The 60,948-nt window shown below is 43.2% G+C and overlaps 1 protein-coding gene and 1 long non-coding RNA gene across 3 annotated transcripts; one reads left to right on the forward strand and one right to left on the reverse strand.

The window, feature by feature from the left end:
- Nucleotides 1-8,354: 8,354 nt before the first annotated feature.
- Nucleotides 8,355-33,452, reverse strand: HEBP1 (heme binding protein 1). The gene is made up of 4 exons (XM_068560577.1): nucleotides 33,298-33,452; nucleotides 24,510-24,648; nucleotides 22,571-22,751; nucleotides 8,355-9,211 (listed from the first exon to the last, which is right to left on the reverse strand). The coding sequence occupies exons 1-4, from the start codon at nucleotides 33,373-33,375 to the stop codon at nucleotides 9,034-9,036; spliced, it is 576 nt and encodes a 191-aa protein (XP_068416678.1). The 5' UTR covers nucleotides 33,376-33,452; the 3' UTR covers nucleotides 8,355-9,033.
- Nucleotides 32,812-60,655, forward strand: LOC137774993 (uncharacterized). Of its 2 annotated transcripts, none has more exons than XR_011075960.1 (3): nucleotides 32,812-33,036; nucleotides 34,695-34,815; nucleotides 60,500-60,655. It is a non-coding gene; the product is annotated as an uncharacterized lncRNA (long non-coding RNA). The 2 variants fall into 2 exon arrangements; XR_011075961.1 differs by lacking the exon at nucleotides 32,812-33,036 and adding an exon at nucleotides 33,649-33,809.
- The last annotated feature ends 293 nt before the right edge of the window (nucleotides 60,656-60,948 follow it).

Here is a 60,948-nt window from a genome sequence, read left to right on the forward strand (position 1 = left end):
TGATTCATTATTATTACCTGAAGTCTATTGTTTCTGATGTTTACATTTGTTCTTTGTGTTGTAAATTCTATGGATTTTGACAAATGTATAATAACGTGTATCCATCATTACAGGACCATATAGTATCGTTTCACTACTCTAAAAATCACCTATGCTCCACCTTTTCATCCCTCCCTCTTTCCCCTACTCTGCTTTTACTTTACCATTGGTAGTAATGGGAAATACCGTTTCAGAAAACATGGGTTACATGTGTGTGTGAGCGCTCGTTCTGGATTGAAAGGTAAAATGTATTTCTGATGCTGGGCTGGGGTGAAAAGGAAGCTTGAAAAATACTAGTCTCATCAAATGAGCACTTGCTCGCCCTCTGACTTGAGTTGGATGTTTGCTATGATCTTGGGCAAGTGTCTTGATCTCTTTAAGCTTAATAAATGTTTCCTCTTCCCTGTGGATATATTTACATAAAGGAAAAAATGATTTTTGTGATCATTTGGTCTGGGCTGAGTTAAAGAGTTTTGAAAGCAACACGATGGTATAAACCACACCAAAAGTTAAGTAAGACTGCTTAGCCTAAGAGTACTAGGAATTTTAAAGGACTTTTATACCTTAATTATCAGCGTGCAAAGTATTATGTTAAATTCAAATGTTAGGTCTTACATATTAAAGTAGCCCATTTATTTACTCCTAGAACCTCTCCCTAGAAATCTGTTGTTGGCATTAACTCACTCATGTGCTTGTTCATTCTTCTAATGACTTTTTAAAAAATTTTTATTTATTTCTTTTCGGCTGCGTTGGGTCTTCGTTGCTGCGCGTGGGCTTTCTCTAGTTGTGTCGAGCGGGGGTTACTCTTCGTTGCGGGCTCAGTAGCTGTGACGTGTGGGCTCAGTAGTTGTGGCTCACCGGCTCTAGAGCGCAGGCTCAGTAGTTGTGGCTCACGGGCTTAGTTGCTCCGTGGCATGTGGGATCTTCCCGGACCAGGGCTCGAACCCACGTCCCCTGCATTGGCAGGCGGATTCTTAACCACTGCGCCACCAGGGAAGTCCTTTCTATTGACTTTTTATGAGCATCTATTTCGTGCCAGCCACCGTGCCTGTGCTTGAGCTATTGTTACCAGGTCCAAGCTCATACTGCTCGCCGCCTGACAGGCCAATAAATTGATAGACGAGCTGTTGGGGCAAGTAATAGCGACTTTATCTGGAAACCAGCAGACCAAGAAGATGGTGGACAAGTGCCCCAAAGAACCATCTTCCCCGAGTTAGAATTCAGGCTTCTTTTATACAGAAGGGGCGGAGGTAAAGTCCTGGTGCCTGCCAGACTCTTCCTGCAGCCGTTCAGATGTGGGCCTGGTTAGGATGTTTCTTGCAAGCTAAACAAAGGTATTTTAGCTTAAAGTTCATTGCCTGGGAGGCAGGGTTCCAAGAGATGGGCCATTTTATGTAATTTAGTGATTAACTTGTAATTGTGATTAACTTGTAATAGAATATAAAGGTTCTTCCCTATTACAATATCACATCACATGAGGCTTAGGGCCCATCACCTGTATTCAAGTTGCTTACAGACTGGGGGTGAGTAGAGGGTGAGCAGGTAATGAAAACAGCAAATATTCCGTGTGTACACCAGCGAGGGGGTCCGAGAAGACGTTTCAAGAGGGAGAGATGTCTAAGCTGAGGGAAGCTTTGTGAAATGAGGGGTAAGAGAGCTCCAGACGGAGGAAACAGCCCCCATGATGACCAACGTGAGCCATGGCGAGCAGGTGAGTGTGGACGAAGCACCAATGGGTGAGACAGAAGGAGGCAGAGGGTCCCAGGCCTTGTATTTTAAGGAGTACGGACGCTACTCGGAGAGTAATTTTATGTATTGTGTTTCAGCTTTATATTGCGTTGCATTTAATATAATTCATTTATTTACTTCTCCAGCACATCATTATGGAGTATCTCTATTTCTTTTGCCAAATCCTGTGGCTATAGTGATGAACAAAAGAGACATGTGTCTCGTGCTCAGTGAGCTTACAGTTTGGTGGGAGAGCAGCCAATAAAACAGCAAAAAAAAAAAAAAAAAGTATATATATATTTATATATAAATATTTACTGATTGTGGAAAGTACTATAAAAGATGCTGTGATGGGGAACAATGGAGTGGGGTGCCTCTGTTAGGGTGGGTTGGGGGGGGGCCTCTCTGAGAAGCAGAGACCTGGAGGATGGGGAAGAGCCAGCCACGCCCATGCAGAGTGGGAGAAAGAGCGTTCCAGGCAGAGAGGCCAAGATGGTCAGGAGCCTGAAGGTGCCATAGAGCGTGGAAATTTGAGAAATTGCAGGAAGCCCATTGTCTGCATCACGGAGGCTTTAGCAAAGGAGGAGAGTGGAGATGGAAGTGGGCATCAGGTGGTACAGGCACTTGCGACCCAGGGAATGGAGTCTGATGTCACAGGAAACCACTAAAGGGCATTAAGTAGGGAAGATGAATTGTGGAAAAATCACTCTGGCTGCAGACTGTCTAACCTCACAAGAAACACGAGGCATTTGAGAATGGATGAGAGGACCAGGATAGGAAGCAGGAGGCTGTCTCGAGAGTCCAGGTGAGCCGTGATGGTGGCTATGAGTTTCCTAGGGTTGAGTGGGGCTGACAGAGAGAGCCAGTAAGGTTCAAGAGACACTTTGGAAGTGGACTCTCTGTCTGGCTGGTGGTTGGGAGACAGAGAATGAAGGAAAACTGGGCTCCTGGTACCCACAAACCTGTTCCACCAGCAGCCTTCCAGCGTTTATCGGAAATCCATCCTTCCAGTTGCTCAAATCAGAAGTCTTGGACTCATCTTGACTTTTCTCTTTCATGCCGCATGTATAGATCCTGTTGGTTCTATCTGGAAAATATATACAGACTCTGATCACTCCTCACCACTTTGATGTCACCAGCCGGGCCTGAGTCACTGCCATCTCTTGCCTGATGGCTGCAGTGGCCTCCTCACTGGCCATCTGCTTCCACTTTTGTCTCCCAACCGCAACCCTGACCCTACACCTCTTCCACTGTATAATCAATACAGCAGCCAGAGGGGTTCTTTAAAAAGTTGAGTTTGATTATGTCAGCCCTCTGCTTAAAATCCGGCAGCAGGCTTCTCTATTTTATAAGAGGAAAAGCCAGTCTTTAAAGTGGCCTTTAAGGGAGTTCTCTGGCGGGTCCAGTGGTTAGGATTCGGCGCTCTCATTGCCATGGGCCTGGGTTCAATCCCTGGTCTGGGAACTAAGATCCCGCAGCCAGAAAAAAAAAAAAAAAAAAAGAAGAAGAAAAAGAAGTAGCCTTTTAAGGCCTTAAATGACCAGGCCCTTCTCATTACCTCTCTGACCTTAGCCTTTGCTTATGCCGTTTCTGCCTCTCTGACCTGTTCCATAATCACACAGGCTTGCCTTTCTTAGCGTCTTTGCACTGGCTGTTTCCTCTGCCTAGAATGTACTTCCTTCCCCCAGACAACCAACCACAGGGCTGCCTTCAAGGCTTTGTTCCCTAAGATGCCTCCCCTGACCATACCCGTCAAAGTTTCACACAACCCTCACCATCCCGTACTCTCTAACGCTGCCCAATTTCTTATCCCACTCTACTTTTTAATTTTCCACAGCCTTTATTACTTTCTAAAATATAATGTAACAAAGAATTGTTCACTCTCTCTATTCCCTACCCTACAAGGGCAAGGGTCTTTGTCTGTTTTGTTCACTGATAAATCTAATTGCCCAGAACAGTGCTTGGCATATGGCAGGGGCTCGGGAAATACCTGTGAAATGAATGAATGATGAGAAGGAATTCAGAGTGTTTAGCCAGAGGGCGGAGCCAAATATCACAAACAATAAGCACAGGCTAAAGCAGGGCTAAGGGGGAAGACTTAGAGGCGGAGTCAGCAAAAGGTGTGTGGTCTCCCAGACTCCCACTCCTGACCGGGCACGGCTGGAGGCACTGCAGCTGACTTCATGCCACAGGAGAGGGTCCCCACTCCTCCCCACCCTCCCCACCCTCCACTCCATCTTCTGTAAGAGACATTGGGAGGCCAAGCCATCAAGTTGAAATGGGGGCTTTCCAGGGGAGGGGCGGGGAATGGCCCTGATGGCAGGAGGAATGTTCTGACCTCAGATGATAGCTGCGTGGGGAGGGGAAACTGCCTGAGGACCATCCAGCAAATAAGGAAGATTCGTCTCTTAGGATGAGTTCCGGTTTTTTTTTTTTACTTATTTTTTGGCTGCGTTGGGTCTTCGTTGCTGCGCGCGGGCTTTTCTCTAGTTGCAGCGAGCGGGGGCTACTCTTCCTTGCGGTGCTTGGGCTTCTCATTGCGGTGGCTTCTCTTGTTGCAGAGCACGGGCTGTATGTGCGTGGGCTCAGTAGCTGTGGCTTGTGGGCTCTAGAGCACGGGCTCTAGAGGACAGGCTCAGTAGTTGTGGCGCATGGACTTAGTTGCTCCGTGGCATGTGGGATCTTCTCGGACCAGGGCTCGAACCCATGTCCCCTGCATTGGCAGACGGATGCTTAACCGCTGTGCCACCAGGGAAGCCCTGATTTCTGGTTTTTTGACTTGAGCAAGTTCTTGAATAGTGGTGCTATTTAGAGAGTCGAGGAAGATGGAGGGAGGAAAAGGTTTGGGGGGACGGAAGAGTCTGAACCAAGACTTCTGTTCTGGGCGTGTCGAGTCTGAGAAATCTGTGAATTACTTGTGTGGATATGTCAAGCAGGTCACTGGATCTGTGTGTCTGGAGCTTATAGATTTATTTCTGCCTTTTTGTACTTTTTTTATGTCCAACTTCCTGTTGGCATCGTAGATATACACCAAGCTGGATGGCACACAGGTGGACTGGCTATCCCTCTCCATCCTCATTTCCCAGCTTGCTTTCAGCAGTTGCAAGAATTGGGAAACACAGTCATTCATTTATTCATCCCACAATCATACACTGAGCTTTTGCTGGGAGCTGAGAGTACAAAAATGAATACTACTAAATATCAGCACTCAGGAAAATCACATTTAGTCGGTGAGACGTGCTGACAAATACTTGAGTACTCTGAGATGTGTGTAACTTAATAAATTAATACTTCCACCTCCTGCCAGAAAGAGACCCTCAAAAGAGAATGGATCTTAGCAGTGCCATGAGACCTCACAAGTGGTTATTTCAAAGTGTTTATGCTTTTTGCCACAAAACATGCAGGACAAAACTTGAGGGACAGTTCAGAGTATGTCTCAGCAATGAACCCATTTCTTACTTCTGCATGCCTGAGGGTCACATTTTGAAAGGAGATGGGATGCATAAAAAAATCAAGTCAGGAAAAGGGATGGGCTGGAAATGCACGCCTGGGAGTCACCAGGACATGGATGGTCAGAGAACCGGTGGGCGTGATCTGCATCGTCACAGATGGGCTCATCTTGGGAGAGTGTGCAGAGTGATGTGATGCGGTAATAAGAGGACAGAGTGTGTCATCCTCCCTTCCCCCACCTTGGAGAACGCTAACATTTAAGGGCTGGGCGGGAGACAGAAGCCAATGAAGGAAGTAGGGAAGTGGTCAGAGGTGGGTGCACCTGGAGATTGACAGGTTACAGGTGCCAAAGAAGGAACTCAAGGGGGAAGGAGAGGTGTCAGTGTCAGCTGGTATAGAGGAGCATCCAACCGAGTAGGGACCAAAATGTGCCTGCTGGACTTTGTGGATGAAGGTCAGTTTCAGAGGAAGCACCTGTCTACAAATGGAGTGAAGGTGACGAACACTTTGTGCGTGGAGTGACTTGTTAGGCAATTTGTGGGGAAAATGAGAGCCCTGACATGGTGCCTGGAAAGCCAGATGGGACTGAGGCAAGGTTTTCGTCTGTTCACATTGGACTGTGCGAGTGAGCATGATTATGTGGTAGGAGGAAAGTGCCACGGAAGAGGGAGAGACTGAAGTCATAAGGACAGAGTAAAACAGACGGGAGTTCCGAGGGAAGGGAGAGACCTGGCTCCCAGCACAAGTGACAGGATTCGCCTTGGCTGGCAGGTGGGACACCTCATTCTCGAGAGAGAGGCAAGGAGGCAAGGAAGGCGTACTCCACTGCGTAGCAAGCTGCTTCTCCTAAGAATGAAACGGACTCCCCAAACCCTCCTTCCTCCACGGAGCCCTTGCAGATGCATCCAAGTGCTGAAGGGTCCTCCTGATTCTTAGAGTGGCTGAGGCTTGGCTGGGCTCTGCCTCTGGTTTAGGAGACCCCATTCATTTGTGGCAAATACCCTGAGTGGGTCACAGTGTGGCAGCCCGGAGGAAAGGACTCTGGGAGTGGAGACAACATGATTACATACACGCATTATATGTTCAGAGGCACATATGCCGGGGGGTGGGGGGAGAGGGAATTGGATGAAGGTGGCCAAAAGGTAGAAACTTCCAGTTATAAGATAAGTAAGTCCTAGGGATGTCATGCACAACAGGATAAATATAATTCTCACTGATGTCTGTTACACAGGAGAGATGTTAAGAGAGTAAACCTGAAGTTTTCTCATCACAAGGAAAAAATATTTTTTTTAATTTCTTCAACGTTGGTTCTTCTTTTTTTTTTTGGCTGTGCCACATGGCTTGTGGGATGTTCCCCGACCAGGGATTGAACCTGGGCCCCGGAGGTGAAAGCCCAGAGTCCTAACCACTAGGCCACCAGGGAGCTCCCATTTAATGCTGTTTCTATATAAGATGCTGGATGTTTACTAAACTTATTGTAATAATCATTTCATGATGTATGGAAGTCATTATGCTGTACATTTTAAAGTTCTACAGTGCTGTATATTAATTATATCTCACTGAAACCTGAAGAAAAAAAAGTCCATATTTTGTAGACATTATTTAAGGTGGGACAATGGTCCTGTGTTAGTACACCAGAGCTTCTTTTAGCTCACTTTTAATCTATAGAGGGAGAGAAGACAGACAGGGCTGCTGATGTGACAGGGGGCAAATAGGTTGCTGCTGGGTCTCCGTGCTGTTTCTGGAGTTATAAGTTCATGGAGTTTGTTTATCTACGTTCCAGGCAGCGGCATATGCCCTAGGGACATAGGGATTATATCACTGCCACTGTGACTGAGCCTCGGAATGAATGATACAGGGAAGAGGGAGTATCCACCCGGTACACTCACTTGTACAGTCACATTCTGCCTCATCTCCTGTCTTGCCAGACAAGGAAAACAGACATTGAACTGAGTGTTCAGCAGTATTTGGTCTTGGAGTTAAACTGCCTGCATTTCAATTCTTGCTCAGCTGGGTACCATCTGTGTAGCCTGGAGCGTGTTAATGAACCTCTCTGAGCTGCTCCAGTTCATCTGTAAATGGGGAGAGATGACAGTGCCTGTGACTGCCTCATAGGACTGTGGTGTCTAATAAATAAGGTAATTCGTGTAATGAGTTTGCACAGTGAATGCTTAATAAGTGTTAGCTATCAATAACTCTTATTTTAAAAAATTCAAACATATCTACATTAAGAAGACTGAGCGTCTACTGTACACATACCCTTACGCTAGGGGGTGACGTGGGGACTATAAATCACTAGGAAGAGGCGTGTAGCTGGAGAGATCAGGGAAGAATTCAAAGACTCTTGAGCTGGGACTCGAGGGATGGGTAGAGGATGGATAGGGAGACGTGGGGGGCGGGATTCTAGGTGTGGGAACAGGGTGAGTAAAGTGGGGGACAGTGTAGGGGAACCCCACGGAGCGCTGTTGACAGGGCTGGCCCTGCGCACCCTGGGAGGATGGCACGCCCTCCCAGTGCTGTGACCCACTGGCTCTCATCCTTACTGGCTCACCCAGGCACTTGGTTCCAGCTTAGCTACTTTCCCCACCGCCCCTCACAGCCTCGAGTCCCCTTTCCTTCTCTGCTGGCCAAGATGCACATTGATTCTTTCACTTCTATCCTCTTCAGTTAATGAAACTGGACCCCAGCTTTTCTAACGTCATCTCACCATCCTGCATAAACCCTCTGGGCAGGTCTTCCTGTCTCCACGGTTATGCATCTGGGGTAGTGATTTTTCTTCTTGGTCTATCTTTGTGGTCCCTGGAACCCTCTGTGGCCCACAGCTGCAAACAGTTTCCTCAACTTCAGAGCATGGAATCACTGTGACACAGTCACGGTAAATGTCTGTGGTTTAGAGACGATCAAGCATGTGGTGCGTGTTCTCCTTCCCTGGGATCTTTGGGCTTCTATTCTGAAGGGCTTTGGAACTGTAAACACAGGATTCCTGCGACAGTAAACACCATCAGTAGTATCTCTACACCTGTGGAATCTTGGAAAATAACTACACTTCGGATTCGTCTCAGCTGTTTAAGTCAAAGATCTTTATTTCCAGTTTCTTTTTATTTTTTTTTTTTTTTTTTTTTTTTTTTTTAAATTTATTTATTTATTTATATTTATTTTTGGCTGTGTTGGGTCTTCGTTTCTGTGCAAGGGCTTTCTCTAGTTGCGGCGAGCGGGGGCCTCTCTTCATCGCGGTGCGCAGGCCTCTCACTGTCGTGGCCTCTCCCGTTGCGGAGCACAGGCTCCAGACGCGCAGGCTCAGTAGTTGTGGCTCACGGGCCCAGTTGCTCCGTGGCATGTGGGATCCTCCCAGACCAGGGCTCGAACCCGTGTCCCCTGCATTGGCAGGCAGATTCTCAACCACTGCGCCACCAGGGAAGCCCCCAGTTTCTTTTTAAAGAAAGCTCTTATAAGAATCAGAGATGAAAGATCACACGTAAATCACACTTCTTCCTCAATAACAAAAATACAGTTTCAATAATTTTTAAAAATCAGTTTTTAGGGATCCAGAGAGCTGGGAAAATGCTGCTGGGTTTTTCTGGTCTACCACGGAATTTTCCAAGTCATTTAGAAGGACGCATGTGTATCGTGGGTGCCTTATTTCCCTCCACGAGAACAAGAGCCTCAGGATCTGGAACGTGCTTATTTCAGGAAATTGGCAGTGACTGATTGGCTCTGAAGGAAAGTCGGCCCTGCTGGAGCTGCACAGGGAACTTCATTTCCTCCTGGAGGAAGTGGGCACAGACGCAAGCATCCAGGGAGCTCTGGTTCAGCCAGTTATTCATTGCTCTTCACCAGCCAGACCTCGTTGCGGCGTCCGTAGGGCTTCATGGGAGGGTCATACCCAGTGCAGAAGTAGAAGTCACTCCGGCAGGTGGCTGTACCCTCCAGGGTGGTGCGCAGCTGGGCGGCACGAGCTACGTAGTCAGTTGCCCTGGCATAACCGCCAAACTGCCTGAGGACACAGAGCAAGTCACTGGTTCAGAAAGGACAGGGTCTCTGAGAGAGGGGGGGATTTCAAAAGAGTCACTCACTACTCTTATTACGACAAGCATGCTCTAGTTGTTAAGATTTCAGATCTGCTCCTTCCTACAGGGGTGGACTGAATCTCACTGAGCGTGAGCCTCGTTTGTAAAGCTGGGATATGTTTCCTTTTTCTTCCAATCGGTTATGAGCATTAACTACAATCACGGATGTAAAAAACTCTAATGCAGGGCCTGAAACACAGTACATTCGGCCCTCTGCATCGGAGGGGTCTGTACCCGCAGATTCAACCAACTGCAGATTGAAAATATTTGGGGGAAAAAAAAACATTCCAGAAAGTTCCAAAAAGCAAAACTTTAAATTTGCCACGTGCCATCAACTATTTACATAACATTTACAGTAATAGGTATTATAAGTAATCTAGAGATGATTTAAAGTAGATGGAAGGACATATGTAGATGATATGCAAATACTATACCACTTTAGATAAGGGACTCTTGGATTTTGGTATCTGTGAGGGTCCTGGAACCAGTCTGGAACCAGTACTGTAGTCGGTACTAAAGGCGAGCTTCCCCTCCCTTTCTGAAATTTCCTGAAGAGATGGGAGGCTGACTTTTCCCAAAGCCATGGCTTTACCCTTTTCTCTAGCTCTCTCTGCTGCCCCAGTCGCCTCTCTTCCCTGCCTCTCTGTCGCCAGCTGTCGGGGAGGAGAACCAAGGGAGTTAGGGTGGAGCTGGAGCTCAAGTTTCTCCCACTGCAGAGCAGTTCTGAGGACAAGTAGCAGCTTTGTTAAAAAACAGAGCTACCTTGTGACCACCTAGAGGGGTGGGATGGGAGGGTGGGAGGGAGACTCAAGAGGGAGGAGATATGGAGATATATGTATATGTATAGCTGATTCACTTTGTTGTACAGCAGAAACTAACACACCATTGTAAAGCAATTATACTCCAATAAAGATGTTAAAAAACAAACAAACAAACAAACAAAACAGAGCTACCAAAGGCAGGGCCCCGAGGCAAGCTTTAAGCATGCCCCAAATAAAGAAATCACTTCTAATAAATCCTTTCTCCTGATCAAATCAGGAAAGACTTCTTTTTCTAGAAAGTAAAGATGATTTTTCCTAAATCAGGCTTTTCTCTTGATGGCAGAAGGTGGAGACAGAGAAGCAATGAAGTTTTGTCTTTTCACGACTGTTATTCTCTCCTTACGTCACCTGCCTTCTCTCCAAAATTCATCCCGTGACCTACCCTAAATATACCACTCTAAATCTGGGGCTGCATTAAAATCTTTACTAGCGTCAAGCACATCCCCATTTCTAACGAGCTTTATGACTCAAAGATCCGAATCTGCACCAAGCCAAGATTCGGCCAAATGCATTATTTTGGGTGGGGTTCTCTGACTCACGCTTTGCTCTTTTATAAGCGGTTAGTCATGCTCGCTAAGCATTCAGCACATTGATTACAGGGTTACTGTTTTGAAAACACCCAGGATTTCATCTCTAAGGAGTTGGTTATTCTAATGTCTAGACAACAGCTACAGAACATGGACAGGGCTGAGACCAATTTGGGAGACAGGAGGCTTGGGGCTTCAAGTTTATTGAAGGAAGATTATAGGCAGATGGAGAAAGGTGAGTTCTAGCTTCATTGAGGCTCAAATGAGATAAAACTGGATTAGGAGGCAGAGGATGAATATTAAGGAAGGACTGTTCTGACAATAAAAGCCTGTAAGACACTGGGCTTATTTTCGAAGAATGGCTATAGATTGAGGACCACCTGTCTGAAACGAATCAGATGCTGGATGGGGGTGGGGTGGTCAGGTGTTAAATGCCTCTGCAGCCCCCTCTCACGCTGTGATACTAAGCTGTTTTCTGTGCAAATCGATGATGTCGGCTCTTTAAGCTACTGGGTTCTACAAACATCCAAAGGAGTGGTCCTCAAATATCTTCATTCATCAGCTGAGAGGCAAAATGGCTAGTTGTGTGCTCACATCCTACCTCTGCCACCGTCTAGCTCATGGTCTTGGGCAAATGCTTGCATTTCTCTAACGTTCAGGTCCGTCATCTGTTCAGTAGGAGTGAGGGCGTCAATTTCAGAAGGCTGTCGTAAAGATTGAGAAAGAGAAAACCATGCAAACTCCTCATCCTCCTGCCCATCACGTGGGAAACGCACAGCAAACAGTAGCTACTGTGGTTACTTTGCAGTTTGCTCAGAACAGTCGTTCAGTTCTCTGACGCCCGAGGTGAGAGACATAATGGTGACGTAAAGTAAGATCCTGAACAGAGCGAGAGAGCTTAATGATGAAGAGCTGGCTCAGTTAACAACCTCAACTTCTCAGTGAGGCCTCCTCTCAAAATGCTTTCAATCTTGTAACCCCACTCCCCTTCCCCATTCTTCCTTTCCCCTCCCTTCTTTCCTTCCTCCCTCCCTCCCTTCCTTCCTTCCTCCCTCCCTCCCTTCCTTCCTTCCTCCCTCCCTCCCTTCCTTCCTTCTTTCCTCCCTCCGTCCTTTCCTATCCTTTTCTTTCTTCAGAACTTCTCACCTTCTAACATACTATATAATTTATTCTAACATACTATATAATTTATTCTAACATACTATATAATTTATTCTAACATACTAAATAAGTTATTCATTGTTTACGGGCTGAGGCCCCTGGTAGAATACAGGCCCCATGAGGGCAGGGATCTTTGTCACTCTTTGTCCACTGGTGTATTCTGAGCGCCTAACACACATATTAGACCTCTTGGCTAAATGAACAGTCTGGGATAAATGACAGAAGTTGCTGTCTTCAGGCTGATAGACCTAAAGATGAGGGCACTTAAGTCTGTTGGCCTCCATCGTCACTCACTCAGAGAATAAAATCTGAAGCACCTACTAAGGGCACAGTGGTGGGAATTCAAACAAACAAAGTGGAGGGACTGGGGCCATGTTGGAAAGGGCCTTGAAGGTCACGCTAAGGACTCTGAGCCTGACCTTAGATGCAAAGATGGACTCAGGAAGGGGTTTTAAAGTTAAGGGACTGCTGTGATCAGACTGTATTTTGGAGAGACCCCTCTGGGGTGGGGGGGGGGTGGGAAAATGAGGGGAAGGGAGTCACGGGAGGCCAGGAACAGCTGACCGAGAGATGACGAAGGCCTGGACAAAGGCAAATGTGGGAGGTGAGCGTGGGGCAGGGAGAGGCCAGGGCGGGGGTGGGGTGGAGGGAGTCAAGGATTCTCCAGGGCTTCCAGTTAAGTCTCTGAATGGAAACCGACACCGCCAACCAGAAGAGGGATTCGGGGCTGAAGAGTCCCTTTGGAGAGGAGGGGTGGGTGGGTTTCTCATCTGGTTTGGGGCATATTTCTACGAAGGTGCCTCGATGAAACGAATTCGTGCAACAATTATTGAGCCCCTAAGTGTGTGCTGGGCACTGTGGAATCTCCCTAGACTTGGGCAGGAACTGGAGTCAGAGATACGACCGGGGAAAGAGACGGGTCTAGCGACAGAAACTTGGGCGTCCCCCGTTGAGTAGGTGCTGGCTATGGTCACAGCGAAGAGGGGGATGAGGCCCAGGTGGTGAGCACACAGAAAGGCAGCAGGCTGTTCTCAGAAATCCTGGTCCCCCGGTGCTGGGAGGAGGACGAGGGCTCGACAAAGGCCACTGAGAAGGACCCACCTGAGTCCAAGGAGACCCGGCAGAGAGTGATGCGGAGAATGTCATCATCATTCAGGGATTCTTAAATTCATTACCAGAAAAAAAAAAAAAACCCTTGACTTTTTATAGTTTTTCCCAGGCTGACTAAGATGCTCATAATGAGGATGAAAATTTCCCTATTGCTTCATCAAGGAAGCATTCTACTGGGAAACGAGCAAAGCTGGATGAGCTGCGGAACAGATCCACGTGTGCCAGTCTAGCCAACTGACTCGAACCCCCATCACAGAACCGCATGAACAAGCCAGAAAACCAAACCCTCCCAGGCGCAGAGCCCTAGGATGTGAAGGAGGCCCAGCTCTGGCTGCCTCGTTCCCCAGGCTCAGCTTCCACGCTGCACCCCCAGCTCTCCAAGTCCACGGGCACATCTGAGTGTGAGTTAAGGAATGCTTGTAAAGCGCTTTGAGCTTCTCAAAGGAAAGAAACAGGAAGTCTATATACATCATTTCTGCAAGCCTGTTAACAAGTGTCTAAGTTTCCCTCTTCAAAGCTGCTCACCACCAGGGCTCTGTAGTGGGAGCTCAGTATTCCCAAGAATTTGGTTACCATGGGAACCGAGGAAGGACACACATGCCCTGGATTCCAGAAATACAAAAGGAACTGCCTAAAAAGGTCTGGAAGAGTTGGGGTGGGGGGATGATGCAGGCTTCATTGAGGCGGGATAACAGACGGAGACTTTGGTCCAAGGTCCGAAAAATCAGAACGTGTTACCTTTCAGGGAGTGCCTGGAGCAGGCATGCAGCGAGGAAGAGGAGAAATGGAATGACTCTGAGCCTGACCATCCGACGTGGCCTAGAACTTTCACAATCAACAGGTCAGCACAGATTTGTAGAGAGTCTGCCATGCACATAGCCCTGTGCTAAGCAGGAGAAGCATAAGACGAAGAGCTGATAATTCCACATCAACAGGAAAGAGGCTTAACACCGTATGGCATTTCATTCAATCAGATTGAACCAGGCTTATCGAGTTGAGCATCGCTCAAGCAGGAAACACACGCTCAAGAGCACAGAGCCGCAAAGACGATGGGGAAGACTTTCTACCCCGGCGAGGTCTAAGTGTAGTGGTCAGGACAGAGACACACATACAGATTAGGCAGGGCAGGAGAAAACACCAGAACGGAGGTACACACAGAGCGCTCTGGGGGCAGGGAACAGGGAAGCGTTGGCTCTGACTTAGAACATGAAGGGGAGGGTGCTATGGACGTGATATCAAGCTGCTATCTCTTGAGCGTCTCTTCTGATGCCGGCAGTGAACAACATGACAAAAATTCCTGCCCTCACAGAGCTGCCAATGAGCAGAGGCTGGGGAAGGGCTGAGAGGAGCTGGGTGAGTGAGTGAAGGTCTGGGAGTGGATATTGTATGTGTGTGTGTTTGAGGTGGGGCTTGGGAGGTGTGGGTGGCATGCTCTGAGGCTAGGCGGACCCCCGGAGTGGGGCTGTGTTGTGGAGGACAGTACACGCCACAACAAGGCATTTTACTAGGCTTCACTGCCTGGCCAAACATCTGGGGACCCAACCCAAAGCCCACCCATCCCCCTTCTTATTTTATTACTATCTTGGGCTTGGTCCCAAACCTCGGATGTGCAGATGGGCAGAGTCAGGCGAGGCCCACAGCCAGAGCCAAACAGCAGGGGGAAGTAGTGCGATCGGTCCTGTGCTTTAGGGCTGGCGGTGACAAAAGGACATCTCAGAAGAGGCAGAGGTGGAGGGACAAGAAACACTGAGGAGGCCTCGGCAACGGTTCAGGCAAGAGGTGATGAAGACCGTGGCCGTGCGTTTGGAGGGGAAGGCACAGCCAGGAGGTGACTAGGACTTGGTCAACACTGATGTGGAAGATGAAGGAGTCAGGATGGATGTGAACGGGATGGGTAGGATGGAGGGGACCTCTAGGAAGACAGAACACTGGGGGTCAGAGGTGGGAAGGAATGTGAGTTCCAATCGGACATGCTGATTTGGGATCCACCCGAGGAGGTTTACACGGCAATGCTACCCAGAGAGCTTGGGATGAAAGGCGGCAGCACCAGCCATGTTGATCTGGGTTCATCCACCTGGAAATAGTGACTGAAGCCCCTTCCAAATACTAGACTAAAGGGACAACTGAGCAGCTGTGGGGGGAGTGAATGGTGATGGATTAGGTTTTAGATACAGAATCTTATCACTGGCGGGGCGCTCAGAGGTGACGGGGCTTAAATAGCAGAGGTACCCAATAAACATTTGTCAAACGCAACCAAACTTGCCACTTGGGACAAACGTTGCGTGCATAATTGTCGCACATGTGTTCAGATGGTATTTGAATTCCTCCAGGGCAAGGGCTTCAGCGTCTCATCACCTGTCCATTTTACTCTGAGACAGATTATGCCGGAATGTATGTATACATGTATTTATTTATTTATTTTATTCTATTTTTTGTTTTGGTTGTGCCGCGTGGCATGTGGGATCTTAGTTCCCCGACCAGGGATCAAACCTGAGCCCCCTGCGTGGGAAGTGTGGAGTCTTAACCACTGGACTGCCAGGGAAGTCCCGAATGCATTTATTTTTGAGTAGAAATAGGCTTCCCTGTAATTTCAGTTCAGGTACCACTTCTTATCTCTGGAACGACACTGTCCTGAAATATCTCGAGACATTTGCTTTTTGTCTGTTTTCCCCACTACAATGTTTCTCCCACCTCAAGGGGCAGACGCTTTGCTCGTTCCCTGCTATATTTTCAGCACCTAAAACGCTTCCTGGCACAGAGTAAGTGAATGATGAAGATGTGATTTTTTTGACTGAATGAATGAATGTGTAAATGGCCTCGCCTTTGTCTTCACATTGAGTCTGAGGAATAGTAAGACGTTTAAGGGAGCTGGATGGAGGTCAGGTAGGAGAGTTACTGATGGAAGGGTGACAGCTGAAGCTATCAGGAGGGGCCGAGCTCTCGAAGGAGGAGAGCAGGAGGCAAGGTCTAAGACTTTCATTCATTTACTTATTCACCAGCTTTTCTGTTTTTAATTAAAAACATTTTTTTAAAGAGCCCTCAAATCCCCCTTTTTGTTTTGTTTTATTTTATTTTTACTTTTTTTGGCCACGTGGCTTGTGGAATCTTAGTTCCCAGACGAGGGATTGAACCCGCGCCCTCGGCAGTGAAAGCACAGAATCCCAACCACTGGATCGTCAGGGAGTTCCCCTTATTCACCAACTTTTAACTGAGCACTTAGAAACCAGCCAAAGGCCCCGTCTGCAAGAACATTCTAGTGAGGGAGAGGACAGTAAATAAATGAACTAATAGGTATATAAAGCAGGTGACAGTAGGTGATGTGAAGAGAACTAAAGCTGAGTAAGGGGGTAGAAAAGGAAGGGGAGCTATTTTCGATAGGACGGTCAGGTGAGGCCCCTGGAAGTTGACACGAGAGCGCTTGGGTGTTGAGCAGGCCAAGTAGGGAAGGCTGTATCGTGCCACCTGTGGCCCAAACCTCCTGTGATACAGATGAACGCTGGAACCCTCTAGGAGCTTGGCCTACACTGGTCTGTAGCTCTCCTAGGCAGTAATATGGGAACACCCTAGAGGCTTAGCAGTTGGACCCTTTCTTCCAAACTCCTCTTCCTCTAGGCCGAACTTCCCAAGCTGCTGGTGGCCTCAGTTAGGGCCTGGTCATTCAGAGAGAGAAGCAACATCGGCAGCCCTAGAGGTGTTGCCTCAGGGCCGACAAAGTGCTGTCACATGCACAACCTCACTGGACCCTCCCGACACTGTGTCCTACGTTCTATTTTATAAATGAGAAAACTGAAGCTCAGAAACCCAAAGTTAAAAAACTCATAATTAGAGTTCAGGTTTGAACTCCAGTGTATCGGTAGTAGCTTGACTTTTTTGTTAATTCTAGTAAAACGTGACCTAATTCTCAGAGGGCGGTGAAGTCAGGAAGAGAACAGGCTGGCATTCACTGAGTGTTTCCCTAACGTCCAGCAACATGCAGGCACTTGCGGATATTATATTTCATCCTCACAACGACCCCATGGGGCGCTACTCTTACCCCTATCTCACGGATGAAGACACTGAGTCACAGAGAGGCTCGGTGAGATGCCAAAGGTCCTCTGGCCATTAAGCGGTAGAGCTGAGCTTGGAGCACAGGTCACCCTGACAAGGAGCTCCTTGTTTCCAACTCTTTCCTTTATACCCAGACATCTCATTAAGATCATGAAAGTCTTATTAACACCATCGAACCTCTCCTGCTGTTGGTCTCTGTTGAATTGCACTGAGGAGGCTGAGCTCTAACCTAAGTGGCCTTTATAGAACACAGAGGGAGGACAGTGGTCTGGAATGAGGCCACTCATCGAAGTGTGAAGGACAACTCCGTTGCCTCTTGTGAATACTGAAAAAACTCTGATCACGTAAATTTTTCATAGCCTTCTATTCATTTAAACAGTATTTGTCACACATACTGCTAATCAATGGACATCCCTTCACAAGGTCATAAAAAAGGAAGAGTGAGTTAAGGATGCACTATGTATTTGAAACAGTACTTGTGCCTTCTATTATGTCATCAACTCTGCCTTCCACAGAGAGGTACTATTAAACGCACACTTGACTGTGCAGTGACACCTAGTGGCTACTTGAGGAATGAACAGATGCTAACTTAGGATCCGATGCTAACAGGTTAAAAAAAATTCATTGAGCCAGGCTAGATGCCGTCTTTGTCACTTTCCTCTCTGTTTAGGTTGCAGTAAAGGAAACTTCGACAGACCTGGCTTGAATAGCACCTTTTAAAGAGATTCCCTTTCCCACCATAAGGAACCAGGGTTCGTTGGAGAAATGGCTAATTCCAGCTCTAGAGCAAGAAATGTCAAGATGTGCTTGGAATATCCTGTCCTACCAGAAACCAAGGAAGTTACTGAAGATTACCAGGGTCATGTCAAAAGGACCAAGAAACCAACTTGAAGAGGTTCCCACTGGCCAAAGATGGGACAGTTTGAGCTCTGTGAGAATAAAAACTGCAAAGAACTGAAACACATCAATTATGTTTGAATTCATATGTTTATATCGGTACTCAAAAACCAGAGATCAACACTGCCTCCCCTTTGGAGGATGTTAAGAAATGAAATCATTATTCTGAAAACTGATAAAGAGAAGGCATCAAGCTAAAGAGAAGGTACCTGGCCTTTTTTCTACAACTCTATCTCAGGGAAACCAAATAGTAGATGAAGGGAAGTTTCTCTTTACCAAAGTACTCCGGCTAATAAATGAAGAAGGAAAAATAGAGAATATTATCATTTGACAACCTCTAAGGAAACATGGCATCTGGGAAATGGTGACCTAAGGTCACTAATATCACAAAAACAGAGGCAAGCAAACATCATGAGCCCCTGATGGAGGTACACAACACCATCTTTGAAATAACCTTGCCCAAAACTCAAACTTGAATCTGATTATGCCTCTAGTTCTGACTACGAATTTCAGGCAATACAGGGGCAGAGAAACATGTTAAAATGCCACAGTAAGGAAACCAGCAAAATTCAGACTATGGGAAACACTAGGATAAATGACCCATAAACGGCAAGGAAAGATGAAAACGTGTGGTGGTGAGAAAATCAACAGATCAATAGAAGCTTAAAAGATGTACCAACCAATTGCAATGGATGCATCTTATTTGGACCCAGATTCAAACAAACTGTAGGAACAAATTATGAGCTAGTAGGAGAAAACTGAACACTGGATATTTAAAATTATTATAACAGTAATGAATTGTTAAAATTTTAGGAATAATAAGATATTATTTTTGTATTTTTAAAAAGTCTTCAGTAGTCACAATGAAATATTTATGAATGAAATAATGTAATGCCTGGAATTTGCCTAAAAATAATTTAGGGTTGGGACCAGGTTGAAGTTGTGAGGATACACATGACACAAAATTGGCCTTGAGTTAATTATCATTAAAGATGAGTGATGGGTACATAGGGTTTCATTTTCTTATTCTATCTTTCTATAAGTTTGAAGATTTCCCTACTAAAAAGTTAAAGGCAAAAGAAAAAAATTGGACCAAGTTATTATCCTGGGTTTGGAAAAAAAAAATGATTAGAAACTAGTCCGTTCTGCTTGAAGTCTTATGTGACCTGACTTAATCATGTCAACCTCATTTCTTATGAAATAAGAAGGGGCAAAGAGAAAGAATAATTACTGAAACCTACTACAGGTCATAAACATTAAGCAGTTTATAAATAGCATCTCAGTGAATACTGAAAGGTAGTCTCTAACAATAATACTATGAGGTAGATTATATTATCAGCACTTACAAGATGGGAAAACAAAGTCTTACAGAGGCTGAGTAACTTCCCAAGCATCATCCAGGATTCAAACTAAAATATACTTGTTCATCATATTACACCAGGCTGCCTCCCAAGACGCAGGAAAGAGGATGGAGAGGACAGAGTGGGAACTAGGAGAGGACAGAGTGGGAACTAGGATGAGACAGCTGAGACACCTGGGGCTCAAGATTTAAGGAGGTGCTCACTCTCAGGGCCAACCCTACATACACTTGGACAACTGTGAGACAGTGTCTCCTTAAATTTTGCACAACAGGTGCACCTGCTTCCTCACCCTAGTCCCAGCCCTGGGAAAAGATAGTCTAGGTATTCTTTAAATAGAGTTTGCTTTCTCTGCAGCCTCTGCAGTGAAGGCTGGAAAGTCTGAATGAGGGCTGGAGCAGAAGAGGTGGAGGCTCCTGTCACACAGGAGGATTTTAACAACTGGGGAGTCACTGATTATCTAGAAGAGACCTGGCTTCTGAAGGGAGGTTGAGGCCTAAAGAATAAAATCATGCAACCACTTGCACCTGTTATTCTCTAAAATCAAGGGAACTGGACCCCAAGTAAAGCCCTGGAAACAGCACTAGAATAATAGGAGGCACATGTGCTCTGCTGAAAGGCCCACAGACCATGAATAACTAAGGCGGTAGCAGTCCGGCTCTGGCAAACGCTCCCTGCCCTTCTGGCATTCAAGGGGAGTGTGGGGTAAAAACGAAGTATCTCTAGCCCTTTATGCTCCCCAGATATTCATGACCAACTACAGATTGACTTAGATATTCTCTGAATCTCCCAGAACCCTGCTGTGGCTAATGTAGGTGTTCAGCTTAAGCTGAGGGGATATTCTCTATATCCAAATCAGTTTGGCAACTGGCAAAGGCGTTTACTTAGATACAATGCAAATGTTTGTGTGCTGTAGGCTGAAGAAATTCAAGAAGAAAGTCAGTATTCAGTATTTCTTAATTCATCAATAATATGAATTTAGAAAGAGAAATTAAGAAATAATCCCGGGAGCCGGGCGGCGGGCGGCGAGGGGTTAAAAAAAAAAAAAAAAAGAAATAATCCCATTTACAATTGCATCAGAAAGAACACAATACCTACAAATAAATTTAACCAAGGAGGTGAAAGATCTTCACACTGAAAACTATTAAGACATTAATGGAAAATCTGGAGAAGACACAAATAAATGGAAAGATAGTCCATGCTCATGGATTAGAAGAATTAATATTGTTCAAATGTTCATATTACCCAAAGCAATCTACAGATTTAATGCAATCCTTATTAAAATTTCAATGGAATTTTTTACAGAAATAGAAAAACAATGTTAAAATTTGTATGGAACCACAAAAGACCCTGAATAGCCAAAGAAATCTGGAGAAAGAAGAACAAAGCTGACGGCATCACATTTCCTGATTTCAAACTATATTACAAAGCTATCATAATCAAAACAGTATGGTATTGGCATAAAAACAGATACAAAGATCCATGGAACAGAACAGAAAGTCCAGAAATAAACCCAGGCATACATGGTCAACTAATTTACAACAAAGAAGCCAAGAATGTACCATAGGGAAAGGACAGTCTCTTCAATAGATGGTGCTGGGAAAACTGGACAGCCACATGCAAAAGACTGAAACTGGACTACTATCTTACACCATACACAAAAGTCAACTCAAAATGGATGAAAGACTTGAACATAAGACCTGAAACTGTAAAATCCCTAGAAGAAACCATAGAGGGTAACCTCCCTGACATCGGTCTTGGCAATGATTTTTTTTGTATTTGACTCTGAAAACACAGGCAACAGAAGCAAAAATAAACAAGTGGGACTACATCAAGCTAAAAACCATCTGCACAGAAAAAGGAAACCATCCACAAAATAAAAAGGCAACATATTAAATGGGAGAAATTATTTGCAAATCATATATATGTAATGGGTTAATATCCAAAATATATAAAAAACTAATATAACTTGAGAGTAAAAAAACCCAGACAATCAGATTAAAAAGTGGGCAGAGGATCTGAATAGACATTTTTCCAAAAAAGATATACAAATGGCCAAGAGGTACATGAAAAGGTGCTCAACATCACTAATCAGCAGGGAAATGAAAATCAAAGCCACAGTGAGATGTCACCTCACACTTGTTACAATGGCTATTATGAAAAAGACAAGAAGTAACAAGTGTTGGCAAGGATGAGGAGAAAACGGAATCCTTATGCACTGCTGCTGGGAATGTATATTGGTGCAGCCACTATGGAAAACATTATGGAAGTTCCTCACAAAATTAAAAATAGAACTACCATATGATCTAGCAATTCCACTTATGAGTATATACCTGAAGGAAATGAAATCACTAGTTTGAACAGATATCAGCACTCCTATGTTCACTGCAGCATTATTTACCATAACCAAGGTGTAGAAATGATGTAAGGGTCCATAGACAGATGAATGGATAAAGAAGATGTGGTACATACATACAATGGAATATCATTTAGCCACAAAAAGAAGGAAATCTTGCCATTTGCAGCAACATGGTTGGACTGTGAAGGCATCATGCTAAATGAAGTAAGTCAGACAGAGAAAGGGAAATATTGTATAATCTCACTCATATGTGGAATTAAAATAAAACAACTGAACTCACAGATACAGAGAACAGATTGGTGATTGCCAGAGGGTGGGGAGGTGGAGGGTGGGAGAACTAGGTGAAGGTGGTCAAAAGGTAGAAACATCCAGCTATAAGATAAATTAGTTCTGGGGATGTAATGTACAGCAGTGACCACAGTTAACAATATTGTACATTGTATCGTATATTTGAAAGTTACAAAGAGAGTGGATCTTAAAATTTCTCATGGGGACTTCCCTGGTAGTGCAGTGGTTAAGAATCCACCTGCCAATGCAGGGGACACGGGTTTGAGCCCTGGTCCGGGAAGATCCCACACGCCGGGGAGCAACTAAGCCCGTGAGCCACAACTACTGAGCCTGTGCTCTAGAGCCCATGCTCTGCAACAAGAGAAGCCACCGCAATGAGAAGCCCGCACATCGCAACGAAGAGTAGCCCCTGCTCGCCACAACTAGAGAAAGCCCGCGTGCAGCAACGAAGACCTAATGCAGCCAAATAAATAAATTTGTAAAAAAAAAAAAATTTCTCATCTCAGGAAAAAAATGTGTAACTTTGTTTAATGAAGGATGTTAACTAAATGGTGGTAATCATGTCATAAGATAAACATATATCAAAGCATTATGTTGTATTTTAAACTAATGCAATATTATATGTCAATTCCATCTCAAAACTGGAAAAAAAAATGCAAATGCTCACTGCAGATGATTCACGTGCTACCCGTGTATGCCTAAAGAACCGTTTCCTTACGTGGAATAGACAGTGATGCCTTCCCTGTCTTCGATCTTAATGCTGTCATCGCTGGGAGCTGGTGGGTTGCTTTGAAACTCATTTGGAATCCGGAACCAGACTTTTAATTTCTTCTGTAGGGACCCATCGGCACTGGGGAACACGGCAAAGGAAATAGGAACTGTCATCCCCATCCCGATTCCTGAAAACACAAAACCCCACAGAGGGACGTGGGTGTTAGAGACAGAACCTGCTCAGGCCCATGGACCATCTGCTGGTCTCATTCTTCTTCCGAGACAATATTTGTTGTTCTTGAAATTTATAATAAGTATTTCAGGCATTAAAACATATCATCAGACACAGAGAAAACACCTCTTATTTGTATATATTGGAGGTAAGAGCATAGTGATTCAACTCGTCTGGAAAAAATTATTTGGTAATATATATTTAAGACTGTAAATATATCAGTATCTAATTACTTCCTATCTAATTGTTGATTTTAATGAAATAATCCAAAATACGGAAAAGGCTATAGGTAATAGGATTTTCCTTGCAGCAGAATTTATAATGGTGAAAAATTGGGATTCATATAAATGTTCAAAATAGGAATATGTCTAAGTAAATTATAGGCACATGATGCAATTCGATTTAGCTATTAATAGTTATGCTTAGGACTATTTAGCTACAGTGTAAAATAATTATGAAATAAGTGACAGAAGCAGGATGTATTGCACAAACACTATGATTACATTTTAAAAAGCTATTAAAAAGCCCTAAAAAAATACATTCGAAGACGACAATGATTATATTAGAAAAGATGGATTAGGGGTGCTGTTTTGTTATTTTCAAAATTTTTTAATGAGTTTATAATTTTTACACATATTTTCTTCTAAAGAAAATGCTATGACAGTGCTAAGAAGGAAAAGATTTCTTCTTGACCTCTTACTGGTCAACTTATGTCCAAAGCCTGATTACTTTGGTCCTAGTAAATGTTACTAAGGTTAATACTAGTTTCTAACTTTCTCAATTATCAACTTGAGATATATCCTAAAAATTCAACATTGTCTCTTTTTTCACCTTGTGTTCTGACCCATTTTGGGTTTGCACTGATTCCAAAGTGCAGGACAAATTAGAGAGCTAAAGAGTTAAATTCGTATTTAAATATGGTTTACATGCTAATAGGCACACTGAAACTTCAGGCCTCTCATTTTAAAAACAGGGAGGCAGCCAGCACAGACTGCCAAGTCTTTTTATTTATTTATTTATTTGTTTGTTTATTATTTTTAGGCCATGCGACGCAGCTTGCAGGATATTAGTTCTCCGACCAGGGATCGAACCTGGGCCCCCGGCAGTGAGAGCGCTGAGTCCTAACCACTGGACCGCTAGGGAATTCCCATGGACTGCCAAGACTTTAAGAGGGGAGCAGCCTAAGAATTCTCAGGCTCTTTATTTGCCAGAACAGAGCCAGGGACCCTCCATAATCATCACTCACTGACCCTCGGTATCCCCACACAATCTGAGCTACCAGGGGGCTGACTCTGGAGATTTCCAGCCTGGGGGCAGAGGTCTCATGTCAGAAGCTGGCCTTGTTCTGTGGCCTGGCTTCTCGTGGGCACACCTTACCCAGTCCACCAATCCAAAGACATGATAAGCAGTGTAGGGTTAAAAAATAACAAATAAACAAACAAAGAAACAAACAAACAGCGTTGTGTCTCCACACCTGGGAGAGAAGCATGAACTCAGTGCTACTGAGCGGGGATCCCACAAAGTCGGGGGAGGCTGGCATGAAGTCAGTGGGTCTCCCCAGAGCCTCCCTGCCCACGGAGCACAGCAAGTTTGTGTGCCACTGAAACAGGTAGTGACAGGTGCCTTGTGGACCCTCCCTGAGTTTTCCACCGAGGACGTGAGACTATGCAGCCCTGGCCTATGAGACCAGAGCCAATCCTTCAGGGATACTCACCCTTGTCATTGGTGCCTCCCACATACTTCATGACTTTGGGCATTGCTTCCCGTAGAGCCTCATCCACAGGCTTATCAGTCACTTCCACTGTGGCAAACTTCCCACCTTCACAGGCCCTCTCCTCATAGGAGACCTCTCCCTAGAGGCAGAGAATACACAACGCTTAAGAGATATAAAGTAGCAACCTGTGATGACTCTAGAAACAGTGCAAGTCCAGTTACCAGAGGCACACACTGCTAGGGAACTTTCCATAAAGAGCCCAACTATGGTGACAGGGAAGAGACAGGCCAGAGTATGAAGGGCCATGACAAACAGATTCTGAGATTTCTTACAGATGTAGAGACAGCAGAAAAAAACTTCATATAATCAATATTCACAGAGAAATAATAGAAGATATTACAACCCAAACCACCCAGAATGCTATAAAAATAGACTGTTCTGAGATCAAAGAGCTCTGGGAAATTAAAAATATAACAGACAGGAAAAATTCAGTGGAAAGGCTAGAAGAGAAAATTGAAGGAAATATTCTAGAAAGTCAAGTAAAAAGGCAAAGAAGTAGAAAATAGAAAAGAAAATCAAAGGATCAAGCCAAGAGATCCAACCTCTGAATAACAGGAGACCCAGGAAAAGAGAAGAGAAAATTGCGAAGGAGGAAACAAAGAAATACAGCAACAATCCCACAAAACTCTATGGCCCCAAGATTAGCCTCAATCTAGCAGAAGGGCTGCAATTCAAGAAGAATCAGAGTAGTTCTTTTCACACTGTACTCCCAGACGCAATTCCTCTTCCCAATCTGTCTCACTAAGTCACACCCCCCCCTCATGCCCCTCAGTGACCAGCTACACTGTCACCTCCCCCCCAAACCCTTCCTCCTTGGCAGTGATCCCCTCTCTGTGTTGAGTCTCTGACCTAAGGTCGTTACCCTTTCCCTATAGACCCACACAGCCCTCTTTCACCCCTCTTCCTCCTCCTCACCGTTTGATGTCTCATATGAAATAGTTTTGTATTCCTGAACATACGGTAAGGCAGTGCTTTCAAACTTTAAAAGAAACCACAATCCATAACAAGAAATACATTTTTACACCACACCCTATCATGAACAAACACGTTTGAAGCAAAGTTTCACAAAATAACGCTTTACCCTTATGGACTGGATGCATTATGATACGTCTTTTCTTTTTTTTTTTTTAAATTGAAGTATAGTTGATTTACAATGTGTTACTTTCAGGTGTACAGCAAAGTGATTCAGATATATATATACATATATATATATACATATATATATATATATGTATGTGTATATATATATATATATATATATATATATATATATATATATATATATATATGTATATATATATATTCTTTTTCAGATTCTCTTCCCTTATAAGTTATTACAAAATATTGGGTATAGTTCTCTGTGCTATACAGTAGGTCCTTGTTGGTTATCTATTTAATACATATAGTAGTGTGTATGTGTTAATCCCAAACTCCTAATTTATCCCTCACCCCACTTTACCCTTTGGTAATCATAAGTTTGTTTTCCATGCCTGTGGATCTATTTCTGTTTTGTATATAAGTTCATTTGTATCATTTTTTTAAAGATTCCCCATATAAGTGATACCATATGATATATATCTTTGTCTGACTTACTTCACTTAGTATGATAATCACTAGGTCCATTCATATTGCTGCAAAAGGCATTGTTTCATTCTTTTTTATGGCTGAGTAATGTTCCATTGTGTATATACACTACACCTTATTTATCCATTCAACTGTCGATGGATATTTAGGTTGCTTACATGTCTTGGCTATTGTAAATAGTGCTGCAGTGAACATTGGGGTGCATGTATCTTTTCGAATTATGGTTTTTTCTGGATATATGCCCAGCAGTAGGATTTCAGGATCACATAGTAGCTCTATCTTTAGTTTTTAAAGGAACCTCCATACTGTTCTCCATAGCCACATGCCTTTTCTTTCTATCCTGTTTATTTCTATTCTGCTCTACTCAAGTGAATTTTAGTCTAGTCCACTAAAAGAAAAAAAACCCTTGATCTATATTGATTTTACTCTCTGGTAATGGAACACCAGTACAGTTTGAAAAATCTGCTAGAAGGTCTTTGTGAACAGAAACTATACCCCAGAGCTTTACATGTTAGATGCTCAAAAGATATTTATTTATTGATTAAGGAGGTGCCTCTGTTACTAATGATCATAAAAAATAGACACATGATAGAGAACCTGGCTGCCCCAGGCTGGTCAAACAGGCCTTCCTATGACATCTTAGACTGAAGATTCAACTTCCAAGGGGATATAATGAATCTCTAGAGGAGGGTAGGACTGTGAGTGGCCTATACAGTCTGAAAAAGTACACTTGATATTATAATCTTATACCTAGAATGCAGAAACACCTATTGTTTTTGTAATGCAAAATTGAAGGAGAGTAGTGAGAAAGGGGTCAGGGAAATCTGAACATAAACCCTGAGTGCCAATTTCATATACTTCCCTCCACATGGGGCAGGGGAAATTGCACCAGACCAAGAATCGAGAGGCCACAAATTGGCCTTGACTTTGGGGCACTGTGCCTACTAATTCCGAGGACTGCTATGAGGCCCTCCCCTTAGTGAGCCTGACACTTCCAAAGAGGCTTCAGTAGCAAATTGTGTTACGTAAACTTGGGGTATTTTGCTCTTTCTGGCTCCGTCTGTCACAGCAGAGACCAGACCCAGTCTTCATTTGAGGTCCCACTGAGTCTTGCCACTTAAAATGTTTTAAATTCCAGAGATGTCACTCTGTGAGTCACAGAATTTCAGCCTGAAAGAGGTTTCAAGGTTCACCCAATCAAACTAATTTTACCAAAGAGGAAATGAAGAACCAGAGAGACTGAGTTGCCCAAGACCACACAGCTGCTGAGTGGTGAAGCTGGAACCAGAATTCAAATCTCCAAACTCTGGTCTAATGCTTGCCACAAGGCTCTATGCTCCACAGGGGATGAATTGGGTGTTTGTTTAACCTCTTTCTGTAGCTACTGAGGTAGTTATTTCTGACAGACATTTGTAGGTTCGTGTCACACTCAGAACTGGGCCATCAAAAGTCATTCAATGCAGCTCCTTCTCTTACAAATGAAGAAACCAGTGACCAATTCTCACGGGAGAAAGAGCTGGCTGGCTCTCTCCTTTGTTTTCTTTCCTTCTTTTATTCATTCAACCAACTAAAGAGATGAAAGACATGGTCCCTGACATCAGGAGGCATGGTCTAACAGAAGTAGCCAGGAAAACAGGTTATAATCTGACGATATGTTTAAGGGGAGAGGCGCTCCAGGGCAGTGTGGGAGCATGGAAGAGGACCACCTAGGTTAGTTTGGGGGACATGGGTGTCTGTTTACAAGTTTGGGTAGGCCAAGCTGAATTTGAGGTGCTTACAGATCATCCAACTGGACATTCAGTCACCGATGCATTGATTCATCGAATAAACATCTACTGAAAACCTCTGCCAGGTGCTACAGATTTGGAGATTAATATGATACGGGAAGTCTAGTTGGATGGTGAGAAGAACTACGTAATTATTATATGATGTAGTAAATGCTCTGATAGTTTAGAGAGGGCAATTTCAGGTAGCGGGTACCCTAGGGGTAAAAGCAAAGAGCTGAATAACATTATGATGATGGTGAAAAATATAAGTAGTTCACTGCCACTGGAGCAAGAACTGTCCAGCAGGGCTTGGCAAGAAAGGAGGCCAGAGACTCTGGCAGGGGCCAGACTTCCGAAGATCTGAAGGCTCTCACAGGGAGTTGGATTTTGGAACCACTAGTCCAATGATGGTGATCTGACAGCAAGTCCATTTCATCTACCCCAAATTAGTTCAACCTACTTTTGTGATCTAAATATAGGGTTTTGCAGGCGTGTCTGAGTCTTGAGTGAGCATGTTCTCAGATTGTTCCCCGAGGCAGGAAAGTCCACGGCCAGAAAGGAACGGCTGCCGAGAAAGGAATCCAGTTTGATTCAGGGAGCCCAGCCCCCATGATAAGTCTACCATCCTTTAAGCCTGAGCTTAACTCTACCTCTTCTTCCTGAATGATCCTGCCTTCCCATGAACTTCAAAGACAGGTGACACTAGAGCTGGAAGGGCACTTACAAATCCATTGGTTCATCTGTCTCCTGTTACAGATGAGCAAACCGTCCATTGTACAGTTGGACACATGGGTCTGGACTCAGCAGGGGCCTGGCTCAGTTAGGATGCATCAGCATAAGGGGCAACCAAAGCTGGGAATGAGGCTGTGTTGCCCAGGGAACATACACAGAGCATTCTATATAAATTAATCACGTTAACTAATCCCCCGCCTAAAAGCTGTCATTCACCAAGTTCTTAACTTATCTGTGATGGCCCAGGCACCACTGAGCTTCTTCCTACTTTGCCGGCCATACCCCGAGCACCTCCTCACTGGCCTTCTGCTATTTCCTTCAATGCCACAGTCATTCCTGCCTCAGGGCCTCCGTACCTGCCTCTTCCTCTGCCTGGGGGATTCCTTTCCTGTCTCTGCCCAATGAATCCCCACTCACCCAACAGGTCCCAACCTAAAAAGTCACTTCCTCAGAGAGGATCCCAGTTTAAAACAGGTTCCCCATGATATTTTCATAAGCCCTTGTATTTTCACAACATAGTATATTGTAATTATAATTACAATGGAATTATAATGGAAGATAATTACAATGGAAATTGTGATGGAATAATAGTGTGTTTAATCTCCAACTGCAATCGTAAGCCCCATGGGGTCAGGGACTGTCTGTATTATGTACCGCTGTATCTGCCAGCATCTAAGACCACGTCTTACACATATATATAGTAGGCCCTCTATAAGGATTTGTGGGAAAGGAGGCCGTGGAGTGAAGCCTGGCTTTACTCTAATGAAAAGGAATATGGTAGCCATAGCTGGCTGGAGAGATGAGAACCTAGCCTAACTATATATATCCATCCTGGAGGAAGGTTGCGCCACATTGTCTGAACGTGGTTCTCCAACAAGTACTGCCTGTTTTCACAGCATCTATGTCTGTAACTTCTCATTTGAACCACTGGATCACTATGAAAATTTAGCTTTGAGAGATGGATATTATCCAACTATTCTGATTTTCCAGGGAGCTGAATTTAAATAGAGTTCTATTTCTGCAGAAAATAAAGCACCTAAGTTAACACTGTTAGCACATGTGATTCTTCAAATTTAACATCTTGAGTGCATTTCCTTGTTACGTGTAACAAAATAATGGCCTTCCCTCACCCCACATTCAGCTAGCTTGTGCTCCCACGTCAGTAACTAGATGAGGATTTCAGCCAGTGGCCACAAATAGCAGTTTTCAACATTCAGTGGGAACCCTGGTCAAGTTCAAGTCCCAGACAGAGATGTTGCAAGAATGCCTCTTGCTATGAGATTTGCAAGGTCCTCTGCAAGGCTGTTTTTTTTTCTCTTGCCACCTGCTGTGGTTGGTATACATGCTGATTTTGGAAGCCAGCTTTCTCACTATAAGAAAACAACAATAATTATTATAATAATGATCAACCTAACTGAGTACTTTCTATGTGTCACGTATTATTTTAAACAACCCTGTGAAGAAGTAAGTGTTTTTATCTTCATTTTCGGATGAAAACAAGAGGTTAAGTAACGTGCCCAAGATACAGTGGCCAAGAGGTGGGGTAAGGATTCCAAGCCAGGCAGTGGGGTCCTCATCAACGTGCACAGGCTGGAAACAAATCCCATAAAGATGTCCATTACTAATATCAGTCCTGCTCTCAGCAGCCACAAGACCCACCCAACCCCACACAGAGAGCTGTGTGTCCTCCTCCCTCCCCAAGCAATGCAGAAGGACCTGATAAGGTCCGCAGCAGCCTGGGCCTCCCCACCAGGTGCCTGGAATCAGCCCTGAACATCTGGTTGAGTCTGACTTTGAGCTACATGGGGCACCCTGTGTAATATATTCATTCACCCAGGAAAGTGAACAATGGTTTCTGACCCAGACTCTTTCCAGGAAGAGAGAGCTCATTTCAGAAAGAGGCTCTCTTCACAATAACAACACCCTGAATTTGTATATTTTTTTAAAAAAAAGATTACAAGGATCTTCGACTGTTTAATTCATTGTCACATAAGGCATTGTCATTCTCATCTTACAGCTGAGGAATTTCAGGGTTCAGAGTGGTTGAGAGGTTAAGTAACTTAACCCAAATTACCTGGAAAACTAAGGGAAAGCTAACAATCAAGTGCTAGGTATTTTGTTGAACAATTTATAATTGGTTTTCTCCTTTAAATTTCAGAACAATGTTATAAGACGTGGATTATTATTTTCTCTCATGATTAGCATCAGAGAGGTTAAATGGGCCGTGACCACGAAGCTAGTAAGAGTGGAGCTGAAGTGAGTTCCAACATAATGATATTACTACATTTGTAGGGTGTATTAGTTTACAAATCATTTTCATGTTTCTTAAACAATTTAATATTTCTAGCAACTCTGGGAGTGGATGGGGAGGATATTTTGATACCCTTTCTACAGTTGCAGGCACTGAGGTTCATTCAGGTTAAATGATTTGCTTCAGCCTGGTAACAATATCCTGTATGGCTCCACATTCTTATCAAATGTTGAGGGAAGATGCTTATCAGGGAGCTGCATTTATCCCTGGAGACACCAAATCAGTGGCAGGTGACACTGTACTATAAGGGGCTAACAGAAAACCAAATGACTGGAGCGTTCTGAACAGAGGCACCTTGATTCAGAGAATTGATTTCACAGATCATAAAAGAGCTGAGATGCCCAATAGGGACAGTGAAGCAACCCTGAGGTTAGTAAGCGCCCTACAGAGGTAGAGGGAGGCTGATCTTTTACCTGAGCTCAGATACCTGGATCACTTGGTGAGAACCAGAACCACGGTGGCCTGGCTAGCAAGAACTGGAGCCCCAGAGAAGCTCCTGCTTCCAGAGACCTGATAGGAAGGAGAAGGAGAGGGAGAAATACACTGGCCTCTCCCTTCTTCCTGCCCTCCTATTTCCCTCTAGTGCCTCCCACTGGGAGCCCAGACCCTCCGCCTGCATTGCAAATAACTGTTAACACCAAAGACAAAGTGAGCCCAATTCTACTACAGAAAGGAAAGTTCTCTGCAAGCTGTGGGTAACACGTGGACTCCTCAAGTGTCAGGGCCAACGAGGACCCTAGAGATCATCGGGCCGAGTCCACAGACTGGTATGCACACAGGCGACATCCCACCACAGACAGATCCTCCTGCCTACCTGACCCGCAGGGTTTACAAACATTTGTAACAGTTAAAACTGACACAGTTGTCCTACTTAAAACCATAGCCTCACCCCTAACACTCTCTAGGCCCTCCTCCCCTTCCCTGCTTTATTTTTGATCACAGCACTCATCACCACCTGATACATGAAATATGTGACTTACTTGTTCACCAGTCACTAAAAGAGAAGTTCCATGAGGACAGGGATTTTTGCCAGTTTTGTCCGCTGCTTTATCCCCGTTGCCTAAAAGAGTACCTGGCCCACTCAACAGTTATTTGTTGAATGAATAAATTTTAACTTTAGAGATTTCACATGAAGAGTCTGGATTGCTGGTTTTCCTTAAAAACCCAGCAACCCTGGTTCACATCACTGCATGACAACTGCCTGGAATTACCCTTTGCAGATGGGGACTTGAGTTCTCTGTCTCCAACTTGCCTCAGTTCGCACCCTGCCTTATAGTTTGTCACTCATTTTCATTATGCGCCTGGCTGCTTGTAGGCACCTGAATAGGTCACCTTTGATCAGGGCTAAAGTGCTTATTCTACGTATGGCTAAGGAAACAGATAGAGACAGATGAAGTAACAGGCCTCTGGCTATAGCTGCTTGAAGAGTCCAGACTCTAGTTGAGGGCTTTTGTGTGATGATCAATGTAACGGGTACCTGACTTTGGCCCCCCAGACAACACGGTCCTTTAACAGATGAAGCACTGGGCAGGGAGCTGAGTATACAGCCGCGAGGTGCGCAAGGTACCTGCCCACAAGGAGATTATCATCTAGTGGCAGATTTCTTGTTTTCAGGGGGCAGTCCAACTTGCCTGGGTGAGCACTAATGTTAGTTTGGGGGAAAAGTGCAATGATGCCCTCTTCACTCATCCTGTATTCTAGGCGTCCAACTCCCAGAGGCCAACAAGCCATTTGACAGCTCTGGGCCTTTGCACGGGCTCTTCTTGTTTCTGTGCATTCCTGCACATCCCTGAGGCCTAGCTGACGGCACTTCCTCTGAGCAGGCCCCACTATCACTCGCTGGCAGAACGGACTGCTCCTTCCCCTGCGCTCCCGGCCTTGAACAGTTACCTCCTTCGCAGCGTAGATCTTGTTCTTTTATATTCAGTTCGCCGCCAAGGACAGTTTGGGAGTTTCTTAAGGACAAGCACTTTTTCAGTCTTTCCTGCAGCCGAAGGCCTCTCAGCGAACAAATATTCATAAAGTTTGGAATGTTTAAATGGACGAATGCATTCAAGAGGCGCAGTCCATCTCGGTAAGCTGGGATTCTCCCCTCAAACCCATCCTGCCTCTTTGGCTCCCCTCCTCGCAGCAGAGCCCTTCGCCCCGCTGCACCCGACCTCCTACTCCCCTCCTTCCCAGTCCAAGCGCTGGGCATCGGAGGGCCGTGCCCACGGCAGACGCCAGAACGCACAAGCCCGGGCACATTCCTGCCCCACCTGCCCACGCTCCAGCCGCGAACAGGGTGCGGTGGGCGCGGCCCCCCTTCCGGTCCCCGGCAGCCCTGTGGGCCTACCTTGTCCCCTTTGCTCAGGATCTGCCAAGGCCAAGTCTCTACGCTCCCAAACAGCGAGTTCTTGATCATGCCCAACATGGTGTCGCCGCGGCACTCTGGATGCGCGGGTACACGCTGTGTGGCCGCTGCGGCTGGCGTCAGCTGGGCTACCCGGAGGGACGGGGGGGAGGGCGGGGCGTGGCGAGCGGGGAGGGCGTAGCGTGACGAATGGGCGAGGCGAGCGGGGGGTGGGCGGGGCGCCTCGGGCTCCGCCCCTCGGAACGCGCTCGGGGAGGTGGGACTCGGCGGGAGGGGCGGAGCAGGGGTCGCGCTCTGACACCTGCCGGCCGCCCACCAGGGGCGCGGGGCGGTGGGTAAGCACGTCGTCCTCTGCTCGCCCTGCCTCCTGTACTGGCTCTGACCTCTTCCCTGGGGGCTTGAAACAGATGCGCCCCGGTGTGGGATTTAGGCAGCGGTGGTGAGCACCCCGCTCTCCACCCTCCCAGACTGTCCCCCGCCGTGTCCTCTCTCAGGTACCTGGGCGCTAAACTGCAGAACTTTCGGATTCCTCGCGTGCTTTGCCGGGCCTCCACCCTCAGGCCCTGTCCCCAGGCAGGTGCTATATCAGGTTCACAGTCTTTGTAGCCTCCGCCCTTAGGGACCCCTGGCTGCTGCATCTCCACCGACAGATGTCCTATTTTGCCCTCCGCCCCTGCCACCTCTCATCCAGACGATTGAAAAAGCATCTTAACTAGTTTTCTACTTAGCACTTTCTTTCTCCAGCCCGTTTTAATCACAGATTCCACGTTAATTTCCCAAATCACAGCTTTGCTCATTCACTTCTTCCGTTCAAAACCTTCTAACCAATTTTATTACCATTTATTGAGTGTCTGCTTTCCCTGCCAAATACTTTACAAATATTCCCTCTCCTCCTCACAGCACTAAATGTATTTTATAGTCATTTTACAAAGGAGGAACCGAAACTCAAAATAATTATGACTTTCCCAGTAAAGTGACTTTAAAAGAATAAAATGACTTTCCCCAGGTCAAAAACCAGTGTGAGGTTTGGTCAGGATTTGAATCTGTGACTGTGGTTCAGTGTCCATCATGCTTTTGTTGCACCCCTGTCACCCAGACTTTTACAGATCTCCATACACCCTCTGAATTCTGCCACTGTGCCACGCTGACGCCTCCATCAGGACGTCCTCCCCTTCTAACTCACCCCCTGAAATTCGACTTCTCTGAAAATACAACTTTCACTGTGTTTCCAGGAACAATGTGCTCTTTCTGCCTGAACTCATGGTACCATTTTGTTTATTCAAAGGTTCTGTCCACATGAGGGTTCTTCTTGCACAGTGCCCCACTGGTTACACTGTCATCTGAATTTATTAAACTAATTGTTGGCCTGATTTGTGCAGGCTGCTCTGACCCAACGCTGAGGAACCTCTTGCTGTGCCTGCCTCTTGGGAAAGAAGACCTTGAACCTGAGCCAGACAGTAGGAATCAATAATGGTGATGCTAATGACCTCCAGTTTTGTGGTAACAGATATTAACTTTATTACCTATGGATAAAACGATTTACCTTTTGGCAAATATTTGTTGATTGCTATTAAAGAAATGGCCATTTAATTATTTTATATTTTCTTGGCTCTTATATAAGAGGCTATTGATTATAAGAGGCATGCTATTTTATGTGCTATTAAGATAGAAAACAACTGCTAACAAGTAAACTGTGATGTTCAATTGATTTTACAGCATCCAGAGATATTAAAGTATGAGGTAGCATGCAGCTTACAATTCATGAGAAACTATGTTGCTTTGTAAGAGTCCCTGAGTATTTTTGCTGCTCATAGGTATGTCCCTTTATTACAGATGAAGCTCTTAAAGGGCAAAGATCTATTTTTCTTTAGCCTTTTCCTCTCTCACCACACCCAGGGGTTGCTTAATAACTGTCAAATGATTAACAAAACTGTTCTTGATATTAGAGCTAATCATCTATTTTAGTTACTAAACTAGGTACAATGAAATGGGGCCTAATTCTCCCTTGGGTCACGTAGCAAAAGCATTTGGAAATCAGAAGACATCTGGTCAGAAGATTACAGGCCTCAGTTTCTACATCTGCAAAGTTGGGGTAATAATGTCACCTCGCAGTGCTGCAGAGTGGATTAAAAGAGCCTGTCAGGCACTTAAAAGCACTGTGTACACTGTTAAGGGCTAGACTCTCTCCCGCCCCTGGTTGAGTTGGTTCTGCTACCAAGAACTGAACCCAGCTACTTCAAGAGCATGGCATAAATGCATCATTTTAAAGCACAGATTATTAGGTATTTTCCTTTATCTAAAGACTTTGATGTGGTATGAGACACTTTCCTTTGCAATTTATTAGGTATTATGACTGAATAATGTTCAGTGTGTGTGTGTGTGTGTGTGCATGCACGTGTGTGCTGTAGGCAAAAGATGTATGTATTTTTGCAATAGTTTTAATAAAAATATTATTACGATGAAGCAGAATTTGGTAGGAGAGAAATAATAATAACTTACACTTATTGAGGGCTGGTTATGAGCTGGTAAGCATCATAAGTGCTCTATTTGCTTTATCACATTTAACCTTCACAGTAACCCTAGGAGGAAGGTACTATTATTTCCCCAACATTGCAGATTAGGAAATTGGGGCTTGGAGAGGGTAGGTTATCTACCTAAGAGCAGGCAGCTAGTAACAAGCCTGTGCCTTTTTTTTTTTTTTTTTTTATACCAAATCTGCTCACATTTATTTATTTATTTATTTTTGGCTGTGTTGGGTCCTTGTTTCTGTGCGAGGGCTTTCTCCAGTTGTGGCAAGCGGGGGCCACTCTTCATCGCGGTGCGCGGGCCTCTCACTATCGCGGCCTCTCTTGTTGCGGAGCACAGGCTCCAGACGCGCAGGCTCAGTAGTTGTGGCTCACGGGCCTAGTTGCTCCGCGGCATGTGGGATCCTCCCAGACCAGGGCTCGAACCCGTGTCCCCTGCATTAGCAGGCAGATTCTCAACCACTGCACCACCAGGGAAGCCCCAAGCCTGTGCTTTTACTCAACACTTCTCTCACTGCCTAGGGCTGTCAGGGCAGGAAGTTGAACTCCAACTTTCAAATCACCAAGTGCTGAAAATGGTGGGAAAAAAGACACCAGAGGACTTTACAGTTAATCAGAGCAGTTGCTGCAGCTCTTGTATTTGTTTCCTTGGAAATGATACCCAGGGAAAGAGATTAGTTCAAAAGATCAGGGTTGAACGAAATAGTGCCATTTGCAGAGATGTGGATGGACCTAGAGATTGTCATACAGAGTGAAATAAGTCAGAAAGAGAAAAACAAGTATCGTATAATATCGCTTATATGTGAATTCTAGAAAAATGGTACAGGTGGACTTATTTGCAAAGCAGAAATAGAGTCACAGATGTAGAGAACAAACTTATGGTTACCAAAGTGGGAAGGGAGGGGTGGGATGAATTGGGAGATTGGGATTGACATATATACACTACTGTGTATAAAATAGATGACTACAGAGAACCTAAAAAAAAAAAAAAAAAAAAAGACCAGGGTTGATGTCTGCAACAGAACCCACTCCAAATATGGAGCTTGACGGGAGGAACTTTCAGAAGCAGAGCTTACCTAGCCTGAGAGTGAAGTCACAGAAGTCGTAATATTTATGTGTAAAGCAGAATAAAGCAGAACTCTGTCCATAAAGCTGCATGCATGTTAGTTGTCTACGAAAATTTTACAAGGGGAAGAAAGCAAGACCGTGATGATCTTCCCATGGGAAGAGATGCTCAAGGGTGAATGTCGTAAGGAGAGAGAGGGAATTCAGCTGCTGAGGAGAGAGGAAGATTTTGAGGCAAGAGACTGGAAAGGGGAGCTTTCCTTTCTGATACACAAGACAATTGCCTCCTCTGTCTCTGCAGGAAATGTTCATCAAACCGACATACTTTCTCAAGTCAGTGGGGTTGTATGGGGCCAAGTTGAGGCCTTAAGAGGAGATAAAATGAGCAAAGAAGATTCAACCACCTTGGGGTTACATTTCGTTGACCTTGATTTTTACCTTTATTCTTCCTTTGAGTTGAAACTCAAAAATAGGCTATCTACTGAGGTGGTGCCATTTTATACAATCTTTCCCCCTAAATAAGACTGAGTAATGAAACTTTGTTCTTCCATTTTTGTCTGTTATTGCGATCAGGCCTGATGAGCCATTTCCCTTTTGGTCTCCCCCCCTTTCAGAATGGGTTTTAATTCACTGTTTTAAAAATCGCTCACACATTAAAAAATTGGCATTTTAGTTGTCAATTTTTATTCATGATGGGTGGGATGAATTGTGAGATTGGGATTGACGTATATGCACTACTATGTATAAAATAGATAACTAATGAGAACCTACTGTGTAGCACAAGGAACTCTATTCGGTGCTCTGTGGTGACCTAGATGGGAAGGAAATCCAAAAAAGAGGGGATATATGTATAAGTATGGCTGATTCACTTTACTGTACAGCAGAAACTGACACAGCAGTGTAAAGCAGCTATACTCTAATAAAAAAGAAAAACACCCAAAAAACAAACAAAAAAATTCACGATGAATGTGCTAACAGTACCACCAGTAACATCAATGCAATGAAAGTAGACCCTAACCTTTGGCTTCTTTACTATGTGACAATTATAACTTAGTTTTCCCCAAGGGAAAATGTGCTGCCGCTCTGAATGTGCTGGTAAACCAAGTTTCTGAGCCGCAAGAGCTGAGGCTGAGAATTAGGCTCAGGACTGTGGTGTCTCAGGGGAGAGATGTAGGTTGGAGAAATCAATATGAAAGTCATCAGCGTCTTTGGCTAGTCCCCGGCACCTTGGAAGTGATGAAATTGCCCAGGTAGAGTATGTAGAATAGGAAAACAGAGCCTAGGACGGGACACTGAGGAATGTCAGCATTCAAGGCGACGGGCAGTGGGGGACAATTGCACTGAGGAGGAGGAGGAAAAGTGGTGACATAAGGAGGGGGAAATCCATGGAGCCACTGAGCCAAGTCACGAGAAGAGGAGTGATGGGCAGTGTCAAATGCCGCCAAGAACTCAAGTGAGAAGAGGACTGGGAAGTGGTTATTGGACGCAGCAATGAGAATGCCTCTGACCTTGGCCAGAACAGTCAGAGTACAGGCTGGTGGGTGCAGACCCCAGGAGTGAGTGGATGGTAAAGAAGTGCACTCAACACAGTTTGGCTGTTAAAGGGAGGAGGGAAACACTCAGCAGCTCAATGAAGAGGTAGGGCCAAGAGACTTTTTTTTTTTTTAACATGGGAAATACTGAAGCAAGCTTTAATTTTGAAAGGAAGGAGCTAGGAAGAAGGAAGATGTTAAAGATTCAGGGGCAAGATGGCTGACTGAGTGATATTCCTGAGAAGTTAAAAACAAATGTGAATCAGAACATGGGAGGTTGGATATAGCTTTCATTACAAAAAGAAGACATACAGATGGCTAAGAAGCACATGAAAAGATGCTCAACATCATTAATTATTAGAGAAATGCAAATCAAAACTACAATGAGGTACCACCTCACACCGGTCAGAATGGCCATCATCAAACAATCTACAAATAATAAATGCTGGAGAGGGTGTGGATAAAAGGGAACCCTCCTACACTGTTGGTACAGCCGCCATGGAGAACAGTATAGTGGTTCCTTAAAAAACTAAAAATAGAGCTCCATATGACCCTGCAATCCCACTCCTGGGCATATACACAGAAAAAACCATAATTCAAAAAGATACATGCACCCCAATGTTCATTGCAGCACTATTTACAATAGCCAAGACATGGAAGCAACCTAAATGTCCATCAACAGAGGAGTGGATAGAGAAGATATGGTACATATATACAACAGAATGTTACTCAGCCATAAAAAAAAGAACAAAATAATGCCATTTGCAGCAACATGGATGGACCTAGAGATTGTCATACTGAGTGAAGTAAGTGAGATAAAGATAAATATCGTATGATGTCACTTATATGTGGCATCTAAAAAAAGTGTACAAATGAACTTATTTATAAAACAGAAATAGAGTTACAGATGTAGAAAACAAACTTACGGTTACCAGGGGGTAAGGGAGGTGGAGGGTTTAACTGGGAGATTGGGATGGACATATACACACTACTATATATAAAATAGATACCTAACAAGGACCTACTGTATGGCACAGGGAACTCTACTCAATATCCTTTAATGGCCTGTATGGGAAAAGAGTCTAAAAAGAGTGGATAGATGTATGTGTATAACTAAATCACTTTGCTGTACAGCTGAAACTAACACAACATTGTAAATCAACTATACTCCAATAAAAATTAATTTAAAAAAAGGAGGGTAAGAGGGACAGATGTGTATAGGTGTACAGAATTTTGTAGGTTGGAAGTGGGAGGTTTTGGGAGCTCATGTTGGAAGGCTTTCATTTTCTCTGTGAAATAGGTTATGATGATGATGGAACAGGTAGGAGGATAGAACAGGTACTGGCTGTTCTTTCCATATTAGCAAGGCATAGGCAAATCCAACAATAATTGGCAATAAGGCATCAGAATACGGTTGTTCTAATACTAAGAAGGCCAGAATTTATTGTTAAGGTAATGGGGATCCATCCCACTAAGATGTTTACATTTTACATGGCATAAATGGAATAACTGGTATTCCTGCCTCACATTAGCAGAGTGTCTTCTGGTGCAACCAGGACTCTTGTAGAGCGCCGGTCCAAGAGTATGAAACCCAGGGAGGGAGTTCCCACCTCATTACCCTCTGTCCTCCATCTGCATGAAGCCTACCTTCCTGGGTGGTCAGCGTTTCTTATCCAGCACGGGCCTTGTACCCGGTGTTGATTATGGACATGTTCCAGCCTTCAGGAGACACCCCCTCCCTGCCCATCACAGTAGTGCTGGTCTCACCTCTGTCTTCTCTTAGAGAACAGTGTGTGATCAGTACCACAGACATCCATTCTCCAGGGAATCACCTCCTTTCATTTTTCCTTCCAAATTACAAGATGAAAGTCATCTCCTTTAATTTTCAGTGCTTCTTCAGGTCTGGTTTGTTTAGTCTTGAATTCATTTCACATGTTTGTTTGCTTGTTTATTTTTAAAATTGAAGTATAGTGGATTTACGATGTATTAGTTTCAGGTGTACAACAAAATGTTATACATATGTATATGTCTATTCATTTTTAGATTCTTTTCCGTTATAGGTTATTACAAGATATTGAACATAGTTCCTTGTGCTATACAGTAGGTCCTTGCTGTTTATCTATTTTATATATAGTGTGTGTATCTGTTTTTAATAACACTATAAAATAGTGTTTGGTACACACTATTTTATATATAGTGTGTACCAAACTCCTTATTTATCCCTCCCCCAACCTTACCCTTTAGTACCATAAGTTTGTTTTCTATGTCTGTGAGTCTGTTTCTGTTTTGGAAATTAGTTCATTTGTATCATTTATTTTAGATTCTACATATAAGTTATATCATATGATATTTGTCTTTGTCTGACTTACTTCACTTAGTATGATAATCTCTAGGTCCATCCATGTTGCTGCAGATGGCATTATTTCATTTTTTTAATGGCTGAGTAGTATTGCATTGTGTATATATACTACATCTTCTTTATCTGTTCATCTATTGGAAGCAACTTAGGCTGCTTCCATGTCTTGGCTATTGTAAATAGTGCTGCTATAAACATTGGGGTGTATGTATCTTTTCAAGTTAGAGTTTTCGTCTTTTCTGGGTATATGCCCAGGAGTGGGATTGCTGGATCATATAGTAGCTCTATTTTTAGTTTTTTAAGCAACCTTCATACTGTTCTCCATAGTGGCTGCACTAATTTACATTCCCACCAGCAGCGTTTAAGAGGGATCCCTTTTCTCCACACCCTCTCCAGCGTTTATTATTTGTAGACTTTTTGATGATGGCCATGCTGACTGGTGTGAGGTGGTACCTCATTGTAGTTTTGATTTGCATTTCTCTAATAATTAGCAATATTAAGCACCTTTTCATGTTCCTCTTGGCCATCTGTTGACATGTTTATTTAATACCTGCTATGTTCTCAGGTAGGCTCCGGGGTTATAAACTGTAGCAATGAGCAAAACAGACAAAAATCCTTTCTTTCTTGGAGTTTACATTTCAGTGCAGGAGACAGGCAGTACATAAGAACACTAATAAATATATGATAGGTCAGGAGGTGTGGGTAGAGACACAGGTGTGCCAGCATATGCCACTTTAGATGGAGAGGTGACATCTGAACCCAGACCTGAAGAAATGAGGGCATAATCAAGGAGATAGCTGGGAGAGAAGTGTTCAAGCCAGTGAGAAGTGCACGTGCAAGGTCTTGTGGTGGGAGGGTACTGGTACGTTGAGGAAAGTGAGGCGGCTGGTGTGCCTGAGGTGACGGAGAGGGAGCAGGTAGCAGCGAGAGTGGCTAAGCCTGGATCCCGGAGCCAAGCTGCCTGGGAGCCAAGCCCCAGTTCTACTGCTTATGAATTGGGAGACCTTGGGCAAGTTACTTGCCTTCTCTGTGCCTCAGTGTTGTGATCTGTAAAATGAGGATAATGATAATATCTTCCTCATAGGCTTGTTATGAGGATGAATACTTGTAAAGCCCTTGGAACAGTGCCTGGCACATCGTAAGTCAAGGAAGATCTGTATATATCTATGTGTCTCATGTGGGTTCATTCCTCCAGAGAGCCCTGGCTGATACAGATGGGGTGCAGGGCGGATCTTGTAGGACCTTGTGGGTGTGAAAGGAAAATAAACATGGAGTCGGTATTGCTAAGAGAGCTCTCTCTCTAAAATGGAGCCAGGAGGCCATAGAGGAAGTATGACTTATGCACGTCAATCTGGATGGAATCTGGCCCTTTGACCACTTATTGTCCCAATGCAGGCATCCAGAACATCTGCAAAATGCTCCAGAAGCTCAAGATACCTATCAGACCCTTACCCTAAAGCAACTTGTGACAGTCTACCTGCTTATTAGACCCGTACCCTAAAACAGCTCGTGACAGCCTATCCCTTAGGACAAATATTTCTTTTTTTATGTCAGGCTATAGCTTTGTGGTTTAATAGGCCCCCGACTCTTCTCTTCCCTGGAACACTCTTTCAGTTTTACCCTAATCTGTGTCTCCTGAATTGCAATTCTTAAGACCCCAAATGAACGCTTTTCTTATTTGCAGCTTTCTGTGGGTTTTGGTTTGTTCGTTTTGTGTTTTTTGGTTTTTGGTTTTGGTGTTTTTTTTTTTTTTTTTGGTTCACATAGGTCATTCGTAAGGACTTTGGCTTTATTCTGAGCAAGATAGGAAACCACTGGAGGGTTTAAAAGGGCCTCCCTTACCCCCTAGGCGGTAGGGGCAAGGGCAGAAGCAGAGAGACCAGGAAGCCGGCCCTTGGGAGACGCAGTGAGAGATACTGATGCTCAGACAAGGGTGGGGTCTGTGGGGATGGTGAGGAGTGGCTTTGCTCTGGATGAACCAGGAGGAACAGCTAATAGGATATTGCTGGTGAAATGGGCTGTGAGGTGTGGAGGATGGCTCCAAGGTGTTTGACCTGAGCACCTGGAAGAATGAAGAACTTGCAAAATCCAGCAGGTGGGACAGCAGCGGTGGGTGATCCTTACAGCCCTTCCTCAGGAGTGGGTGCCGATGCTGTCTGTCCGTCTGCCTGTCCTGAATTCTCTTTGCCTCACATATTCACCTCTGGGTCGCAGTTGTTCAAATAAGGACAAATAGATCTCCCCCGAATAGCCATTAGTTTTTAGCTACAGTACAGTCTAGATGGACATTTTTTCCCCCCAAAAGAGATGGTCTGCAGAGCCAGCCTCGGCTCACACACTGACCATATGCATTTTGTCAACGCTCTGACCTCTGGTTCCTGGGAGTCGCAGCTCCTTCCACACTGTCGTTTCCCACCACGGTTTCTGCTTCACATTTGCTCATCTAAGTTGCCCGTCTGAGCAGTTTTCCCCGACATAACAGTCTGCACCAGGAGGGCATTTGAGCCTCTAAGGTAACACACACACACACACACACACGTTTGCAGTGTTTGTAGTGAGTCTTTCAGTATGTACCATTCCTGATAACGGTATTTAAATATTTTACAGTCAAATTTCAGCCAGCGTTCAGTCTCTTCTCCACACCAGCGGTCATAGCAAGGAGCACTTGGTCTTGAGTAGCTCAGCCCTGAGGTAATGACCGAGAAGGCCTCTTCCTCCCTGCCACTCCCCCTCCATTTCACATCTTTGCCCCCTGAGTTGGTGGCTTGCATACTTCGTGCCGTGAGCAGGCTCAGTCCAGGACTTTGGCTGACTCGTGTTTTGGAAGTCTGCCCAAGCTCTAGTCCTCACTCAGGAGGGAGATTTCTGAGTCTGGAGAGAACACAGCACAGCCACGACCTGCTGCAGAGGGAGCCGATGTGCTTACATGGTTGGAAGTGAGGACCCAACAGTTCGAGAGAAGTCAGTGAGCTCAATGTGCCAGGCGCTGCAGTAGAATCACCACCCTGCGTGTGTGTCCAGGAAGCTTCTCGGTCACGGAATTTCATGCTTGTGAGAATTGGCGAGGATTTATGTTCCCTCGTCATAGACCGAAAGGGACACAGGACATAGCAGCCAAATGCATTGTAAGGACTGTCTTTGGACCCTGATTTAAACAAAAAGTTTGAACATTTTCCCAAATAACCCAGAAAATCGAACCGAGGAATTATTGTCTGTTTTGTTGGGTATAAATTAATGTGTTTATGTTTAAAGGGTTCCTTTGATGAAGAGTAAGATATCTACAGGCTCGCAAACTATCTTTCCACAAAGAGTAACAAGGCAGTGGAGAAACTAACAATACCTTCCCCCAGATAATCACAATTAACATTACCAACAAGGGATAGCATGCCTCTGGATTGATGCTCTGAGAACACGAAATCGCCCATGGGGCTTTCCAGCCATAGATTTGTAGCCTGAATCTAACCATAAAGACATCAGAAAAACCCACATAGAAGCAATGAACTTACTTACAAAACAAATAGAGTTACAGCTGTATCAGTAGAAAACAAACTTATGGTTACCAAGGGGGAAAGGGGCAGGGAGAGGGATAAATTGGGAGATTGGGATTGACATATATACACTACTGTATATAAAATAGATAACTAATAAGGACCTGCTGTATAGCTCAGGGAACTCTATTTAATACTCTGTAATGGCCTATATGGGAAAAGAATCTAAAAGAGAGTGGATAGATGTATATGTAAAAAAAAATTTAATAAATCCAATCCGAGATAAGCTAAAAAAAAGCAAATTCTATGAAATTACTGACCTGTATTCTTTAAAAATGCCAATATCTTAAAAGACAAGTGAAGGCTGAGGAATTGATCCAGGGGGAAGGAGGCTAAAGAGACGTGACAACTAAATGCTGTCTGTGATTTTGGACTGGACCCTGGACCAGAAAAAATGCTATAAAGAACCTAGTGGAATAGTTGTTTACATTGGAATAAGGACTGTGGATTAGAGAAATGATCAATGTTAAAGTTCCTCATATTGATGACTGTATTGTGGTTGTGCAAGAGAATATCCTCGTTCTTAGGAAATACACACAGAAGTATTAAGGGGTAAGAGGGCATGATACATGTAAGCTACGATGCAATGGTGTAGAGGTGAGTTATAGTACGTATATACACACGCAGCCGCGTTCTTTCATCTAATATTTTAGTATCCTCCTCCTAGCTTACTGTACTCCACCCGTACTGGTCTTTGCACTCCTCAAGAATGTAAGCATGCTCGAGATCAGAGCCTTTGCACTCGCTAGTCCTCTGCTTGGAATGTTCTTCCCCCAGAAATTCACGCGGTTGGCTCCTCCTCATCATTCAGGTCTCAGGTCACCTCTTCAGAGAGACTTTCCTTGACTACCCAACCTAAAGTGTTCCGTCTCCCCCAGAGCACTTATTACTACCTGAAAATATATAATTTATTTCTATGCTGTTTTCTTTTGTTTGCCCCCTTCCACTAGAATGTACACATCATGGGAGGAGGGACCTTGATCAGGACTCTGTCCCTGGTAACTAGAACAGCGCCAGAAACATAAGTTCTCGATATATGCTCGTTGAATGAATGAAGGTGGGACAGGATGGGATGGTGTGGGAGGAGCAGAACGCTAGGAGGAAAGTTAGCACCATGAACATGGTTATTGGAGAGACTGTGTGTGTGTGTGTGTGTGCACGTGCGTGTGTGCGTGCTGGTGTCTACCACTCCATCCTACACCAAGTACATTTTTTAGAAGGGAGAAGGAAAAAAGTTGTGCACAATTCTTATTTGAATCTTAAAGGTTGATCGTCATCAGCAATTTTGGAGAAAAAGAGGAATCCAAAGAGAGGAGCTCTACTGACATGTCTGTAATTTAATTGTCACATCAGCTATTTCTTTCTGATGACACAGTCTATATTAAAATTGCAGTCAGAATGGAGAAAGGATCTAGTTCTCACTTACATCTGCCTGGATGGATTGTCCTTTATTTTGGAAAATTCCCCTTCCATCTTATCCTATGGAGGACAAGGTTATAATTTCCCCATTCTGAGGGACCAGAGCCTGGATGTCATCTTTGGCTCTCTTCATCCTCATTTCCTTGTGCTTCCACTTTTATAATAATTTTTTTTAATGGTTTATTTATTTATTTATTTATTTATTTTTGGCTGTGTTGGGTCTTCGTTTCTGTGCGAGGGCTTTCTCTAGTTGCGGCGAGCGGGGACCACTCTTCATCGCGGTGCGCGGGCCTCTCACTATCGCGGCCTCTCTTGTGGCAGAGCACAGGCTCCAGATGCGCAGGCTCAGTAGTTGTGGCTCATGGGCCTAGTTGCTCTGCGGCATGTGGGATCGTCCCAGACCAGGGCCCAAACCCGTGTCCCCTGCATCGGCAGGCAGATTCTCAACCACTGCGCCACCAGGGAAGCCCCACTTTTATAATAATTTTATATGTGGACCTGTGAGGAGGATTTATGTTACTCACAGTGTGCTCCTTGCATCTCCTGTATCACTTGGGAAACCTGTTAATAATGCAGATTCCTTGGCCCCAAATCAGAATCTCTGGGAGGGAGCAACAGGGAAACTAACTCTTACAATTCCATATATTTTTGGAGTAGAATATATATTTCAAAAATTAAAAACATACTGAAGGATGTGTAGTAAGAATTTCTGTCTAGCCTCTGTTTTCCAACCACCCACTTCCCTTTCTTAGAGGTATGTATTGTTATGTTAGTTTCATATATATTTTTTCTGAAGATTTTTTTGTACATAGACAAGGAAATACATGCATATGTTCTTCTCCCCTCTCCCTATTACTCAGATGGTAGCCTACTATACTCATGGTTTCTGTACATTGTTTTCTTTCCATGTGCCTATATATCTTAGAAATCATTCCATATTGGTATATGAGAACTGTCCTCATTTTTTCTGCAGCTGTATAGATTCCCATGTGTGGATGTGCCATACCTTACTGAACAAGTAGTCAACCAATGGACATTTACATTGTTTTCAATCTTTTGATAACAAGAACAATGCTGTAATGAATAACCTACTGCAGATATCATTTCCCTTGTTTGCAAGTTTATATAAATAAAAATTTCCTGGGCTAAAGGATAGGTACATTTTAAGTTTTGATAGATCTTGCTAAATTATCTTCCATATAGGTTGTTAAATTCACCAGTGAAGCCATCTGGGCCTTGTGATTTATTTTTTGGAAGGCTACTAATTATTGATTCAATTTCTTTGAGATAGGACTATTCAGGTTATTTATTTTTTCTTGTGTGAGTTTTGGTAGTCTGTGTCTTTCAAGGCATTGGTCCATTTCACCTAAATTATCAAATTTGTTGGCACACAGTTGTTCATAGTCTTCCTTTATTATCCTTTTAATGTCTCTGGAATCAATGGTGATGACCTCTCTTTCATTTCTTTTTAAAAAAATTTTTATTGAAGTATAATTGATTTACAATGTTGTGTTAGTTTCAGGTGTACAGCAAAGTGATTTAGTTATACATATACATATATCCACTCCTTTTGAGATTCTTTTCCCATGTAGGTCATTACAGAGTATTGAGTAGAGTTCCCTGTGCTATATATTAGGTCCTTGTTGGTTATCTATTTTATATACAGTAGTGTGTATATGTCAATCCCAATCTCCCAATTTATCCCTCCCCCGCTTTCCCCCCTGGTAACCATAAGATTGTTTTCTACATCTGTAACTATTTCTGTTTTGTAAATAAGTTCATTTGTACCATTTTTTTTAGATTCCACATATAAGCGGTCTCACATGATATTTGTCCTTCTCTCTCTGACTTACTGCACTCAGTATGACAATCTCTAGGTCCATCCATGTTCCTGCAAAAGGCATTATTTCATTTTTTTTTATGGCTGAGTAATATTCCATTGTATATATGTGCCACATCTTCTTTATCCATTCCTCTGTCGATGGACATTTAGGTTGCTTCCATGTCCTGGCTATTGTAAATAGTGCTGCAATGCACATTGGGGTGCGTGTATCTTTATTTTTCATTTCTGGTATTGGTAATTTGTGTCTTTTTTCCATAGGTTGGCTAGAGGATTATCAGTTTTACTAATCTTTCAAAAGAACTGGTCTTTTTTTTTTTTTTTTAATAAGTATTTATTTATTTATTTATTTTTGGCTGTGTTGGGTCTTCGTTTCTGTGCGCTGGCTTTCTCCAGCTGCGGAGAGCGGGGGCCACTCTTCATCGCGGTGCGCGGGCCTCTCACTATTGCGGCCTCTCTTGTTGCGGAGCACAGGCTCCAGACGCGCAGGCTCAGCTGTTGTGGCTCACGGGCCTAGTTGCTCCGCGGCATGCGGGATCTTCCCAGACCAGGGATCGAACCCGTGTCCCCTGCATTAGCAGGCAGATTCTCAACCACTGCGCCACCAGGGAAGCCCAGAACCGGTCTTTGGTTTTGTTGATTCCCTCTATTGATTTCCTGTGTTCAGTATTATTTCTTTTGTTCTTTCTGCTTTAGGACCAAATTGCTCTTCTTTCCTTAGTTTCCTAAGGTGGAAGTTCAACTTATTGGTTTTAGAGCTTTCGGCTTTTCCAACATGGGCGTTCTGTTTCCCTATAAGCACTGTCTTTGTTGCATCTCTTAAATTTTGATAAGTTGCATTTTTATTTTCATTTAGTTCAAAATATTTAAAAATTTCTCTTGAGATGTCTTCTTTGACTCGTGTTATTTAGAAGTGTGTTTAATTTCCAAGTATCTGGGGGATTTTTCAGCTATCTTCCTATTGTTAATTGCTAGTTTAATTCCACTGTGATCTGAGAAATCCTTTTGTGTGATTTTTAGTCTTTTAAATTTGCTAAGATGTGTCTTAGGGCCCAGAACGTGTTCTTTTGAGGTGAATGTTCTGTGTGGGCTTGAGAAGAATGTCTATTCCTGCTGTTTTTGAAGGCAATGATCTATAATGTTAATTAGACCAAGAGATTGATAGTGCTGCTAAAGTCAACTGTCTCCTTATTAATATTCTGCCTGCTTGATCTACCAATTACTAACAGGAAAATGTTGAAGTCTCTGACTATAATAGTCCATTTGTCTGTTTCTCTATTCAGCTTGGAGTTGAACAGCTTTATGATTGGTTTATCTTCTTGGAGAATTGATCCCTTTATCATTATGCAGTACCCCTCTTTATCGCTGAAAATTTTCCTTGTTCTGAAATCTGTTTGTCTGAAATTAATAAGCTCTTCTAGCGTTCTTTTGGTTAATGTTAGCATTATCTATATAAATATATCTTTCTCCACCCCTTTACTTTTAATCTATCTGTGTCTTTATAATTAAAGTGGGTTTCTTGTCCTGTAGACAATATATAGTTGGTCTTGTATTTCTTATCCACTCTGACAGTCTCTGTCTTTTAATTGGTGTATTTATAGATATATTTGCTTGAATATCCACTATGTTTGTAACTGTTTTCTATTTGTTGCCAGATGTTTCTTTTCCTGCCTTCTCTAGTTTTGACATCTTTTTTTTTTTTTGGCCGTGCTGCGTGGCTTGCAGGATCTTAGTTCCCCGACCAGGGATTGAACCTGGGCCACAGCAGTGAAAGCCCGGAATCCTGACCACTAGGCCACCAGGGAACTTCCTGCCTTCTCTAGTTTTAATTGAGCATTTTATGTTATTCCATTTTTTATCTACTCTCTTAGTTTATCAATTATACTTCTTAAAAAAATTTAATGGTTGCCCTAGAGTTTATAATATACATTTTGACCCGTCTAAATCTACCTTCTAGTAACACTAAACCATTTCCTGTGTAGTGCAGGTGCTGTCCTTACATTATAGTAATTATGCAACTCTGGGGGAGTTTTAGAGGTAAAGGAGTGGGAGAAAAAATGATCTATTTGTTCTTTCATGGGTGGAAAAAGGTTAAAAATTCCCACTGCTATTGTGTTTCTGCCTATTCTTATATCACCTACAGGTTTGTTTTATGACTGTTTGTGCAATGTGATTTGGTGCATAGACACTGGTAATTGTTATATCTTTACTGTGAGTTACATCCTTTATCATTATAAAGTGCTTTAAAAAATCTTGTTAATATTTTTTTGTTCTGAAATCAATTTTTATATTAAAACCATAGCCTCAGCTTTCTTTTCAGTTGGATTTTTCTGATATGCTATTGCCATATTCCTTTTTCAAAATAATTAATTAATTATTTTTGGCTGTGTTGGGTCTTTGTTGCTGCGTGCAGGCTTTCTTTAGTTGTGGCGAGCGGGGGCTACTCTTTGTTGCGGTGCACAGGCTTCTCATTGTGGTGGCTTCTCTTGTTGCGGAGCACGGGCTCTAGGCAAGCAGGCTCTAGAGCGCAGGCTCAGTAGTTGTGGCACATGAGTTTAGTTGCTCCGCGGCACGTGGGATCTTCCTGGACCAGGGCTCGAACCCGTGTACCCTGCATTGGCAGGTGGATTCTTAACCTCTGCGCCACCAGGGAAGTCCCTGCCATATTCTTATTTTTAACTTTTCTGAATTTTGAGCACACATATTTGAACTATGGATAAAGAATCCTACCTCTGGCTATATTAATGCACTTTATAACAACTCACACTCTTCATATGTACAGAGATGCATTCATAAACATATGATCAGCACCAGCGAAGTTTCTAAGTGAATTTGTGACAGATGAGGTTGCATATTCAACGGTAATATGGGCCAGGTCATCTTTTTCTTGGCTCAGCTCCTACTTAGCAACTCAAGATTCATTTTCAAATAGACAAAGCAATAGACACTAGGATAATCTCTTTTAGGTGTGTCCTTATGCATAGCAGAATTTTACTCTGTGATCCAATCTGAAAACCTTTTCTTTTCAAAGGTGAATTTAGTCATTTCACATTAATTCAAGGTTAATGTTTGTTCTTGCTTTGTCGTAAATTTTTAAGTGTATATTCTGTTTTCACAATTCATAGAGAGCATCTTTGTTTTTATGTGTGGGTTTCTTCTGTTAACACTCAAGTATTTGTATTTTTATACAAGTGGTTTACTTTACAACACACCATTTCACCTGTAGTTCTTGAGATAATGCCAGTTAATTCCCTACAGTGATCAATGGTAAATTTAGTATATTGGTTCTTCCACCTCCCTTCTTGAATTAGTGTGCTAGGACTGCTGTAACAAAGTACCACAAACTGGGTGACTTAAACAGCAGAAGCTTATTGTCTCATAGTTCTGGAGGCGAGAAGTTGAAGATCAAGGTGTTGGCAGGGCTGGTTCCTACTGAGGGTTGGGAGGGAAAGATCTGTTCCAGGGCTCTCTTCTAGCTTCTGGTGGTCTCAGACATCCTTTGGCAGGTAGATGGCTTTCTCCCTGTGTTTTCACATCATCTTCCCTTTGTATGCGTCTGTCTCTGGTCCAAATGTCCCCTTTTTATACGGAGGCAGTCATATTGGATTACACCCCAATTACTTCATCTTAACTTGATCATAATTCATGACAAAACGTTTGGTCTAAATTTTCATCTGGTCTATAGAAATATTTTTCTGTTGTTTTTTGATTCCCTCTTTTTTCTGTTCCTCTCCTCCATTTTTTTCCTTGCTGTGTTTCTGTATAGCTGCTATCCTAGTTCCAATTTGATTACTCAATTTTGAATGGATTTCCCACACCTTCCCACCCCCATGGAGTTGTATCTATGAGAGACGAATGCATTTCTATCATAGATGCCGTAGAAAAAAGTTTCAGGATGGAGAGCTTAAAGGCATTTCAGTTAAAAACTGACAGAGACTTGTGTAGGAATGTCTGCCACTGTGCCACCTGAAAACAGCCTGGGACCTGATCTTTTTTGTCTCTGGGCCCCTGTCTCTGGATACAAGAAGCCTGAATGCTATTTTGGGGGATTTTGAAGATTTTAAATGCAGCATCAGAGAGAGAGAGAGAGAGAGCCAGAAGTACCAGTCAGTGAAATAAAAAGTTGAATCATTGAAAAAATTGTTTGGAATGGATTGAGTTTTTACTGGATCAGCTGTTCATGGAATGTCAGTGAGAGAGAGGGGTAAGAACATGTATCAAGTTAGGGACATTTTAAAAAACAATTCTGAGATATATGTGGGAATTCATTTGGTCTTCCCTGCCACTCCTTTCTAACCAGATGAAATCAGTTCACAATGTAAATTGTCTCTTACCTCCTTATGGACTGAGATGATGATGATGATGATGGTGATGATGATGATGATGATGGTGGTGATGAAGAGGAGGAGGGGGAGGGCGGCGGAATATGCCCAGTCCAAGGGATTCTTCTTTAAACCTACAGCCTATATATATATATATATTTTTTGGATGACCACAACAAAAGCAACAATGATGGCAATTACCAAACACGAAACACACTCATACTATGTCATAATATTGACATTCAGTCCAGTAATCCTCCCCTGTAACAGGTCCTTTACTTTGCAGTGAAAATTGATTTGTATATTTTTTGCCTCTGAGTTCTTGTGGGATTTTTTATTTTTATTCAAACAGAAAGTCACAAAAATTATAGTCATCCTCATCAGTTCACTCAGTCCCATGTAATTAATTTTTTTTTCATCTTGATCTTTTGTTAGCACTTTTATGAATTCATCAGTTTTCCATTAGAGTTCTGAAAATGCTTATTCATTCAGTTGCAGCCTATATTTTTATGAATCAACCTGTACATCCCATTCCCCACTGTTGTAAACTAATTATTTTGAGTTTGCACTTCAGTGTGTTCCCTTAATCTTGGTAAAATGCCTTTGCCAACTCTTTCTGAAACCTGTAGCCCAGGGTGATCTCTCCCTCTCTGAATTTTCTTGAATCCTTGCTTAATCGTTTCTACTTTTGGCATTCTTTGGCCTACTTAGAGGTTCACAGTTTCAACTGTTTCTAAATTTTATTGAATATTATGTTTGTGTTTGTGTTTCTCCTTCTCCTTGCTGTTTTGGGGTAATTTTCTAAGAGTCAGTGGATAAATTCTGCTTTTACACCATCATATTTAATTAAAAAGTTGGTGTCCAGGGACTTCCCTGGTGGCACAGTGGTTAAGAATCTGCCTGCCAATGCAGGGGACATGGGTTTGATCCCTGGTCTGGGTCTGGGAAGATCCCACATGCTGCGGAGCAACTAAGCCCGAGCACCACGACTAGTGAGCCTGTGCTCTGGAGCCCGCAAGCCACAATTAGTGAGCCTGCGTGCCACAACTACTGAAGCCCGCATGCCTAGAGCCCATGCTCTGCAACAAGAGAAGCCACTGCAATGAGAAGCCTGCACACCGCAACGAAGAGCAGCCCCTGCTCGCCGCAACTAGAGAAAGCCTGTGCGCAGCAACGGAGACCCATTGCAGCCAAAAATAAATAAAACTAATAATAATAAAAAAGATAAGCAGTAGCTTCTAGCATTCGCAAAAGCTGTTTTTAAAAAAATAATAAAATAAAAAAAGTTGGAGCCTGCATTTTGAAAGCTCCTCCAGTGTTAAAGCTTTAAAGATGACCACAAATTCTTTGATATTCTTCCCACTGAGAGGTGAGGTCTAATTTGCCTTCCCCTTAAATCTGGACGGGCTTTAGTCAGTCACTTAGAGTAACTCACTTTTAAGAGAATTAAGCAGAAATGACACTACATGACTTCTGAGGTAGGACAAAGAGGCCATGCAGCTTCTGCCTTGTTTGCTGGCGCACTTGCCCTTGGATCCCTGAGCCACTGTGTAAGAAGGTTGACCACCTGAAGCTGCCATGCTGTGAGGAAGCCCACACCACATGGAAAGTCTCCATGAAAAAAACTGGCTTGATAATCCCAGTTGAGTTCAGCCTTTGAGTCATCCCAGCCCAGGTACCAGACATGTTGGTGAAGAAGACTCCAGCTTATTCCAGCCTCCAGCCATCTGCGACATCCCCAGCTATAAGGCTTGTCAACTGAGCGACCCAGACATTGTGAAGTAGAGACAAGTTACCCTCACTGTGCTCTGGATTCTTGATCCATAGAAGCCCTGAGAATAATAAAATGGCTGTTGTTTTATGTCACTAATTTGGGGGAAGTTTAGTCTGTAGCAGGTAGACAATCAGAATGCCTTACGATACTTTTGCACAATAAAACTTGAGAACTATTGTTTATAATTTACATGGAACTCAAGAAAGTTGGTGGGGTGTTTGAACCTAGCTAAGCTAGAACTGCATTTCTTAGAATTTCTTTCCCTGTGTGGTTCCAGGTTGGGGTTGGTGACAAAAGAAACTTGTGCAAGTTTCTGAAAGGTGGAAGGGAAGAAGCAGCCATTTTTTAATGCTCTCAAGGTCAGTGTAGGGCATCAGTTGCTATTGCAACTCAGACGTGTTATCACTGATCTGCTGGTTTACCTTGTTGGCCTGGAGCAGAAATCTGTAGCTCCTTCACCTTCTGATGGACCTTATCCTTTGACTTCTTTGTGTTTTGGGCGAAGGAGAAAATGCAGCTCCATGATGAAAGATGCCAGAGGCTGGGAGGTGAGCATACCCCTGGGACAAAACAGTGAATGAGTACTGCTGTCCATCCCACATTAAAAAAAAAAAAAGCTTTTGGTCCTCTTTATTGCTAGGAATTGAAAAGAATGCGCTTGCCAGGTCAGCAGTAGTGTTTACCAAGTGACAGAAACTATGTTGTTCTGTTTCAATAAAGGTATCACATCTGGTATAGCACCTGTGATTGGGACTACCCCTTGCTTAAGTTTATATCAGTTTGTGGTAGTGAACCAGCAGCTTTCAATCTGTTTTCTTTTTCTTTTTTCAGGATTAGAAAGGTAAATTAAACTGGGATGTGATGGGGACCACCATCTCTGCTTTCTTTAATACTTTGAAGGTGGTACTAATTTCTGTAATTCTTCCCAGTATGTGGTATTCCTTCTGATATACTATCATGGCTGGAAGAGGAAGCAGATAATTTCAGAGGCTTTCACTTGGCCATTTCTACCATAATGACTCTTACTGAACAAGTCAAGGAATAAATATGAGGGGTTTTCCTGTTTTTAAGTATATCCATCCCAAGGATGCACTCAGGGACCTGACAACATTCATGCACACATTGTAACCACCATGAGATGAACTTGGGCTAAGACACCATTTCTCTTCTCACTTTCATAAGCTTCACTCTCACTTGGGAACTATGATGGCATGTTAGGTCCCATGGCATCACTGTCAGTCCAGACTGTGTATCCAGTAGGTCTAGGTATTCCCCTTTCCCTAGTGTGTCTAGAAAATGGCTGCAGATTCCTTTGGGGAAGGAATAGGGAAGTGCTTATGTATATATTTGACGTGGCATTGCAAGGTCTTTTATCAAGGGGATTAGGCATCCTTTTCAGTCAGTAGGCTCTAGGTCTCAGAACTGTCCTAGAACTGATAAATGAGATTGTAAGTAACTATTGTAGTGACTGATATCAACCTTTTTCTCGTTAGCTTTCAATTTTTGTGTGGTTACATAAACCAAGTAATATTCTAATCTGTTGTCCATCTGTATTATTCCTAGTAACACCCTGGTCTATTAGCCATTGCCACAGATCCTGGTAGGTCAAGGGACCTTGACTATCATCCCAAGCTTGGTCTGTATTACAATAATCATGTTCATCTTGACTCTTAAGTTTAGGTGCCATCATCTGGCCTCTGCTGGTCTGGAATTCTGTCACCCCGTTTGATAATAGAGAGTTTGACTCCATGGCAGAATCTCCTGCAATCAGTGGTGTCGTACAGAGGCCACTTATTGCTGGACTTCTCGAAGATGCTGGCGCCCCATGACCAGTGTCATCTCTTGTTGCTCTTGTGATGGGAGTGCCCTCTGGGCCTTCCTGGGGGACCTAGTTAGGTATCAGGTTCTCCGAGTCGTATAGCAATCGTTCTAACATTTCTACTTTCCTGAACCTTCCTCCGCACTCTGTCAAGGCAGTTCTAGCATTTCTATCTCATGGCCAACCAACATTGTGTCCAAGCTTGAAGGAGTCATCCCAACAGCATTTGAGGACTGATTCAGGTGTCCTTGTCAGGACAGTAAGCCCCAGGTCATGAAAGAGTGCTCCCATGTCAACAATTGCTCCCTTATCCTGCCTTTTATTTTTCCCTCTCTGTCTAACACCCTTGAGTTCCATTTCCATACATGCCCCAGCTCCTGTTGCTATATGCTGGCTAGGTATTCATATTCACAGAGTGCGTATACAATATGCTTCCAGAGGAGTAATTCCCCACTTGGGTTCCACTCTGACCTGCCCCTAGTCATTGGTTTGAAGGCAGGTGGGGAAGATGGAGCCAGATCTAGAAGAGAACAAGCATCATTTTGTGAACTACCTGCCTCAGGTGTGGTCTTTTGGGAGTCTCCGTTTGAATGGAGGCTGTTCTTCTTTAGCAAGGGGGGAGGAAGCTGCTTTTGCCAACCTGGAAGATTAAGAGGTATCGGGGTTCAAGGTGGTTAGGTTCATGCACCCAGATATCCCCATGGTAGGTCTTTGACTCTCACCATCATGATATCAGGTCCTTGAGCTTGATGTGAGACCTGTTTAGACTGTTGTTCAGTATTCTTTGAGCTCTGCTAGCCTAGCAATTAAATCCTGGACTTGATTTTCAGTCCCCTGTGAAAAAGGGTAAGAACCTCTTTAAACACTGCCATGGAGGCTTTCTCACTTTCACAGTATGTCTAGAGTTGTCTGGTTAACCTGAGCCCAACTTTTTTTATTTTTTTTTATTTTTTTATTTTTTATTTTTTATTTTTTTAACTTTTTTTATTTTTAATTTTTTTTCTTCAAGGCCTTTAAGGCCATGAACAAAAGTCAGCCAAATCCATAGTCTTTCTTACTTATCACCAGTAGTGGAGTCATTACTGTTGTTTGACCTATCAGTGACCCAGTTCCAGAATCTCCTTCTGAGGGAACAACTTTTGAAGAACCCTAGGTTCTTCAGAAAGGCAGAGCCTGCGACAAGGACTTGCATGATGGTCATTGTTTTGGAAAATGATCCTCCAAGGAGCAGAAGAAGGGAGAATGAAGCAGGAAAGGAGGAAAAGATAACCTGAGAGCACCTCACTGAGTTGATCCCGCTATGGGGAACTAGAAGTTCATCCTGCTAGGGACACCCTGGGAAGTCATGTAGAGTGCCCGTGAAGAACTGTTGCTTGAAAGAGAAGAAAGGGATATTTACACTGACTCCTGTCCTTGTAGGAGGCTTGCTTCGTGGGGTATTAATTCTCTTGCATTTCCAGTTTTTAGAAAAATTATTTGGTTCTTTTGTATCCTCTAAAGGTGATCAATGAGGTTTTTAAAAATGTATCATTATAAACTTGTGGATTTTAACATATTTTATATGTTTCACTCTACTACGATCATTATTGTTATTGATAATGTTCCATCTTTGGCTATTGGGAGCCCCTGCAAATTGTTTCAGTTTTGACCATTGGGAGCTCCTTCAAACTGGTTCCCGTGGACTTTTTTACATGACCCCAGTGAACTTTAATAGCTTCCTTGTTTTCTAGTATGACTAGGTATTCCAGGCTCATTCCTGCTTCTGACAGGAATTCATCCATTTTCCCAAGGAGCCCTGGTTCCTTTTCATGGGAAATGGTATTTAGAGAATACAGTCTGGGCACTAGGGGTCCTCATTGGGCTGGTCATTGCTTCTAGGTCGTTTCCTTGGGCAGAACTAAAAACATTTGTTCTTGTATTTTAAGTTAATACTCGTATTTCCAATTCAAATAAAATATCACATTCTCAAAACCTAACTTCTTTGATTTTATATTTGTGTCTCTTTATGCTTACTCATTAGCATAATTACTTAATTTGCCTTAGTTTAGTCTATGTGTATATATAATAGTTTCAGACATCATTAACGGATTACTTGTTTTATGCTATTATATATATGTGTGTTTAACAGTTTCATACTTTTGTTATTAGCAATATGACTCCTAAATACAATTTAAGATTACTTTGCAATTCTATTTTTCCTTTAGACTATACCTTACAAGGAAGGTACAAATCGCTGTGTTTTGAAGTTATTGAATTAATTCTTCTCTGTATAGTTAAGCCATCGACTTGATATATTTGATTTTTTTTGTTTTCAGTTTTCAGGATTAATATTTTCCTATCTTGATTTAATTTGGTTTTATAATTACATAAACCATTTACATGGTTTCTAAGTTAAAAGCTATAAAACAAAGTATATTCAGAGAAGTTTATATTCTAACCCTGTTTCCTCGAACCTGCTTCTTCCTTCCTCCTAAAAGTAGTCATTTCCCATTACATTTTAATTTATTCTTCCATTTTTGAAAATATATGCATTTTCTCATTTTGCCTCCCTTTTTAGGTAAAGGTACACTGCTATACACTTTATCCTGCACCTTGCTTTTTTCACTTAGCTATGCATCATGCAATCACTCCATAGTGGTACATAGGAATCTTATTATTTTCCCCACAGCTGCATAGTTCTCCATTGTATGAATTTATCCAGGTATAAATGGAGGACAGCACCAAGAGATTTGGAATCAGTATCTAGAAGAACAGAATTATCACTTACTGTAATGGGGAAGACAGCAAAAAGAAGAGGTTTTGGGGGGAATATCAAGAGTTTGTTTGAGGACACATTTTGTTTGAGGTGCCTATTAGACATCCAAGGAGAGTTATGAGTAGACTGTTTTGGATAGACGAGTCTGGAGTTCAACGGCAAGGTCCAGGCTGGACATATGATTTGGAAGTTAATAGCCAGGGATTATGGTGAAGGGGTGGAGGAATAAATGTTCCAGGCTGGTCACTTCACCCCTGCTTTTGTTAACTCCAAACTCTAGCTGAGATTTTGGTTGCCTGATTTTACCCCCTGGACCCCTATTTCACTGATTTCCCTGATGGACAAGAAGGCAGTCATTGCCTCAAAACAGAGTACGGAAGAGGCAGGAGGGAATGTCAACTTGTCTTCACTAACGTATTTCTCCCAGCCAGTCTTCTGCCCCAGGCTCTAGCCAATCCATATGCCCCCACCCCTTTCAGGTAGATAAACCACGTAAATGGTTTATGTAATTATAAAACAAAATTAAATCAAGATAGGAAAATATTAATCCTGAAAATTGAAAACAAAAAAATCAAATATATCAAGTTGATAGCTTAACTATACAGAGAAGAATTAATTCAATAACTTCAAAATACAGCAATTTGCACCTTCCTTGTAAGGTATAGTCTAAAGGAAAAATAGAATTCCCTTTCAGGTGCACTGCTTCTACCTCCCCAGAGGTTTCTTGCTGTCGATGTCATTAGTCCCTGGAATTCATGTTCTCTTGAAGCTTTTTCTTGTTTGACTCTGGGGAAGAGAGCCAGCCATCTGTGCCAGTTTACCATCTTTGCAGGAACCAGAAATTCTATTTGAGTTTTAAAATTAAACAAGGGAAAAGAATATTTATTTTTTTTTAGAGGAAAAAATATTGGGGAACTCTAGTTTATCATCTCTTTTCAAATAGCCTGTGAAAACATCCCAAAGAGATTGAACCTGATTAGAGTCAGGTTCAGGAAAACAAGGATTCAACAAAGCTAGGAACTGCAAACTGAGTGAAAATATAAAAAATTGACTCTTTATGAAGAAATGTTATAATATAAGAACTCTGAAGTTCTACTATGGGTAAATGTGTAATGTCTCCTTAAGAAGTATTTCCCTGATCTATAGTATGCATGGGAAAGATGTCAAAGTTCATCACTGACTACTTCATAGAAAAGTTACAATCAAACTTAAATATGATCACCATTAAAATAACGAGACGTAGATTACGAAATGAAACTAGATGACATAATTTGAGGTTAATAAATTGTAAATAGTTATTAGAAAAGAATTTCAATGGAAATTAACATCTACATTTTATATAATTTCTCTTGATTGATTCTAGGTTCTTAGTATATTTTCTTTTTTCTTTTCTATTTCTGTTCTGGTGGCAACTTTAACATTTTTTAGAAGAAATATATGCTTATTATCCACTTATACAAGTGAATATGGAGTCAAAAGTGAAAGTTCTCTTATAACACAGATTCTCTCCGTTCATGGATGCAATGCAACACACCTCCCATAGATAATCATTCTTGACAGTTTTGTATTTACCTTTCCTGTCTTAGTCAATTTAGGCTGTTCTAACAAAAATACCCTAGATTGGGTAGCTTATAAACAACAGAAATTTGTTTCTCACAGTTCTGGAGGCTGGGAAGTCCAAGATCAAGGCGCCAGCAGATTTGGTGTCTGTTGAGGGCCCGCTTCCTGGTTCATAGAAGGCCGTCTACTTGCCATGTCCTCATGTAGCAAAGAGGCAAGGGAGCTCTGTAGGGCTCTTTTATAAGGGCACTAAGACCTTTCAAAGCCTCACCTCCAAATAACATCACATTGGGGATTACGTTTCAACATATGAATTTCAGGGGGACACAAATATTCAGCCCACTGCACCTTTTATACACGTTAATCATTTTTACATGCACATACACATACACACAATAGAGCATTATAGATTTATTTCTGAAATTTATGATGGGCATGTTCTCATATTAGTACATTTGTATCTATGTCATTATTTTGAGTAGCTAAAATTAATTTTGTACACATATTGATAAATTATATTTTTATTTCTTTGAAATGATATACACAAAAATCAAATTGAAATGAATTATACCTTCTTTTATTCTTTAAAATTAAAACATTGTAAATATAAACTGAAGTAGTGGGACTTCCCTTGTAGCGCAGTGGTTAAGAATCTGCCTGATAATGCAGGGGACAAGGGTTCGAGCCCTGGTCCGGGAAGATCCCACATGCCGCGGAGCAACTAAGCCTGTGCGCCACAACTACTGAGCCTGCGTGCCACAACTACTGAAGCCCACACACCTAGAGCCCATGCTCTGCAACAAGAGAAGCCACCACAATGAGAAGCCCGTGCACCGCAATGAAGAGTAGCCCCTGCTCGCCACAACTAGAGAAAGCCTGCGTGCAGCAACGAAGACCCAACGCAGCCAAAAATAAATAAATAAATAAAGTTACTTAAAATAAAAAAATAAAAAAATAAACTGAAGTAGTAACTGGTCATTGGTCCCAGTTGTATCTCTTTTTCTCTAAGTTGCCAGTTTGTAACTTTCGTCCCTTCATTAAAAGGGATAACAAATCCACAGATCTATAAGGCTAAGGTGTGAAAAACGATACTTTTGTAAAGGAAGCAAATAGACTCT

The sequence above is a fragment of the Eschrichtius robustus genome, chromosome 13 (assembly GCF_028021215.1).
Source record: "Eschrichtius robustus isolate mEscRob2 chromosome 13, mEscRob2.pri, whole genome shotgun sequence".
Lineage (NCBI taxonomy): Eukaryota > Metazoa > Chordata > Mammalia > Artiodactyla > Eschrichtiidae > Eschrichtius > Eschrichtius robustus.

Coding starts and splice junctions, on each gene's coding strand:
- HEBP1 (XM_068560577.1), bottom strand. CDS start 33,375: ATGTTGGGCATGATCAAGAACTCGCTGTTTGGGAGCGTAGAGACTTGG. Junction 24,649..33,297: donor TCCTGAGCAAAGGGGACAAG/GTAGGCCCACAG, acceptor CTCTGCCTCTAG/GGAGAGGTCTCCTATGAGGA. Junction 9,212..22,570: donor GGCATCACTGTCTATTCCAC/GTAAGGAAACGG, acceptor CTGTGTCCTCAG/GCAGTTTGGCGGTTATGCCA.